Source organism: Malania oleifera, chromosome 4, assembly GCF_029873635.1.
Source record: "Malania oleifera isolate guangnan ecotype guangnan chromosome 4, ASM2987363v1, whole genome shotgun sequence".
Taxonomy (NCBI): domain Eukaryota; kingdom Viridiplantae; phylum Streptophyta; class Magnoliopsida; order Santalales; family Ximeniaceae; genus Malania; species Malania oleifera.
The window spans coordinates 49,674,878-49,746,966 of NC_080420.1; positions in this window are offsets into that span (position 1 = coordinate 49,674,878).

Below are 72,089 nucleotides of genomic sequence, written 5' to 3' on the forward strand. Positions count from 1 at the left end.
CACTACCAAACTTGGAAAAAGGAAGATTGGGTGTGAAACATTTGACCATATGTTTATAGCTTATGTAGAGCATAGTGCAACTTATAGGTTTTTGGTTATTAGAAGCAATTTACTAGATTATAACACAATATTAGAAACTGAAAATGCAAATTTCTTTGAACACATTTTTCACCTTTAAGATAATCAAGAGGGGATTATCTATAGATCTAATGTGGAAACCAAAATTGGAAATCCTTAAACAGAATTAAAGAGAAGCAAGAAAAAGAAAAAATAAATTTGGAGATGATATATCATTCGTTTTGTTTAATAGTGATCTACATTCTTATAATGAACTAATATCTTCTCCTAATGCAACTTTTTGGAAATAAGTCATTAATAATGAAGTTAAATTAACTATATTTAATCACACTTGGAAATTAGTAGACTTGCCTCTTTGTACTAAACCTACTTGTATGGATATTCGAAAAGAAAAATAAATCTAATGGGTCTATTGATAAATTTAAAGCACGTTTAGTTGCTAAAGGTTATACATGAAACATCAATGTGGATTATTTTGATACTTTTGCACTTGTGACTAGGATTTCTTCAATTGGAGCGATGCTCTAGCATCAATTTATAAACTTGTAATTCATTAAATGGATGTAAAAATTTCTTTCTTAAATGGTGACTTTGATGAAGAAATATATATATCACAACTTGGCCAAAAAAGCAAGTTTAAATGTTGATGTGGATAAGTGTGTATATACTAAGATTGAAAGCGGATCTTTTGTTATAATTAGTCTGTACGTTGGTGACATGCTAATTTTTGGGACTAATTGAGAAATAGTGGAAATAAATAAATCTTTTTTGAACTTCACATTTTGACATGAAAGACCTCATCTGGGCTAGTGACAATTACTAGAACAAATAATAGGATAGTGTTGTATCAAGAACATTACATAGAAAGATTACTTAAGATGTTTGGTCATTTTGATTCGGAACCTATTTTTAAGACCATTGGAATGCTTTGAAAAGACTGTTAAGATATTTGAGAGGTACCAAGGATTATATTATCGTGTAGTATTAAAGGAGTACAAAATTCACTAGTGGCTATGTCTTTATCCTAGAAGGGGGTGTTGTGTCTTAAAAATCATTTAGACAAACTTTTACAGCCCATGGAGTTTGAATCATTAGCTTAGTGCTTGTAGGAAGTGAAGCTGAGTGACTTAGAAATTTCTTAGTTGATATCTCTTATATAAGAAATAAGTTCCATCAATTTCTTAGCCGATACATTGTGATTACCAAGCTATAATAGCTTGTGCGAAAAATAAAATTTATCATAGGAAAAATAAGCATGTACGATTGAGCAAGAGAGTAATATCCCTGAATTATGTGAGATCAAAGATTAATTTAGTAGATTCTCTTATTAAACCACTAACAGAAAGCTATTCTGTGACTTATTGAGGAGAATGGAGCTTACGCCTTTAATCAAAGGTCAAAGGTGATGATAACCTAATCTATGTGATTTAAGATCCTTTGAAGTAGGTTCATATAACTAATAATAAGTCATCAATTGACCTAGTATGCATTAGTTTGAATTTATATGATGAGGATAGTGTAAGATTGCAATGTGTAAGGTTAAGTTCTTGATTTTAAAGAATTCTATAGCCCTTATGGATGGTGTGGTTAATTACAATATACTTGATGGTTTTACCTATATGAGTGTGGAGCGAGGTTGTTCCTATGTGATCTTAGGTAGGATTGGTAGAGCACTTATAAAATTTGGGCAAGGTGCATGGTTTATTTGCGACAATCCGCATTGAACAACTGAGTTTAAGATTATAATGTGGGTAGTAAGCTTGTTTGACTTGCAAGAAATTATGGTTTATTGAGACTTGAGGTTTCAGCATACTTTTGTGGGTCACAAATTATCTACTTGAGAGCCCTTCATATGTGTGTGCATACCTTAAGGCTTTGTGAATAAGTGAACGCCTAGACTCCCCCATGTGCACACGAGGTGAGACTTTGCCCATTCATTTGAGGATCCTGATTAGAAAGCGTTTCATCGGGCTTGTCACATGTGTACATTGTGCCAATTGATATCATAATTTTTTTCCTATCGAGTTACTTTATCTTCCACTAGTTTCCTCGCATTTCGAAGATCTCTAGCTTCCATATATTTAGTATATGGAGTCGCTATTTGAATTTTGTGCTCTTGGTCATTATCAAAATTGATATGGGTATACTCTTACTTCTCTTATTCTTTGTCTTATTTCCTTTTCCTGTCCATCTTTCCATATCCTCTCTCTCTCTCTCTCTCTCTCTCTCTCTCTCTCTCTCTCTCTCTCTCTCTCTCTTTCTCAGAGAGAGAGAGAGATAGGGGCAATGCGCACACACAATCTCCTACCCATTTATTTTATAATTCCTTCAAACTTGCTAACCTCTCCTTGGATACGGAAGTGATAGGTATCTTATTATTTCCGTTTACACCAAATTTTTAAAGTAAAAAAGGTCAAACAATTATGCACTAAATATGGGCCAGTGATTGTAAGATCGTCAACGTACACACGTGTAGCTTGATTTAACCACTATTTACACGTGTACATATCAACCGTTTTTAAAGGGTTTACAATAAAATAAATTTTTTTACGGAAGTCAATTATAAAAAAAAAATCGGGAATTCAAGCCAATAGTCTAACGTTCATACTTAAAAAATAAATACTTATTAATTTGAGAATTTTAAACCACTACACATCACATATCAACATAGTTCAAATAAAATAAGTTATGTGCGCTTATTTTTCTGTGCCCTAAAATCTTGCACCGAATTTGGGCGTGTTGATCGAGGTGCTCACATTTGGAATAAATATTTTCTATTTTTTAAAATATTCTAAAAATTACAAGAAAAAGAGTACTATCTAATTTAATCATAAATATTTTAAATAATATTGTTAATAAAATTGGAAAGTGGACTCCCCACGGAAGCTGTGGGCCTCTAGTGGGCCCCGCATTTATTTTAATTTTGAGATTCAGATTTATTACGTTTTCAACTTGAGGCCTTGGTCTGCACTTTGCACTGCATCCAAACTTAAAATGTGAGGAAATATTTTAATTGAACCCCCCAAATTAAAATTTCAAAACAATAAAAAGTAAATCATATTCAATGAGGGCATTGTAGTTCTCTCACAAGACTTGATTTTTAAAATGTTGAGTCTTTGATGTTTGGAAATTTGTGCCAATCTTACTTGGTTCTCAAGTGTATGAACCATTTCATGGTGGAAGGTGACTGCTACGGAATTAGAGAATATCCTCTAAATGTTCTGAAGAATTCATTGGAATGTGAAATGTCTACAAAATATATTTAATACCTACTTTTACTTCAGTCAATTTTAAATTTTATGAAAATTTAACTTTATAAACAAACATATTCTTAACATTTATCATTTTTTAGATGAAATTGTCTATTCTCATTCACTAATAATGATAATAACAATTAGATTAATAATGATATATCTTATTACAAATTTTCAATATTCATTAATAATATTTTTTTAAGTTTTTTTATTATTATTAAATATCGTTGTTGTTGTTTTTATTATTATAAAAATATTTTTTAAAAAATTATTTATTTATTTTTATCAAGTAATCATTGTTATTGTCATTGCTATATTATGTTCTTAAGGATTTAAATGGATATGGACGGCTTATAAAGTTTCTTGGTAATAAGAGGTGTTGGGTTTGATTCCGCATGATAGTTAATTCTTGATTTGTTAGGAGGGCTGGTTACATCCTCCCTTGGTTTGGTGCTGCCTAGGAGAGCCCAAAGGGGTTATCTAGGTTGAAATTCTAGATGATAAAAAAAGATATATTACTATCAATATTATTATCATTAGAAGGATTAAGCACCAATGTATAAATGGCAGATAAATGGTTATTTGATAAAAAATGAAGCATATTTTAAGGAATGGTGATGATGAGATTGAGATGGGGTAAAATGGATTCATTATGTTAATGGTTTTTTCCCGATTTGTTATTATTTTAAAATAATATATTAAATAATACCTTGTTTGGAAAAATATTTTTCAGAATGATGCGGACGTAATCTCGCTGTTTGGTTCAGCGAGATTTAAATTATTTCCCAAGAAAATTTCGTTGGATGATTCAATGAGATTTGCTTGCCACGCATTCACACACGATTGGGTAAGACCATTTAAATCTTGCTAGATGGTTCAACGAGATTTGTTACCCTTTAACTCCTCCTTGCCTGCCCTTCCTAACCTCATTTAATAACCTAATTAATTCTAAACTTATGAATGCATTAATGATGGCACGGATATTGACACTCTCTCACCCTCCCTTTATCCTAAATAAATTAATCAATTAATTATTATTTTTTGAAATATCACTCATTTATTGTATACAATTGATTCAATAAATGAGTGATATTTCAAAAAATAATAATTAATTGATTAATTTAATTAGGATAAAGGGAGGGTGAGAGGGCGTCAATATCCGAATAACGTGTCATCATTAATCCATTCATAAGTTTAGAATTAATTAGGTCATTAAATGGGGTTAGGGGTAGTAGGCAGGGAGGTTGAAGGACAACAAATCTCATTGGACCATCCACCGAGATTTAAACGGTCTGCCTAATCGTGTGTTGATGCGTGGCAAGCAAATCTCATTGGACCATCTAGCGAGATTTTCTTGGGAAATAAGCCGATGTTGACGCGTGACAAATCTCGTTGCTTGGTCAAGCAAGATTTCATCATTTTGAAAAATATTTTCCCGAACAGGGTATTATTTAATATATTATTTTAAAATAATGACAAACGGAGAAAAAACTCCATTATAGTAACTAACATTGAAGATGTAAGGGTATAGATAGAATCGTAGAATTCATAAAAATCGTAGAAGAAGGGAGAAAGGTAAGGAAGTGAGAGGACTTAGATTAGAAGAAGGGGAAAATAGGAGATAGGAGGGGATATATTGAGATAGAAGGAGAGAAAGAGATAAACAGAAAAAGAAGATAAAAGACACTTGGACCTGTTCTAGCACTGGCCTATTGCTTTATGTATTTCGAATTGATTTAGAGCTATCTTATAAGATAGTTTGTATCCCTATTTATACCCTTTTGGAGTCAAACCTACGTCAATTTTACAGTTCAAATTATAAATTTTATTAATCCATAGATCCAAATCATAAATTTGATATGTTACTAAACATTTAAAGCATAATCACAATAGGATCATTAACATTAAACATCCAATTATTATAGTTGACATTCATGCTTGTCTAATATTTATTTGCCTTGCTGCTTAATGACTAGGCATCCTAGATAAACTGGTAACAACTATTGTCTAATCATTGACTAGGAGATTAACATCGCTTGATGGCCACTTGGCTTTTGTCACCTAGGTGGCAACTTGATATTTTTGGGTCGTCTAGGTGACAAGTAACTTGCCTTGTCCAAACAATTTTTCCATTGTGAGCATTTCCTCTACAAGGGAGCGGGAAAGGGCTATGCAAACAATAGCATAATAGCCTACAGAATTCATGATGTTAGATCAGCTACAATGACAACATTCCAAACAAACAATTGTTATTAATGTTTGAAACCTCTTAACTTCGGCTCAACTTGCTTTGACATCAAAGTTAATAGTCTTTTCTACCAGAATATTATCGATAGGAATTTCTTCAAAAATCAGTTGATTTTTTGCTTTCCGACAATAGCAAGTTGAAGCTATCAAAATAAACCTACTTACATCACTCATACTTGTGTTACTTAATGATTGTAACCCTTGCAAATTATTTTTTCATATAAGAGAAGTCCCTTGGATGTTAAAACTCTTCACTGCAGAAATGTCCAAACCTTGGATAGTCAAAAAAACAAGCCATCTCTACAAACTTTGCATAGGAGGAATAGATTTTGCAAACAGCATTCGATATCTTGCCCCAATTAGTTACCCCCTTAAATGTGTGAAGCCTTTTTGAATCGTAGCCATATTGTTAAAGAAAATTTAGGTAATCTTATGAACATAGCAATAGACTATTATATTATATCAATGACTATTATTATTACTATTATTATTATTATTTGGATTAACAATAGTATCTTGTTTGGACTAATTTGTTGCCAACGTCAGCCGTGCCCACAGCTAACACTCAGGAGGTAAATCACGGATGTACAGCGCGAATGATGGGAATCGAACCCGGGCCATTGCGGTTACCAGCATGTTTTAAGGCTCGTCCTTATCATGTGGCCATATGCCCGGGTTTTTACTTTTGGAAAAACCAAAGCGAAAACATTATCGTACATTTGAGAGAACACGAAACCAAAACACTGCTAATTCACTCACATTCCTCTACCAATCTCTCTCCCGACCAAACACGCACATAGCAAATCCAATTGAAAAAACTGGGCGGTCGCAATCTCATCGGGAACACAACATTGCGAGGAAAAACGGATTTCATGCCCAAACATGTCTCCCCCCACGACCCATTCTCGCTTGTGAACCCAAAAAGATGAGATCGTTGAAATAAACAAACCCTGTTTTTTTCCTTTCGGGAATCGCTCCTTACTCCGCGATTTTGCAGAAACCAAGGGAAGATTTGTATGTGAGTGACTGAATGACACCGTTTCGGTCTCAGAAGAATGTTCTTCTTTCTTTCACGTGAATTGGGTACAACCCCACGAGCACGGAGCCTATTTCTTATGCACAAAATTTGAGTATATGTTTCGTCCCATATGCGAACTTAATCTCTCGGTCTGGCCAAACCCAATATTTTAAAGTTCGGATGCCGCGGGCTGCGCTGCTTGAGCCGCGGGCTGACGTTGGGCCGCGAGACCTTCAACTTCGGTGACCCCAAGCCCAAAGTGAGGTGGGCTGGGCTTTTGTAACTCCACTACCACTAAACACAAAATGTATAAGCTATTTTTAGGCCCATTTAGGGCCCAGTTACCTATGAGAAATTGGGTGTAGTGCATGGTTCTTCTCATTTTGTCCTTCTCAAGGGTATTAAACAACTGTTTCATATGTAAAAGCTTCACTTATTTTAACTATTAAAATGTTTATTTGTGAATTTAAATAAATATATATAAATAAATAAGTATAACATATTTCTACATTTTTTTCCTTTTTTTTTTTAAAAAATTTCTTTCAAAATTTCATTATTTTTTTTGGATTACGCACCGGGTATCCACGTGTCCGTTTTACGGTCCACGTGACTAATCTTGCGCCCCTTGAAGTTGACTCCACAACTCCAAAGAGAGGATAAATTCAGGAGTCCGGGGGCGGAAACGACCCGAGAGGGTTTGAACACCTGACCTCGTGAAAGACACTCCCACAGCCCTACTAGTGTTGGGCACATAGGGGAGAAGGCAAATTTTTTGGTTTTGTGACATTCCAATAGAAGTAAATTAAAAATATTTATAATTTTATTTTTTATAATTTATAATATAATATTGTAATGAAGTTCTTCTAGCCAAATTCAAACCAATTCAAATAGAAAGTTGGAGTTAACTCCAAAATATTCAAGATGGGACCAATAATCAATGTGCAACTAGAAGATGAGTTAGCGAATAAATAAGATTGAAAACCTAGATGTAAAGTTCTAAATCGATAATTATGAGTGTTTTCAATAATTAAAATCTTAGAAGAAGTGAATTTTAGAATTTATCAAGGATGAATTATTCATTGTCAAATACATGAATTAGACTACACAGATTCACTTTGGCATGAACTTGTTGTAACGATCATAAAAATAATATTTGAGTAAGTGTGATTCCAATAAAAAAAAAGTAATTAATAGATTAATTAAAATTAAATAATTAAATAATAATTATTAATTAAATAATATAATGTAATATAATATTATAATATTATAATATAATATATATATATATATATATGTATATATACTTAACTTAGGAGTAAATTCATTTCAAGAAAACCCCCCCAAAAATATCTCTCGTCTCTCTCTGCACTCTCTCCAGCCGTCTCTCTCTCTCTCAATTTCTTCGACGAATCTTGCGTCAATTGAAGAACGGAAAATACCCTTGGATTCCAAATTCGATCACCAACATTTTTACCGGAGTGGATTTGTCGTAGGAGCGTCGTAGACACCACTCCTAGAGTAAGGTAAGAAGAATAAATTATGTCATAAATTTTATAATTTAACCGATTAATATGTAATATGAATTATATGAGATTGCGAGCATTATATATACATTTTTCTAAATATTTTGACATATGTAAATTGGAGTTTGGATTATTATTATTATTATTATTATTATTATTATTATGAATTGATTAAATTGGTGTTTGTGAGCTTAGGGATTTGATAATAATAATTATTTTAAAATTGAACCGATTAAATTAAATTATATGATTTTTCTAAGTGTTATTAAAGTATGATTTTATTATTTAATTGTGTGGCATTAGATTATTTCAGATTATTGTATAAATTAAACCTATTGAGATCACGAGGATTGTTGATAGTAATGTTGTAATGACCTGCTTAACTTATCAAATAATAAACATATTTAAATATATGATCAACCCAACTCGTGAGCAATGGGGATAGACCATTTATAAACAGCGGAAACCTAAGTAGCAGTAAACATAAAATTACAACCATCCAACCATAAAACATAATATCAGAGTCTACTTACACCAAAATAACATACATATATGCTCAATCCTCCATAACATTCCAAATACAATTAGGATCTCACAATAAAATAATCCTGATTCTAATACAAAATCTTACCCTCCTAGTAGGGTAACTTAACAAACTCAACGCCAGCCACGACCTGTTGGTCTCTTAGGGTTTCCTCAAAAATTAATTAAATTCGGGGGTGAGACACTTCTCAATAAGAGAAAATAAACTAAATATAGTTGTGTAACAACATTAACATTTAATGCAATTATACATATACAGTACATTTTATATATTTGTAAACATTCATCATATCGTACTAAATAATCATATACTTTCATATTTGCTAATAAATCATATCGCTCATAAAACATCTGTTATAGCTGATAATACTGAAAACATACTCAGGATGAATAGCTAGTTGGTGTCATGTATTACGCCCCATAATGGGTTGTGCAGCCTGAAGGCGGGACCCGACAATGGCTGGCCGACCAGTGCCGAGTCAAAAATGTATGTAAGTACGATGGACTCGCCACATCCTGGTTCGGACTTCCAGGTGGACGTCTACACTCTACAATGAAAGCCACATCGACTATCTATCTCCCACCCTCTCGTGGGGTGGCTAGCACCAATCTTATCATAGATATATGATCTATAAGTTACGGTACCGTGTTCCTGAACTGAACTAAACTAACATCCGGATTCTGATATCATATAATACATGATATTATAGTATTTTTCATAATTTCATAAATACGACCTCGGCCCGAAAATCATTTCATAAATACGGCCTCGCGCCGAAATCATTTCATACATATCATTCTGAAAATAAATCAATTATCATGTACTTATCAAAATCATCCTAATATACTGTATCTTTTCATAATTCCTGAAAACATGTTTTATTAGTAAAATTTGTCATATAATTACTTTTCATAAAAAATAACATTCATGTCACACAAAATTGAATAATTTTGTACATTTCATTCTAAAATCATATTTTCTGTATATTAGTAGTATTTTCCCAATAACATACATTTTCTCAATAATATTCCAATATTATGTAAGCTTTCCTGAATATTAATTTACCGATAAATAATAATAATATGCGTGGAAAATAACTGCTTTAATTTATTCCCCTACCTAGCAACTAAAAAACCCCTATGAATTTCTGGACTCACACCCGTAGGATTTCCTGATCAATCCCTGAAAATGAAAACTCCCAATACTAAATTTCAGTATTTTCACGTGAATATCATTTCCTATAATTACAAAAAGACCAAATTCGGCATAAAAAACCTTACCTTGATTCGGGGACGAATTCCAACTTACTCCCGCCAACGATCCACTCCGGTAAAAATGGAGAGAACTTCTCCAAGAGCGTCGTGGTGGCTTCAAATCGTCGAACTGGCGAAAATCCGGCCCGAAATCGAAGAGAGAGAAGAGAGGAACCGTAGAGGAGAGAGAAAAAGTGAGAGATTTTTGATTTTCTGCAATTAAATCCGAGTTTTACACTATTTATACTAGTGACTTCGTCGACGAGCAACGTCACCTCGTCGATGAGGTCAATAGTAATTTCATCGACGAGCTCTTTCCTTCGTCGACAAAATTCAGAGCCGCCCCAAAAACCTCTCAGTATTTTCTCATCACTGAAACTTGTCTTCGTCGACGAGGCCCTCTTGTACCCTCGTTGACGAGTCTCCTGCTTTCGTCGACGAGGATTTGATAATTTTCTTGGTTGATTACTTCCTAAAATGCAACGTCGTTGACGAACACTTCACGTTTGTCTACGAAGTCTGCTACCTCCTTCTGTTTTTGTTTCCATTTTCCTCTCTTTTATTATTTAAATACCAGTATTCCTCGGGTCATTACATTCTCCTCTCCTTATAAAATTTCGTCCTCGAAATTTACTATTCATATAATTCATCATTCCTTAATAGAAAAAATGGTCTACTTATTTTATTACTTGCCCTCACTTATGGCGGAGGAATACCGTGGTTACATTTCAAGTCCTGGAAGATTACATAAAGCAAAAGAAAATTCCCCTAAAACTAACATACACTTACTACTAGAATATTACATGTACCTGCAAAAGAAACATAACATATTTACTCACATTTTCCAATTACATCTGAACTTCTTGGAACAATTGTGGGTACTTTAGTCTAATCTATTCCTCAAGCTCCCAAGAAGTCTCTTCTATTGCATGATTCCTCCATAGAACCTTTACTAGAGGAATCTTCTTATTACGTAGTTTCTGTTCCCTTTTGTCCAAAATCTACACTAGTACCTCCTCATAAACTAGCGAATCACTGAACTCTAACTCACCATAGCTGATAATATGAAAAGGATTTGGGACGTATTTCCTCAACATGGATACATGGAATACGTCGTGCATCCTGGATAGTGTAGGTGGCAAAGCTACCCTATAGGCCATTGGCCCCACTTTCTCTAAAATCTCAAACGGATTGATAAACCTAGGGCTAAGTTTACCCTTTCTACCAAACCTCATAACCCCTTTTAACGGAACTATCTTCAAAAATACATGATCACTCACATCGAACTCCAAATTCCTGTGGCGATTGTCAGCATAACTCTTTTGTCGGCTCTGAGCTGCACTGATTCTATCTCTAATGAGCTGAACTTTATCGTATGCTTGCTGTACCAGCTCTGGCCCCACAACTCGCCGTTCACCCATCTTGTTCCAATATAAAGGAGATCGACATCTCCTGCCATACAATGCCTCAAATGGTGCCATAACAATGCTGGCCTGAAAGCTGTTATTATACGAAAATTCCACCAGCAGCATGAACTGAGTCCAATTACCCCCAAAATTTAAAACACATGCTCGGAGCATATCTTCTAGTATCTGTATCGTCATCTCAGTTTACCCATCTGATTGAGGATGGAATGTTGTGCTAAACGATAGCTGAGACCTAAGAGCTTCCTGCAAACTTTTCTAGAACCGTAAAGTGAAACGCGGGTCTCGATCTGACACAATAGATACGGGCACTCCATGAGAACGAACTATCTCCTTAACGTAAATCTCAGCTAAACGGTTGAGGGAATAATTGATCTTGATAGAGAGGAAATGGGCGGTCTTAGTTAACTGGTCTACTATCACCCAAATCGCATTCTGGCCATGCGATATCGACGCCAGTCCTGACACGAAGTCCATGGATATATGATCCCACTTCCACTCTAAGATAAATAACGGTTGCAACTGACCCGCTGGCCTCTACTGCTTAGCTTTTACCTGCTGGCACGTCAAGCACTGGGCTACATACTTGGCAATCTCTCTCTTCGTATCACTCCACCAATAAAACTCTCGCAGATCCCTATACATTTCGTATTTCCGGAATGGACTATATACAAAGATCTGTGAGCCTCCTCTAAAATAGTCTTCCTAATGTCAGTATCGAAAGGAACGCATAATCTGGAACGAAATCGCAATGCTCTATCGTTTGCAATATTGAATTCCTCCCCTTGACCACTTTGCACTCTGTCCATTACCTCTACTAATTCTGGGTCTTCTTTCTGGGTAACTTTAATTATTTCCTGCAGAGTAGGTTGTACCACTAGACTAGAAATATATATTTGTGGGTCACTCTCACCAACTCGATGCTAAGTCTCTCAAGATCCATCATAATCGAATGCTGGATCTCAATGCTGATTCCCCAGATTTTCTACTCAGTGCATCAGCTACCACATTTGCTTTCCCTAGGTGGTAACTAATAGTATAATCAAAATCTTTAATTAACTCTAACCACTTTCTTTGTCTCATATTCAGTTCCTTCTGAGCGAAGAAATATTTTAAGCTCTTGTAATCGGAGAAAATCTCACACTACTCTCCATACAGGTAATGCCACCAAATTTTCAATGCGTGTACCACTGCAACCAACTCAAGATCGTGGGTATGGTAGTTCTTTTCATAGTCTTTTAACTGTTTGGACCCATACGCCACCACCCTGCCATGCTGTATCAATACACAGCCAAGTCCCTTCAGGGATGCATCACTGTAGATAGTATAACCCTTATCCCCTGACGGGATGATCAGTACTGGCGCCATGACTAGCCTCTGCTTCAATTCTTGAAAAATCTGCTCATAGCTGTCGTCCCATTCAAATCTAGCATTTTTCCTAGTCAGTCGTCTTAGAGGCCCTGATAAAGCTGAAAACCCCTCTACAAAACGACGGTAGTACCCAGCTAGCCCCAAGAAACTCCTAATCTCCTGGACGTTCCTCGGTTTAACCCAATTCACTACCGCCTCAATTTTACTAGGATCCACAGAAATTCCATCTCCTGAGATAATATGTCCCAAAAATACAACTTTATCGAGCCAAAAGTCACATTTACTGAACTTGACATACAATTTTTTTTCCTAAGCATCTACAAATTAAATGTATCTCGTGCTCCTCATAGCTCCTCGAACAGACCAGTACATCATCAATAAAAACAACAACAAACTGATCTAAATATGGATGAAAAATCTTATTCATCAAATCCATAAATATCGCAGGTGCATTCAAAAGACCAAATGGCATAGCAAAGAACTCGTAAGGCCCATATCTAGTCCCGAAAGCCGTCTTCGATACATCTTCTACTCTCACCTTTACCTGATGGTAGCCTGACCTGAGATCGATCTTGGAATACACTCGTGTACCTTGGAGCTACTCAAACAAATCGTCGATATGGGGTAGTGGATACTTGTTCTTGATGGTCACTTTATTAATCTCCCTGTAATCTATGCACATCCTCATAGACCCGTCTTTCTTCTTTACGAATAGTACTGGAACTTCCCAAGGTGATACATTAGGTCGTATGAAGCCCTTATCAAGTAAATCCTGCAACTGATCTTTCAGTTTTGCCAACTCTGCTAGCGCCATTCGGTATAGTGCTTTAAAGATTGGCGCTGTACCTGGAAGTAGCTTAATGGGAAAATCTACCTTTCGATTAGGTGGCAGACTCGGTAATTCATATGGAAACACATTAGTAAATTCTTTCACCACAGGTGATAAGCTTCAATTCATTTTCTGACATTTCCTTCACAAAAGCCACAAATCCCTGACAACCACTTTGGAGCAACCTCCTCGCCTGAACAACTGAAACCATTTGAGGTAAAGATTGTACTCGTGACACTGTAAATCTGAATTTTGGTTTCCCTGGAGGTCTGAATATCACTTCTCTTGCACAACAGTCTATAATAGTAGAATTAGCTGTTAGCCAATCCATGCCGAAGATGACATCAAACTCGTGCATATCCAGCATCACCAAATCAGCGGATAAAATTCTCCCCTAAACATCAACTGGACAACCATGAAGCATCCTACTACATTTCACTGCTGACCTGGTCGGTGTAGCCACTAATAATTCAACATCTAGTGCTTGGGTTTCAACCCCACACAATTTAACACACTCCAAGGACACAAACGAGTGTGTGGCACCAAAATCAAAAAGTGCAATAACTTTAAATGAAAACATATTAACTGTACCTGTCACTACGTCGCCGGTCGCCTTAGCATTGCCTGACGTCAAAGCGAAAACCCTGGCTGGGGCAATATTCCTCTGCTGGCCTCCACATGGCGCCTGGTAGCCTCCCCGAGCAGGTCTAGGAGCAGGAGTAGGAGCTGCACCAATCTGAGCCTAACAATCCCTCATCATATGCCCTGGCTCCCCACACCATTAGCAGACACCTCGTTGGACACGACACTCCCCCAAGTGTCTCTTCCCGCAAGACGGGCAAGCTAGAGATGGCTGCACACCCTGAAAATCGCGATTCCCGGTCTCCTGTCTCCAGTCTCTGTAATAGCCACCTCTCTTACACGAACCACGGCCGACTCCCTGCTGGGAACTGGAAGGTGCGGATCTCTTCTTTTGTCTCTACTCCTCAGCCTCTAACCGCTCTCCAATCTCTATTATAGTGGCTCTATCCACCACCTCAGCAAAATCATGCAACTTCAATATCGATACCTGCTTATATATTTCTTTCCTCAAGCCTCTCTCAAACTGCCATACCTTCTTTGCTTCATCTGGTATGATGTACGGGGCGAAGCGGGATAATTCGATGAACGTCATCGCGTACTGTTGTACGGTTTGCTGTTCCTGCTTCAGATTTAAGAACTCCTCAATCTTTGCTTCCCTAGACGAGGCTGGAAAATACTTGTCGAAGAATGTTTCTTTAAACCGCTCCCATGTCATCTCCACAGGTACTGTCTTTTTCTGCTCTAAAAGTTTCACCGTTGTCCACCACCTCTCAGCCTCTTCAGTCAGTCTGTAGGTAGCAAACAACATCCTCTGCTCCTCTGAAACACTGCAGCACTATAAATATTTTCTCTATCTCCTGCACCCAATTTTCAGCGATTGCAGGATCTGTTCCGATTCATCTTAATGAATTTCTCTATCGAGCTACCGTGGCCTTCCAACAGACCACCCTGTTCCCTCGAACTCCTAACTATTTCTGCCATTACTTGCTGTGCCACGCTACGCAAAACTGCATCCGAATCACTGCCTGCGGCGCCTGAGGGTCTGACACCCTCATTCCCACTAGCGTGGGAACTACTGCCACTAAGGTCCATCCTGAAAAACAAATAACTTAACTCAGAACCCCCTTTACTGTACATATTATCCAACTCATATAATATATTCTCCTAATTAATTCATCTCTTTTGATCTTAATTCAAGGTTCAATCCTGCAACCTAGATACCCAACCCGATGATAGTTTACCATGACCTTCCTGAAATTGTCACCCTAGGAAAATCACACAAACCACCACGGAAGTCCTGCATCTAGACTACAAAACCAGACCTCAAATCCCCTTATCCTATACTTTGGTATTATTACTGCTGCACTCTAGAGTTTACAGAACCTAGTATCCTAGACTCTGAATCCAAACTGTAATGACGTGCTTAACTTATCGAATAATAAGCATATTTAAATTTATGATCAACCCAACCCGTGGGCAATGGGGATAAACCAGTCATAAACAGCGGAAACCTAAGCAGCAGTAAGTATAAAATTACAACCATTCAACCATAAAGCATAATATCAGAGTCTACTTACACCAAAATAACATACATATATGTTTAATCTCCTATAACATTCCAAATACAACTAGGATCTCATAACAAAATAATCCTGATTCTAGTACAAAATCTTACCCTCCTAGTAGGGTAACTTAAAAAACTTAATGGCGGCCACAACGCGCCGATCTCTCAGGGTCTCCTGAAAAATTAATTAAATTCGGGGGTAAGACACTTCTTAGTAAGGAAAAATAAACTAAATACAACTGTGTGACAACATGAACATTTAATGCAATTATACATATACAGTACATTTTATATATCTGTAAACATTCATCATATCGTATTGAATAATCATATACTTTCATATTTGCTAATAAATCATATTGCTCATAAAACATCTATTATAGCTGATAATATTGAAAACGTACCCAGGATGAATAGCTAACTGGTGTCATAAATTACCCCCTATGACGGGCTGTGCAGCCCGAAGGCGGGACTTGACAATGGCTGACCGACCACTACCGAGTCAAAAATGTATGTAAGTATGATGGGCCCGCCACACCCTAGTCCGGACTGCCAGGTGGATGTCTACACTCTACACTGAAAGCCACATCGACTATCCATCTTTCACCCCCTCGTGGGGTGGCTAGCACTAATATGATCATAGATATATGATCTATAAGCTACGGTACGGTGCTCCTGAACTGAAATAAACTAACATCCAGGTTCTGATATCATATAATACATGATATTATAACATTTTTCATAATTTCATAAATATGGCCTCGCGCCGAAAATCATTTCATAAATACGGTCTCGCTAACATCATTTCATAAATACGACCTTGCACCGAACATTTCATAAATACGGTCTCACGCCGAAATCATTTCATATATATATATATATATATATATATATATATACGGCCTCCCACCGAAATCATTTCATACATATTATTATGAAAATAAATCAATTATCATGTACTTATCAAAATCATCATAATATACTGTATCTTTTCATAACTCCTAAAAACATGCTTTATTCATAAAATTTGTCATATCATTACTTTTCATGAAAAATAGCATTCATGCCACACAAAGTTGAATAATTCCATACATTTCATTCTAAAATCACATTTTCCGTATAATAATAGTATTTTCCAAATAACATATATTTTCCCAATAATATTCAAATATTATGCATGTTTTGCTGAAAATTAATTTACCGATAAATAATAATAATACACATGGAAAATAATTGCTTTAGTTTATTTCCTTACCTGACAACTAAAAAGCCCTTATGAATTCCTGGACTCACACCCGTAAGATTTCCTTATCAATACCCTGAAAATGAAAACTTCAAGTACTAAACTTTAGAATTTTCACGTGAATATCATTTCCTATAACTATGAAAAGACCAAATTCGGCATAAAAAGCCTTACCTTGATTCAGGGACGAATTCCAACATGCTCCCACCAACGATCCGTTCTGGTAAAAATGGAGAGAACTTCTCTAGGAGCGTCGTGGTGGCTTCAGATCCTCGAACCAGCGAAAATTCAGCCCGAAATCGAAGAGAGAGGAGAGAGGAACCATAGAGGAGAGAGAAAAAGTGAGAGATTTTTGATTTTCTGCAATTAAATCTAAGTTTTACACTATTTATATTAGTGGCTTCATCGACGAGCCATGTTACCTCATCGACGAGCTCTTTCCTTCTTTGGCGAAATTCAGAGTCGCCCCAATAACCTCTCGGTATTTTCTCATCGACGAAACTTGTCTTCGTCAATGAGGCCCTCTTGTACCCTCATTGACGAGTCTCCTGCTTTTGTCGATGAGGACCTGATCATTTTCTTGGTTCATTACTTCCCAAAATGTAACGTCGTCGAGATGAAATCTTCCACCTCCTTCTATTTCTGTTTTCCTTTTCCTCTCTCTTATTATTTAAATACCATTATTCCTCAGTTCATTACAAATGTGGGTATACCTTTATGAATATGGTACCATGGTATTGTGCAATTGTATATCTGAAGGATATGTTTGGTGATATCAAGGCGAAGGGGAACACGATCTTGATTACGGGACTCTGATCCTCAGGAGTTAGCTTGAGGGCTTGTTGGTGGGGGACGATGATACATAATGCCTCACAACGAGTGCCTGGTTATGCACTAGATGTGGTCACCAAAAGATAGAATTGCTTATACGTAAACATGATCCAAGGAATGAGGAGATAGAAATATTGGTTTATGGAATTGCTTAGTTGTTTTATATGTAAATATGAATGTTACAGTATTAAATGTTATTTATATATATTTGATACACTAAAACTCATTGGCTACACATTGATGATAATTTATTCCACTTATTGAGAGGTGTCTCACCCCATCATTATCAAATATTTTTCAAATGCCTTGTGGAGTATGACAGGAATTAGAGTAGCACAATGGAGGCGTGGGTGGGATAAAAGGTCTTTAGCTAGAATTGTTAGTATTTTATTTATATTTTTGATGACCTCATAACCTTATTATTGGAATTGGTGTGATCCCAAGAGGGGGATGAATTGGGTTTTAAAACATTTTTCGCTAATTTAAACAATTATGCTGATTCACCACAGTTTATATCCCATTCAATATTGAAAACGTGTATGTACAACGATTAAACTATCAGTATGTGTATACATACACGTGTGCTGCATATCTCATTTAAATTAGTTCTATGTACATGCAAGATGGTTATAACAAAACATGTACAAGCATACACATACTAAAATTTAAGTGCAGGAATTTAAATAAGATAGAGAGAGAATGACACACAAATTTGTTAATAAGGTTCGGCTAATACTGCCTATGTCCCCGCCTTGGGCATACCCCCCAAGGATTCCACTATACCTGCTCACTTAACTGTACGGAGTAGAAGCCTTTTACATCCTCTCTTTACGGGGTAAGGAAAATCCCAGTTCAATTTTTGGGCTGAACCGAATTAGTCTCACTTACGGGGCTGAGACTCTGGGTCTCATTTACGGCACTGAGACTCCCTAGTTCAATTAACAAGATGAACCCAACAATTACAATAAAAAAAATTTTTGTATATAAAACATGCTTCTGAAATACAAGCAGAGATGTACACGATAAAGCTCTAAATATATGCACTCTTTTATAATATGATTTATGCTCAGTAGAGAAATGGTGTTTTTCTAAATAAATATTCTAATCTTTGAAGAAAGATATATATGATAAAATGTTTCAAAGATTTAAACCCTGATAAAATATTCTCCTAAAAATAGTTTTCAAATGCACCGGAGAATCAAGGGGTTTGCTCTAAAAGTAGTTTTGCAAAAACTAATATGTAAGAACTTTGATATTATATGAAACATGCAATAAATTTCAAAGATCAATAAAACAAATATTTTCTCCAATGAAGATTTGCAGTAATATTGTTTGGAGAAGATAGGATTTATGCTCAAAACGTTTTTGTAATAACCACACTTTAAAAATAACAGCCCAATAAAAATACTTTCTTAAAAAGAATGTTTTCAACAAAAGAGTCAAAGAGAGTTTGGAGAGTATGAAAAGATTTGACCCCAAAATGATTTTTCAAGTAAAAGAGTATGTGTGGGAACTTTAATCAAAGTTGTTAATTTGGAGTTATGAGGGGGTATTTATAGACTTTATGAAAATTTTGACTGTTGGGGACATGCTTGGTATTTTGAAAAAGTTAAATTAAAAGTTAATTACATTTTAGCATTTTAAAAAGATTTCAACCCGAGTGCACTGGTCGACCGGACGCGAGGTTCGGTTGACCAAGTGACAAAGTTTAGTCGATTGGGAGAAATTTGAACTAAGAGTTCGGTCAACCAGACTAAGGGTCCCAATGGCAATTTTTCCATTTCTGTGTGGTTCGGTCGACCAGGAGATCTTGAATTGTGAAGTTCGGTCGATCAGATAGTTGGATTCTCCCACGTAGGGGTTCGGTCGACTAGGGCGTTGCCCATATAAATTTGGTCAGTCAACCGAGAAGTCAAAGGTTGACCTGATGGGAGTTTGGTCGACCAAGTTATATGAACTTGGCACGGTATGGTCGACCGAACTATGGTCAAAATGTTAATCATTAACCGGTTTAGTCGACCGAGTGATTTACACTGTGAAAGTTTGGTTGACCGAACATGCATTTTTAATGCATTTCGATTCTAATCCCTTTGTATATAAATCCTATTCATATGATGATTAAATTTAAGAAGATAGGGCATATTTTTATAAATTATAGGGAGTTGTAAGGTCAGTCTAGGTCTTCTTTAGGACATCGCAAAAATTCGGCATCGGTCGACCGAAGGGTGCCCTAAGGTCATTCGGTCCCTATGGTCATTCTACGGTCATCTGAGCATTTAAAACATATCATGCAAGATGTATGCATTATTATAGACCAAATATAAAAATAAATGCATATACAAGTAAAAACAAATGTCTTCTTTATCTTCTTTCCTCTTAAATCTTCATGGAAAATGCTAGGAGAGTGTAAGCTTTATGTTCTTGCTGGCATCCATTTTTTAGTATCTTATGTTTGTATTGAAATGAAAACCTGTTCACATACTAAAAGCATACATAAGATACTAGTGCTTTGTCAGTATCAAAATAGGGATCAGACTTAAAAAGTCAACACTTATTGTAGTATTGGGATTTTTATTGTAATAAAGGTTAATTTTTAGCATTTTGGTAATTGTTATGGAGATCTTCCGCTGTTTTATTATATGATATTAGATATTTATTTTAAATAACACTCCGGACCCCAGTTTTAGGTTCGAGGCATTACATTGTGGTATTAAAGCTAAGGATATAAATTCTATAGACTCTAAGAATGATTATTAACAGAGTATAGGTATAAACTAAGATAAGGGTAGGAATGGGTAGGTTAAGATATTTTCTAGTGTTAGGCGTTAACAATAGATTTTATTTAGGATTATATTTAACAAATTTTGAGAGTGAAATTTCTATAAGGAGAGGAGAATGTAACGACCCCAAAAATAATATGTAAGTGTGACTCCAAAATTTTTTTTTAAAAATTATTTAATTAATTAAATAATAAATGATAATTATTAATTAAATAATATAATATAATATAATAATATAATTTTATATATATATAAAGGCTATCTTCCTTCCTCAAGATTACAGAGAGCATTCGTCGCTCTCTCCCCGCCTCTCTTCTCCGCCACTTCTCGCTCTCTCTCTTCGATTTTCTCAGTTAAACATGCGCCGATTGGAGAACGGAAAATACCCTTGGATTCCATTCTCTACCACTGACATTTTAACTAGAATAAATTTATCGTAGAGCGTTATAGACACCACTTGTGGGGTGAGGTAAGGGGAATAAATTATGTCAGAAATTTTTATAATTTAATCGATTAAATTGTAATATAAAATTACAGGAATTATATACACATTTTTCCTGAATATTTTGGTATATGAAAATTGGATTTTAGATTATTATTATTATTATTATTATTATTATTATTATTATTATTATTATTATTATTATTATAAGTTAATTAAATGGTTGTTTATGAGCTTAGGGATTTTATAATAATTTTTATTTTAAAGTTGAACTGATTGAATTAAAGTATTTGATTTTTGATAGTAGATTTTCTAAATGATTTGAGCTGTTGAAATTATTAGTTTGAGTTGTTAATATATGTTTTGGTAAAGGATTAAAGTGAGTAGGGTTGGTTACTCCGTTTATTCTTTAAATATATATTTTGAGTTAATTAAATAGTGGAGATAATTAAACTGATATTTTCGGTAAAACAGATATTGAGTATAAAATTTTTTGTTTTCTAGTAGTTTATATAATTATAATTGTCACGACGTCTTGACGTGCGTGTGCCCTGGGGTGGCGAAATAAAAATTGTGGTTTAAATTTTTTGGAAAAACAAGAATGGAATCTCCACTAACCTTTTAGTGTGGTTAGAACACTTAATTACTACCCAGTTAAGGGTAGAATTGGTCTGTATTACCAAAGTTGGGATTAGGAGTTCAGTTACGTATGGGGAAAGTACGAGCACCCCCTAGCGCCCGTTCTTACAAACGGTACCTAATTAATTATGAAATTATCCTAAATTTAATTTAATAGATCTTTAAAATTATTTCCTTTTAGTGAATTTTTGAAATACACATTTAAATAAATAAATCACACAAAAATATATATAATATATATTCCCTCAGAAACAGGGTACGTGAAGCCCGAAAGAGCTTGTACCCTTTTTAATTGCAATCATAGGGATAAAAAAGATCAAAATATTTAATAATAGAATATATATATATATATATATAATATTAACATGTAAAAATATGTACCATAGTACATAATAATAAATATACATTATAATAAGTAATACTATATATTAAGATACTAAAAATACCCTAATAAGTTATATATACTAATACACTAAAGATACCATAATAGGTAATAATACCCTATATATTAAAATACTAATAATACTATGATGAGTCATACTAATATATTAAAGATACCATAATAAGAACACCATAATGTACCAAAACAATATAATATGTAATACTAAATATAAACATATAACAATACGGAAACGCCATAATATCATATATACTACCATAATAAGAATTATACCATAATAATAATCTACTGCAATACTTAATAAAATATCATAATAGTAAACTACCTTCCTACGCAATAATTATACCCTAATAATAAACTACCATAACAAATAATAATAATACCGTAACAATATCCTACCATGTTAATAATGATAAAACCACAAATGATAATCCAAAACCCTAAATATTAAACATACAACTTGGACATTGCCTATTTAAATAAATACAACCAAAACCCTACATATTAAACATACAACTTGAATATTACATACTTAATAATATATGACAACAAAAATTATTACATTTAAATATTACAATTGAAAACTTATCTCGGCAATAAAAAGAAAAATCCTACAATAATGAAAACAAACAAATTAATATTTATAAACATGGACATTAATTATTAAAAATCCTAAAATAATAACCAAACAAAATTTAAACTTTACAACAAAAAACGTGTGTGTATGTGTATGTACCTGCTGTGTGTTTTAGTGTGTGTAAGGATGTATGCTAAAAGTGTGTGTTTTAAGGTGTGTAAAAGTGTGTTATAATGTGTGAAAAATTGTGTTAAGGTGTGTAAAAGTGTGTGTTTTAATGTGTGAAAAAGTGTGTGTGCAGCCTCTTACAGTAGACGTCGCCGGAGTTGGAGGAGATGGCTGAAGGGATGGGAATGGAGTCAGCGGTCTGGCCGTGGGGCTGCTGACACGGAGAGGCGCTCGGGTTTGGTTGATGGTTGTCTGCTGGAAGGATGATGGCTGTTCAGGGCTTGACTGCAGTGGAGACTGGTGGCTGGGCTGGTTTTGTGGGGGCTTCGGGCAACAAGTTGCTGCTGTGTTGCTGCAAGAGAACAGAAGAGGAGACAGAGGAAAAAGGGAGAGAAGAGAGGGGGATCGAGAGAGTAGCTGAGGGAGAGACTGAGGGAGACTTAGGGAGAGAACTAAGAGAAGGAGAATGAGAGAGTAAAGTAGGAGGAGAGAAGGCGTGTGCCCCCCGCGGCTGTCTCTGTGTAAGAAAGGGCATGTTTTTTTCTTGTGTTTTTCTCTCCGCCCTCTTGTCCGCGTGAATGCCATATATTTATAGAAAATAAACCCTAAAACCTCCCCCCCCCCCCTTTTTTTTTTCTTCTTTTCCTATTTTTGTTTTGCTAATAATAATAATAATAATAATAATAATAATAATAATAGTGGTAATAATAATTGTAATAATAATAATAATGATAATAATGCTAATACCTATAATAATAATAAAGTAATAATAATATTCAAAAGTAGTGATAATATTAATAATAAAAATAATGGTAAAATAATAATAATAATAATAATAATAATAATAATAATAATAATAAAAATACTAAAAATAATGATAATAATAATAATAATAATAATAATAATAATAATATAGTAATCTCTTTGTTATATTTGGTTCGGGCAAAAATAGGGTGTCTACAATAATTATTGAATAAATTGTGTGACATGAGGTTTTATTATATTTTACTGCATAATTGAATTTGAGTATTTTTGTGGTATTATCGTGAAAATGTGATTTGAACTATTTGATGAAAATACTGGAAATGTGTTGATGTATATATATATATATATGTGTGTGTGTGTGTGTGTGTGTGTGTGTATAAATTTCTGGAATAGTTAAAAAGAATGCATGTATAGTAAATAATTATGGTGGCATATAGACCATGAGTAGTTTTATCAAATTGCAAAGTATGGTTTAAGAACTCCGATGGACCATAGATCGCTCAGTACCATAGTTATAATAATGAAGAGTTAGTGCAACCACATGTCTCGAGGAGAGTGTTGGTATTGAATAGTCGATTAGGCCAGTGAAGTGTATAGTTCCCCTTAGAGTCTAGACTAGCATGGGAAGGCCAGTCGTACTAGTAGAGATGGAGTGTAGTTGACTTAACCTGGTGGCAAGCCGGCCAGGATTAAGTCTAGCCTACGAGCTGTACAACCCGTCATGGGGGGAAGTATGTCGTTTATCCATTCGAGAGTGAGTTCTTATATTCATATTTGTAGATTTGATCAAAGTATAGCAGAGTAGAGTATATGAAAACGGAGCATATTTAATAGAGTATAATAGAGTAGAGTATTCCAAAGGTTACAATTTACAGAGTATAGTTGCAAAGTATTTACAATACACAACTTATGGTGGCAAAAATATTAACAACTTACCGTTTATAGTATTTATACCGTTATAGTATTTGTATAGGTGTGAGTTATAGTATGTATGTGAAAGTTATTAATAGTGAAGTATTAAATGTATTTTATACTATGGCATTACATGTGATTGGAGCGAGGTAAACTCTCCACTCGAGGGTTTACTGAGTAAGGTGAGTGCCCTGATAAGTATCAGTTATAGCCTCACCCAACTAAAAGGGCAAGGTTATATAAGGTATCAGAGCAAAGGGGCGTTACATGTATGGGCGTGTAATCTCCCATATCCTCAGGAACTCTCACTTATAAATGTTGATGTGTGTGTGTGAGTACAGTCTATATATCTTTTCTCAGTTGATGTTGATTAACAAACAACTATATTTTGTATACACTAAAACTCATTGGCCACACACGGATGATAATTTATTTCATCCTTACTGAGAAGTGTCTTAGTCCATCATTATCAAATAATTTTTAGATGCTTTGTGCAGAGAGACAGGAATCAGAGTAGCACAACGGAAGCGGGGGGTGGGGGTTAGAAATAATAGTTTAGATTAATAATTAAATTTATTATTTATGGTTTATCTTAAAATTTCTAAGAATGTATTTAAATTTGTTATTGTAAATATTCTCGTAATAAAAGGTTTTTAGTACTCTGGTATATAAATATTGAGGTCTTCTGTTGTATAATTATTTGGTATCAGAGATTTATTATTTTTAAATAACATTCCGGACCCCAGTTTCGGATTTGTGGCGTTACAAGTGGTATAAGAGCTTTAGGTTATTAAGTCCTGCAAACTTTAGGGATGATTAATACCAGAGTATAGGTTCAAGTTAGGACGAGGATAGGAATGGGTAGATTATGATATTGGGAGGAAATTTTGAGTTTTGTTTCGTGGCATAGAGGTAGAAACCCCTTGATGGTCTTTTGTGATTTTCTGAATCAGTCGTGAGTTTCATAAAATCATGGTAAATCCATCGACGGTGATGTTTTCGAGCAAAGAGACAGGAACTTGAAAATTAGGTTTATTTGATTTGTGGAGAAAAGTATTTGAAGGAGAATCTTGGTAATTTATGTGTTGTGATTTGATGGTTTGTGGTCCAGTTAGGTGTTTAATGTTTAAATTGAGGATTTGAATGTTAAACTGGTAAATTGTTCGGGAGAAATTCATAAGGGAAAATTCAAGTATTTCAATATGAGGATTACCAATAAACTCGGACTATCAATCTTAGAGTTAGATTCTATTTAAAGAAAAATCTCATAGTTGTGTTAAGTGATTGATTAGTGAATTTTGATGACGAAATTCTTTTAAGGAGGGGAGAATGCAGTGATCCAAAAAAAAATAAAAAAATAATAATTAATAATTAAATAATTAAATAATAATTATTAATTAAATAATATAAATATAATATAATAATATATTAATATAATATATATATATATATATATATATATATATATATATATATATATATATATACTTAACTCCCGAAGCTTACTAAAGCTTTAGGAGTAAATTCATTTCAAGGAAATCCCCCCCTAAAATCTCTCTTGTCTCTCTCTGCCCTCTCTCCACCCGTCTCTCTTATCTCTCTCTCTCTCTCTCTAATTTCTTTGGCGAATCCTACACTGATTGAAGAATAGAAAATACCCTTGGGTTCCAAATTCGACCACCAACATTTTAATTGGAGTGGATTTGTCGTAAGAGCGTCATAGGCACCACTCCGTGGGTGAGGTAAGGGGAATAAATTATGTTAGGAATTTCATAATTTAACAGATTAAATTGTAATATGAGATACAAGAATTATATATACGTTTTTCTGAATATTATGGCATATGGAAATTGAATTTTGGATTATTATTATTATTATTATGAATTCATTAAATTGGTGTTTTTGAGTCTAGGGATTTTATAATAATAATTATTTTAAAGTTGAACTGATTGAATTAAAGTATATGATTTTGCTGAGTGTTATTAAAGTATAATTTTATTATTTAAATGTGTGGCATGAGATTATTTCAGATTATTATATAAATTAAACTTGTTGAGATCACGAGGATTGTTGATAATAATGTGGGTAGACCTTTATGAATATGGTATCATGGTATTGTGCAATTGTATATCTGAAGGATTTGTTTGGGGATATCAAGGCAAAGGGGTATGCGATCTTGATTTTGGGACCTCGATCCTTGGGACTTAATTCGAGGGCTTGCTGGTGGGGGACGGCGATACACAACGTCTTGCAATGAGTGCCTGGGTATGCACCGGATGGGATCATCTAAAGATAGAATTGCTTATACATAAACATGATCCAGGGAATGAGGAGATAGAAATATTGGTTTATGGAATTGTTTAGTTGTTTTATATGTTAACATGAATATTACAGTATTAAATGTTATATATATTTGATGCACTAAAACTCATTGGCTACACGCTGATGATAATTTATTCCACTTATTGAGAGGTGTCTCACCTCATCATTATCAAATATTTTTCAGATACCCTGTGGAGTATGACAGGAATCAAAGTAGCGCCGTGGAAGCGTGGGTGGGATAGAAGGTTCTTAGTTAGAATTTTTAATATTTTACTTATATTTTTTATGACCTCGGAACCTTATTGTTGTATTAGGATTTTTATTGTAATAAAGGTTAATTTTTAGTGTTCTGATAATTGTTATGGAGATCTTCCACTGTTTTGTTATATGGTATTAGAGATTTATTTTAAATAACACTCCGGACCCCAGTTTCGGGTTCAGGGCGTTACACTTGTTGTCCAAGAATTATCTAAAAAGATAAAGGTTTGACAATGATGAAGAAGTATAATCTCATGTCTTGCTCCAGTTATAACCACAAGCGTCATTCTTGGGGCACTTGGCTTCACTCACCAATCTATTTGGCAGAGAGGATGAGAAACTGTGCTAGTGAGGCCGAATATATCATTATCAAGAAGAATGCACTACGAAATACACCTAAGAGTAAAAATAATTTCTTTCTCAACTGTAATAGGGACTACTACATCAGTGTCTTTATTGGACGGAGTTTCAATTACAAAACAACGCAGGGTGAATAATATGGCCATGTTAAAATGTTTTAGACACCAATGCATAAGCTTGAAAGCAATGAGCAAAACAATTCCAAGAAAACATAATAATAACATCAATGCTACATGGTATATATTTGAAATAAGAAAATTTAAATATAGACAATTATATTTTCCAAAAGAACCATAGTGCTCTTATGGTTAAAAATATCTTGCCTCAAATGTAACGACCTGCTTATTTTACCATTTTTTCCATGAAAACAAAAACCAATATAATAAACCTAACAGATCATAATCAACCTGAACTTGTGGGTACCAGAGATATATCAGAAACACAACACGAAAGTCTAAGCAGCAGAAAAAATAAAATCATATACATCTCATATTACCATTCGACACAATACCAGAGTTTACTACATCCATTGTATATATATATATATATATATATATATATATATATATATATATATATATATATATATATATATATATCCCAAAACAATCAAACTAGCCTTAGGGTTGTCACCCAAAAATCCATCTGACCCTAGTGAAAGACTTACCCTTCATATAGGGTAGGACTAACGAACTCTAGCGCTGTGGAGCTTTATCCGATCTCCTATTTGGGGCTCCTGAAATGTTCATATAATTTGGGTTGAGACACCTCTCAGTAAGGGAAATAAACTAATACCAGTGTGTGGCAACATGAGTATTTCCGTGTTATACATATAACAATATATAAATATTTTTAGTGAAACTGTCTGCATCATATCTGGGAAAAAAACTTATATAATCATATCATGATAGAACATACTGAATTCCCATAAACATAATTCATCTAATATAATAATAATATAAAAAAACCCTGGAAGGTTAGCTGACTGGTGTCATGTCTTACCCCCACATGACTGGGTTGTGTGGCCCGAAGACGGGACTTGACAATGGCTGGCCGGCCACTGCCAAGTCAAAGTAAATGTTTGTAAGTACGATGGGTCTTCCAAACCTAGTCCGTACACCAGGGGCGCCAATACTTCAATAAACCACATTGACTATCCATCCTCATGCTGCCATGTACGACAGTGATAACACAATATCATAACGATTATGATCACATAGCTACGGTATCGTGCTCGTGCAAGCCTAAACCAAGCCAACTAGGTTCTGATAACATATAACATATTTTCAAATTATGATACATTGCTATTCCATAATAATAATTGTCAAATTAATATCATCATATCACATTTCATGCATAACATGAAAATCATCGGCCCTTACGCCGGCATTTTGTATTTTATCACGGATCATACGGCGTATCACATATCAAATAAGAGGCTCGGCCCGTACACCGTCATATCATATAAAAAGCTCGACTCGTATGCTGGCATATCATTTAAAAACTCTTGGCTTGTACGTCGGTATATCATTTAAAACTTTGTATCATTTAACATTTTTCCTAGAAAATAGTAATTCATAATAAATTCTACTCATGTCACACAAAATTGGTATTACACATATTTTAAACATATCATCATTTACAACAGTATTTCCCAAACATAATGCTAATATATATTTATTTTCCTTGAAATTCAATGCTGTAAGATTATACGTATATTTTCATAAAAACAACTAGCTTAGTTTATCCCCTTACTTGATTCCTGAAAAGCCCCTAAGATAATTAGTCTTGCACTGCAGGGTTCCCCGTTCAACACCTTGAAAATGATACCCCCCAGAACAAAACTTCAGTATTTTCTTGACTACTACAATTCCTATAACTGCAAGAAAGTCAAATACTGAACAAAAAACTTATCCTGAATCTGAGATGGAATTCAAGCTAGCCCCACTAACGATCCATTCCAGCAGATTTGAAGAGAACTTTTCCAGGGGTGTTGTGGTGGCCTCAGATGGTCGAACCGGCAAGAATCGGCCCAGAAAATTAGAGAGAAGGGTATGGAACCAAAGAGGAGAGAGAAAGGAAAGTCTACGCATGAATTTTCGACCAAAAATGAAGTTTAGGCATATTTATACACTGGCCTTCGTCGACGAGCCACGTCACCTCGTTGACGAGGTCAAGAAGAACGTTCGTCAAGGAATGCCTACCCCTCGCCGACGAAATTTATAACCGCGACATATCCTCTTGGTATCTTCTTCGTCAACGAGACACGTCCCCGTCAGCGAGCCCCTCATGTGATCTCGTCGATGAATCCCCTGTGTTCATCAATGAGGCCCTGTTACAATTCCTCTTTTCCCCCTTCTTTCATTATTTAAATACCATAATTTCCTCAGGTCACTACATTCTCCCCTACTTATAAAATTTCGTTCTAATTTTCTATTCATATGATTCATCATCCCTTAAAGGCAAAACAGTTTACTTATTTTATTACTTACCCTCACTTATGGCAGAGGAATACTATGGTTACATTCCAAGTCCTGGGAGATTACATATATATAAAATAAAATTCTCTCAAAACTAAAACACCACTTATTAACTTAACCACTACATGTACCTGTAAAAGAAACATTACCTACTATTACACTTCCCAGAATAATTGTGGATATCTCTAACTTATCTGTTCGTCAAGCTCCCAAGAAACTTCTTATATTGCATGATTTCTCCACAAGACTTTCACTAGAGGAATCTTCTTATTATGTAATTCTTGTTCCTTCCTATCCAGAATCTGTACTGGCACCTCCTCATAAACTAGTGAATCACTGAGCTCTAATTCACCATAACTGATCACATGAGAAGGGTCTGGAACATATTTCCTCAACATGGAAATGTGGAATACGTCATGGATCCTGGACAACACGGGTGGTAAAGCTAGCCTGTAGGCAACTGGCCCCACTTTCTCTATAATCTCAAACGGACCAATGAACCTAGGGCTGAGTTTACCTTTCCTCCCAAATCGCATAACCCCTTTTAACGGAGCTATTTTCAAAAATACATAGTTACCGACATCAAACTCCAATTTCCTACAGCGGTTATCTGCATAACTCTTCTGTTGGCTATGAGGTGCACTGATTCTATCTCTGATAAGCCAAACCTTATTATACGCTTACTAAACAAGCTCTGGTCCCATAACTCGCCGCTCACCCTTCTCGTCCCAATATAATGGAGAACGACACTTTCTACTGTACAAAGCCTCAAATGGTGCCATACTAATGCTGGCCTGATAACTATCATTATATGCAAATTCTACCAGCGGCATGAACTAAGTCCAACTCCTCCCAAAATCTAGCACGCACGCTCGAAACATATCTTCTAATATCTGAATTTTCCTCTCAGTCTAACCATCTGACTGAGGATGGAATCAATTAGCACAGGGTTGACCTCAACCCTAACCAGGTCAATTAGCGAGGCTAACCTCAACCTACACGCCTTAACAGGGCGACGCACCTAACTTTCCTAACCGGGTCTAAGCCAATCTGGGACTATTCCAGGGCTAGTCTCCCTCTTCAGGCTCGTGCTTGGAAATACAACAAATGTGTACATAATCAAATGGTACAGTGATTGTGCTTTCGTGTAAAGAAAATATGTACCCAAATACGCGCAATTACATACACCACAATATGATTTAATATGTAAGCTCAGTGTGATCAAAATAGTTCAACTCTCAGATATATTTTCTATCAGTGTAATGCGTACGTGAGAGTGCAAACCTATATGATCTTTGTATCACTAGATATTCAATCTAAATGCTCAAACAAAGATGTCAATCAAGTCTTGAATATTTTAATCAGCAGAATATCTCAATCGTGCAAATATCAAATAATGTATATGCTTGGTTTGCAAAATATATTTAATCTTTGTATCAGTAAATAATATGTAAGTCAATGAATATTGCAACAAAGATCAATATCACAAATACAAATATCTTTTCACAAATATATCAATATAAATCACACAAGATATTTGAGTATGTTTTGAAAATGATTTTGCAACCCAAAAACAAATACAAGCTTCCTAAGATATTGCAATACAAATGCAACTCTTAGAAGCTTAAGCAAGTCTTCTTAGGATAGACTTATGAACGAAACCCCCTAAGAATACTTAGGTTTAGCTCTCAAGAAAATTGAATCAATCAAATAAAAATAGGAGAGCAAACCGATTTAGACTAACACTCAATCAACTTACAGAGGGTTTAATAAGTATGAGAAGGTAAGTATGAGTGTAGGAGGCTCAAAAATGAGTATTATAGGTTTTTGGATTTTCAAAGAATTCTCCCTAATCAAATTTGCTAATCTTTTTTTAATCTTAGCAAATGAGGGGCTATATATAGACATTGGAAGAATTATAGCCGTTAGGACATGTAGGGTATTATTAATATTGTTTAAAATCATTTTAACCCTAATTAACCCTATTTAGAAATGTTTAACCGTGGTAAAAATCAGGGCAACCCGAGAGGTCCGGTCGACCAGAAAGGTTTCGATCGACCAGATCTTATATGGTTCGGTCGACCAAGGCATTTTTAAATCGAGTGGTCGGTCGACCGAAAGTGCCTTTCCTAAGGCGATTTTCCTTTTTACCGAGGTTCGGTCGATCGGGCCATTTTGAACTGGCTGGTTCGGTCGACCAGACTGTTGAGATTTTCTCGAGGACCCTCGATCGACTAGGTAGTTGGAGTACAAAAGTGGTTTGGTCGACCAGATGGTCAAAATGTTGACCAAGGGGGGTTTCGGTTGACCGGGGCTTTTTGAACTACCTGGTTCGGTCGACCGGGTCGTGGTCAAACTATTAACCCGGACCTGGTTCGGTCGACCGAGAGGATTTGAACTTCGTAGTTCGGTCAACCAAACATGCATTTTTGATGCATTTCGGTTCCAACTCCCTTATACATTTACCCTATTCGAATGACCATTCATGTATATGCATGTGTGAGTGTCCTAGGGTCATTTCTAGGTCCTTTTGAAGACACCGAAATAATCCAGTGTCGGTCGACCGAAGGGTATTCCCTAAGGTTTTTCTAGATGCTTTTTAGTCATTCTTGGTTTGAGCTTACATATTAGATAATGCAGGTGATGCATGCAATTATTACAAACTAGAGAACCTATTTACTATTACAGACCCTTTGAATAAATATGAAATACAATACAACAGAAATTGGGTCTTCAATCTTTGATCTTCTCTTTGTGCATCATGATCTGTCACTTAGAATTCCAGCATATAAACTAGATAGCCATTTAATACATGAGTATTTGTCATAATCAAAATAGGGATATGACCTATAAAGTCAACAAAAATCTATAGATATATGATCTCACTTCCACTCTGGGATAAATAGCGGTTGCAACTGACCAACTGACCTCTAGTGCTTAGCTTTTACCAGCTGACATGTTAGACACTGTGCTACATAATCAGCAATCTCTTTCTTCATACCACTCCATTAGTAAAACTCTTGCAGATCCCTGTACATATTCGCACTGCCGAGATGAACTGTATACAAAGATCTGTGAGCCTCCTCTAAGATGATTTTCCTAATGTCAGCATCGGCAAGAACACAAAACTTGGAACGGAACTAAAAAGTTTTGTCATTTGACAAACAAAATTCCCCCCCCTGACCATTCTGCACTCTGACTAATACCTCTGCTAATTTTGGATCATCTTTCTGAGCAACTTTAATACTTTCCTGCAGAGTAGGCTACACTACCAGACTGGAAATACATACTTGAGGACCACTTTTAACCAACTCTATGCCGAGACTCTCCAGATCCATCATGATAGGATATTGGATCTCCATAGCTGTCAACGCTGGTCCCATAGATTTCCTACTCAAAGCATTAGCTACCACGTTCGCCTTCCTTGGGTGGTAACTGATAGTGCAGTCAAAATCTTTAATAAGCTCCAACCACCGTCTCTGCCTCATATTCATTTCCTCTTGAGTGAAAAAGTACTTTAAACTCTTGTGGTTGGGGAAAATTTCATATCGCTCGCCGTATAGGTAATGCCTCCAAAATTTTAATGCGTGTACTACTGCAGCCAATTCAAGATCATGGGTAGGGTAGTTCTTTTCATATTCTTTCAATTGCCTGGAAGCATACGCTACCACCTTGCCATGCTGCATCAGTACACAATCAAGTCCCTTCAAGGACACATCACTGTAGATAACATAACCCTCACCCCCTGACGGGATGATTAGCATTGGTGCTGTAACAAGTCTTTGCTTCAACTCTTGAAAACTCTGCTCACAACTATCGTCCCACTCAAATATGACATTCTTCCTAGTCAGTTGTGTTAGAGGCTCTGATAACGTTGAGAATCCCTTGACGAAATGACGGTAATACCCAGCTAACCCTAAGAAACTCCTGATCTCTTGGACGTTCCTCAGTCTAGCTCAATTCACTACCGTATCAATTTTACTAAGATCCACAAAAATACCATCTCCTAAAATAGCATGCCCCAAAAACAAGACCTTCTTAAGCCAGAATTCACATTTACCGAACTTGGCGTACAATGTCTTTTCTCTGAGCGTTTGTAGAACCTGCCTCAAGTGTATATCATACTCCTCATAACTCCTCGAATAGATCAGTACATCGTCAATAAAAACAACAATAAAATGGTCTAAATATTGGTGAAAAACTCTATTCATCAAGTTCATAAAATACCGTAGGAGCATTTGTCAGACCAAACAGCATAACAAGGAATTCATAATGCCCATATTTGGTCTTGAAGGCTGTCTTTCATACATCCTCTGCTTTCACTTTCACTTGATGGAAGCCTGATCTGAGGTCAATCTTAGAATACACCTGTGTACCTTAGAGCTGGTCAAATAAATAATCTATATGAGGTAGAGGATACTTGTTCTTGATTGTCACTTTATTAATTTCTCTATAATCTATACACATCCTCATAGACCTGTGTTTCTTCTTTACAAAAAAAATCGGAGCTCCCCACGGAGATATACTGGACCGTAAAAAACCCTTGTCAAGTAAATCTTGCAATTAACTCTTTAATTCTACCAATTCTTCTGGTGCCATTCGGTAAGATACTTTAGAAATCTGGGCTGTACCTAAAAGTAAATCAATAGGAAAATCTACCTCACGATCAAGTGGAAAGCCTGATAAATCATCTGGAAAAACATCTGTAAACTCCTTTACTACTGGTGTACTAGCGAGTTTCAATTCATTTCCTTCATAAAGGCCACAAATCCCTTACAACCACTCAGTAGTAGTCTCCTCGCCTGAATAGCTGAAACTAACTGAGGCGGGGATTGCATTCGCGACCTTACAAACCTGAATTATGCTTTTCCTAGAGGTCTGAATATCACTTCTCGTGAATGACAATCTATACTAGAAAATTTAGCTGCTAGCCAATCCATACCAAATATTACATAAAACCCATGCATGTTCAGCACTATTAAATAGGCAGACAGAATTTTCCCTTGAATATCAACTGAACAACCTCGGAGCACCCTACTACACCTCACTGCTGACCTGGTCGGTGTAGATACCAATAGTTCAGTATCTAATAACCGTGTTTATGCTTCACATAGTCTAGCGCACTTCAGAGACATAAACAAGTGTGTGGCTCCTGAATCGAATAATACAATAACTTTAAAGGAAAACATGCTAACCATACCTGTCACCATGTCGCCGGCTATCTCAACATCACTCGACATCAAAGAAAAAACTCTAGCTAGAACCATATTTCTCTGTTGGCCTCCACGTTGTGCCTGATAGCCTCCTCGGTACGGTTTAGGACTATGAACAGCATCTCGCAGTGTAGGGCAGTCTCGCACCAGATGTCCCTGTCTACCACAACGATAGTAGATAGCTTTCCCTACTCGACACTCTCCCCAGTGTCTCCTCCTACAAGTCTGATAGACAGGAGGATTCTGCACTGTTTGAACCTCACGATCCCCAGTCTCCTGTCTCCGCCCTCTGCCATAGTTTTCTCTCCTTCAATAACCCTGCCTATGACCCTGCTGATAGCCTGAAGATGCAGATATTTTCTTATGTCCCTGCTCCTCTGCATCCATACTCTCACTAACCTCTGCCAAGGCTGCTTTGTCAACTAACTCAGCAAAATCATGAATCTTTAGTACCACCACCTACTTGTATATACCTTTCCTCAATCCTCTTTCAAACTGTCTCGCCTTCTTTACCTCATCAGGAACAATATATGGAGCGAAGCGAGAAAGCTCTATAAACCGCACCGCATACTGCTGGATCGACAGTTGTCCCTGCTTCAGACTCAGGAACTTCTCCACTTTAGCCTCCATGATAGTAGCTGGAAAATACCTGTCAAAGAATAATTCTTTAAATCGGTCCCATGTCATAGCTATTGGCGTCGTCCTCTGCTGCTTTAAAAGTCTCACAGCAGTCCACCACCTATTGGCCTCCCCTGTTAGTTTATAGGTAGAAAAAAGGACCATCTGTTCCTCTGTACACTATAGCACCGCCAAGACTTTCTCAATCTCTTGCATCCAATTCTCGGCAGCTATAGGATCAACCCCTCTTGAAAATGCCAGAGGATTCATTTTAGTAAACTTCTCTATCATGCACCCATGACCTGCAGACGGACCTCCGTGCTCTCTGGAGCTCCCAGTAATGTCAGCCATAACCTGCTGAGCCACTTTGCGTAGTACTGCATCAGAATCAGTCCTGCCTACACTCGAGGGCCCTGCTCCATCACTACCACTCGCATGGGTGCTACCTCCTCCTGGATCCATCTTGAAAACAATAAATGTAACTTAGGAACCCTATACTTATAATTTACACACCTAACCTATTTTCTTATCTTAACTTTCTTAACTTCCTTAACTTATTCCTAACTCCAGTCCTACATTCTAGGAACACAACTCGACAATAGTTTACTATGGTTTTCCTGAAATCGTCACCCTAGTAAAAACACAGAAACCACCACGGAAGTCATGCCTCTAGACTATAGAACAAAACTTTAAATCATTTTCCTATACTCTGGTATCATTTCTGCTGCACTCTAAAGCCTATAGAACCTAGCAACCTAGGCTCTGATACCAAACTGTAATGACCTACTTATTTTACCATTTTTTTCATGAAAATAAAAATCGATATAATAAACCTAGTAGATTATAATCAACCTGAACCCGTGGGTACCAGGGATACATCAGAAATACAATATGGAAGCCTAAGCAGAAGAAAACATAAAATCATATACATCTCATGTCACCATTTAACACAATACCAGAGTTTACTATATCCATTGTATATATATGTCCCAAAACAATTAAACCAGCCTTAGGGTTGTCACCCAAAAATCTCATCTGACCCTAGTGAAAGACTTATCCTTTAGATAGGGTAGGACTAACGAACTCTAGCGATATGGAGCTTTATCCGCTCTCCTATCTGGGGCTCCTGAAATGTTCATATAATTTGGGATGAGACACCTCTCAGTAAGAAAAATAAACTAATGCCAGTGTATGACAACATGAGTATTTCCGTGTTATACATATAACAGTATATAAACATTTTTAGTGAAACTGTCTGCATCATATCTGGGAAAAAACATATATAATCATATCATGATAGAACATACTGGATTTCTATAGACATAATTCATATCATATAATAATAATACAAAACATTCCTGGAAGGTTAGCTGGCTGGTGTCATGTCTTATCCCCATATGACTGGGTTGTGTGGCCCGAGGGTGGCTGGCTGACCACTACCAAGTCAAAGTAAATGTTTGTAAGTACGATGGGTCTACCAAACCTGGTCCGAACACTAGGGGCGCCAACACTTCAATAAACCACATCGATTATCCATGCTCACGTTGCCTCGTATGACAGCGATAACACAATATCATAATGATCGTGATCACATAACTACAGTACCATGCTCGTGTAAGCCTAAACCAAGCCAACTAGGCTCTAATAACATATAACATATTTTAAAATTATGATACATTGCTATTCCATAACAATAATTGTCAAATCAATATCATCATATCACATTTCATACATAACATGAAAATCATCGGCCCTTACATCGGCATTTCGTATTTTATCAATCACGGCTCGTACGCCGTATCACATATCAAATAAGAGGATACCCATACGCCGGCATATCATGTGAGAACATCCTTGGCCCGTACGCCGATATATCATATTAAAACTCTCGGCCCGTACGCCGATAAATCATATAAAATTCTCGGCCCGTACACCGGTATATCATTTAAAAAAACTCTCGGCCTGTACGTTGGTATATCATTTAAAAACTCTAGGCCCATATGCTGGTATATCATTTAAAACTTTGTATCATTTAACATTTTCCCAAAAAACAGTAATTCATAATAAATTCTACTCATGCCACACAAAATGAGTATTACACATATTTAAAACATATCATCATTTACAGTAGTATTTCCCAAACATAATGCTAATATATATTTAGTTTCCCTAAAATTAAATGCTGTAAGATTATATGTATATTTTCCTAAAAAAAACTAGTTTAGTTTATCTCCTTACTTGATTCCTGAAAAGCCCCTAAGATAATCAGTCCTGCATTCGCAGGTTCCCCATTCAATACCCTAAAAATGATATCTCCCAAAAGAAAACTTCAGTATTTTCTTGACTACTACAATTCCTATAACTGCAGGAAAGTCAAATACTGAATAAAAACCTTACCCTAAATCTTTGATGGAATTCAAGTTAGCCCCACCAACGATCCACTCCAGCAGATTTGAAGAGAACTCTTCCAAGAGTGTCATAGTGGCCTTAGATTGTTGAACCGACAAGAATCCAGCCCAGAAATTTAGAGAGAAGGGTAGGGAACCGAAGAGGAGAGAGAAAGGAAAGTATGCGCGTGAATTTTCAGCCAAAAATGAAGTTTAGACATATTTATACACTAGCCTTTGTCGACGAGCCACGTCATCTCATTGATGAGGTCAAGAAGGATGTTCGTCGATGAATGCCTACCCCTCGTCGACGAAATTCAGAACCGCGATATATCCTCTTGGTATCTTCTTCGTTGACGAGACACGTCCCCATCGACGAGCCCCTCATGTGTTCTCGTCAACGTATCCCCTGTATTCGTCAATGAGGCCCTATTACAATTTCTTTTTTTCCCTCTTTTTTCATTATTTAAATACCATAATTTCCTCAGGACACTACATCAAATGTGAAATTAGCTAAAAGTAAACAAGAAACCTTCAAAATTACAAAAACTTGAATAAAAATTCTATGAACAAACTAAGTTGACCCAATGGCAAGAGTAAGTCCAACAAATTTCTCTAAAGCCTCAAGTAACAAATTCTCAAATTGAATGACAACTATCACAAATGTTAGATAAAAGATAAGAAATACCTGCTAAATACTTAGAATAGTCTACTACGAATTTGCAGTTCAATTCCCAAAAGAAATTTTAGAATTATACAATATATCTATGACTTGATTTTGTGATATGTAACTATTTGAGGAACAAATATAGTAGAACAAGTAAGACAAAGAGTATCCAATATTAAGAAATAATGATGATTGCCAATAATTAACTTATCTTGAACCAACAAAATTTTAATAATTACATAGAATTTCTCATAAAACACCAAAATATTTCAATAACACAATGACATTGATGATGAAGTTGAGAAAATGACCTAACACCTACCCCATCCCTGAAGCCTAGCTAAGTCGCTATAGTTTCTTCAAATATTGCGCTAACACAAAGCATCTAAACTAGTTCATAGAGATTATATTCTAACTAGTGCAATGAATAATTTATGTAGGAATAATTTACATACTAACTAGTGGAGTATTGAATAATTTATAGGTTATATCAGTACACAAAATAACTAATAGATCACATAATTGAAGTATTTTTACCGTGGACATAAATAAAGGTAGGAGAGGCAAATTCTTATCATGAAGAGAAAGGAATTCTTCAAAATAGAATGTTATGTTTTTATCATAAGTGTCTTTACTTCACTTTTAATTTCAAAATTGAATATTTCCTACTTATATAAAAACAACATAAATTTTGTTCAAGAATTGAAATTTTCATTAAAGATATCCTTATTTAGATTAGCTACATGAGTACACATAGAACTGAAAAAAGGATTAGACATATCTGCCCCTAGTAAACCCTCTCTCTCTCTCTCTCTCTCTCTCTCTCTCTCTCTCTCTCTCTCTCTCTCTCTCTCTCTCTAGTTTCTCCCCAATATTCATCCAAATTGATGATCAGACACCATCATAGGGTCCTGGCTTCGATCCTCGTCAATTTAATCGGAGTAGATTTTTGACTTGGGGATCGTAGGAACCACTCCAAGGATAAGGTGAGGAGTACAAATTATGTCAGTTATTTTAGAAATTTATCCGGTTAAATCATGGTATATAATTACTAGAATACTGTATATGGATTTCTGAGTAATTTTATGCTATGAAAATTACAGTTTATTTATTAAATTGTAGTATTTGATTATATTAGATTTTTGGAGATATTCCTCCGATTAAATTAAATTGTAAGATTGGATTATATTAGATTTTTGGAAAAATTCTCGAGATTAAATTAAACTGCTAGGATTTGATTAAATAGAATTTTTGGGGAATATTTTGGAGTTAGGTTAAATTGCATGGATTTGATCATATTGGTGTTTTTAAATATGTTAGAAATTAAATTTAAATATAGAAAGTGGATCATACGCATATTTTATTTAGAATTTAATCGGCTAATGGGAGCGTGTGAGCCCAGGGATGTTAGGATAGTAATTATTTCGAGGTTGAGCTGATTAAACTAGGGTGTGTGAATATAGGGATATATGCGAATGCCATAGGCACTGCTTTAGGATCCCTATGGGCATTTATCCAGGAATCAGGTAAGGGACATAAATTAAGTCAGCTTATTTTTGTAGCTTAACCATTTAAAACTGAGATTTTAAATATTAAAATGTTATACGTGATTTTCTGAATGGCTAGGCATATGGGAATTTTGGATTATTATGGTTATAAGTATATTTGTGGGAAACATGTATCTTGGGATTGAGTAAAACTCTGGAGTTTATTATACCATTATTTTCAACAATATAGTTATCCTAGGCAAATTTTATATTATGAATTATTGTTCAAATTGTGTGGCATGAGAATAAATATTTTTACTGTTTATATAAGTATGTCAGATTATGTTATGATTGCACAGAACAAGCATGGTTTGATAAAAATTTTATAAGGTTATGAATATTACAGAAATTACAATATTGTTCAGTATATTATGACAGTATAGCTGGCCCAGTGTCGTGATTAGTACACCCGGCCCAGTGCCATGACAGAATAGCCGGCTCAGTGCCGTGATCAATTGTGATATGACAATATTTTATATAGAGATATGATATGATAAAATTTAACAGAGTTATAGAAAGTGTTTAATACAGAGCATTAGCATGACAATGTTATTATATACAAGAGCTGTGGTATGATAGTTTGTTATATTCATGCAGATGATTGGAAAATTGTAGTTCAACCACTTGCGAATACATTTAGAAACCCTTACCTTACACAAAAATTATATAACCTAAATCTGAAAAATTATAAAACATGAAACATATAATCTTAAACTATGAAACATGTAATAACAATAATGATAACACACAAATTACGCTTAGGACAACCCAAATTGCAAATATAACTATACGACGAAAATGCTCACCAAAACATAATGTTGTTCGTCATGGTAGTAGTACGAATGATAGGTATGAGGGATGGTGGTATGAAACACCTTAGACTCAGCAAATGCATGTGATGATTGGCTGGTTCGAGGGATGGCGGTACGAAACACCTCAAACTCAGCGAGAGCATAGTATGAATAGCTGATTGAGGGACAGAGGTACAAAATGCCTCAATCATGTAGAAAATGTTTGATATGAATCATGGTATATGTATGTGATGATTATGAATAGCTGATTGAGGGATGGCAGTACGAAGCGCCTCAATCATGCAGTAAATGTTGATATGTATCATAGAAAATGTATGTCATGAATTGTGAATTGAATATGAATGGCTGATTGGGGGATGACGGTATGAAATGCTCCAATCTCAGCAATTGATTTATATGTGTACACATCATATGACTTGTAATTTATATATATAGGGATTTTAAGCCGAGTTATGAACTGAAAAAGAATATGCTATATGAAAATGTACAGGTATGAGCATAGTTTAAATTGTTATGTTATCTCATTAATTGAGAGATGAATCATACATTTATATATATAGGCTCATTGCCACACACTGACACTAATTTATTTCGTATTACTGAGAGGTGTCTCACCCCGTTAATACGTCAACATTTCAAGATCATCAGGTACCCAAACCTAGGAGTTCGGGGATGGGGTGTAGATATTACAGATAGGGTAAGTGTTAGTTTGGATCTGTGTATGTTGACTCTATGAGTTTGATCCCATTTTGATTATGACAAAACCAATGTTTCTCACCGCTGCACTGAGCTTCTTGAATAGGTTTATCCTTAGCATGCACTGTTGGTGTAAGAATCCGAACCGTGATAATTGGGTTTAAATAAATAAGAGAGGGGCGAATTGGGAATTTGGCATATTTCGTCGACGAAGCCAGATTTCGTCGATGAAGCCTTTGTTCTTCTCGTCGACCAAATTCAAAGACTCATCGACAAGGAGAAGCCAAGGAGTCTGGGGAAAACCAGAGATCCCAAATTCGTCGACGAGGTCATCGATTCGTCGACGAAGTCAGTGCAAGATTCGTCAACGAGAACCCCATTTCGTTGACAAATTCCCCTGGGTCAAAGAGCCTATAAATAGAATATTCTTTGCTTCTTCATTCAGAAAACTCAATTTTCTCTCTCTTTGTCTCTCTCTCTCTCTCTCTCTCTCTCTCTCTCTCTCTCTCTCGCTCTAGTTTTCTTCGCTGATCGTTGATGGAATCGTGAATCTGAAGTTACCACGAGGATCGTGGAAGGATTCTCTACAACTTCTATGGATTGGAATCTCGATTTGGAGATTTTTGGGTTTTGGCGTAAAATCGAGGTAAGACTCAATTTTCAATTTTGGTCTGGTAGTTTTGTAGGTAACTATCTTGGGAGCATATTCTATACTGTGATTTGTAGGTTTTGGAACTTGGTTCGCTATTTAGGGGCCTTAGAGTTCGGGATTTTTGATTCGGGGAAAAGGTAAGGGGAACTATGTTTATATTGGTTATTTTTGAAATCGGACTCGGTGGAACTGTGGTCCATGGTCCTGTGTGTGTTTTGGCTACTCATTTGGGGAGATCTAACGGGGAAAACTATGAGTTTTTCATTATTACAGTTTTTGGAAAAAGGGGGCGACGGGCTGCATCCCAGTTTTGTTGAAAACCGTGGGTATATGTTGATTTATACTGTGATATTGGGATGGTTCTGCCTTGACTTGTTTAAACTGTATTTGTTTGAAAAACCATGATTTAGATTACCAAATGGGTGTGGTTTGTTTGGTTATATGAACATGCATATGTTGTATCTTGGTGAAATAGGAACGGGGTTCTGAATTGTTCCAGGTTTGAAAATCCAGCTTTTTCCGAAGAGTGCGCAATACCACTAGATTGGACAACTTTCGAGCCGAAGGGTGTGCGAACACTAGATCTGCACCGGTTCAACGTTGATGCTATGCCAAGTTACTGGGGGCACCGGCGTTTGCCGAAGGGTGTGAAATATCACCAGACTGCCGGCGTTGGCCAAAGGGTGTGAAATACCACCAAATCACTGATTTTTATTGAAAGGTGTGAAATACCACCAGATAGTCCGGCTTCGAGCCGAAGGGTGTGACGACACCAGATTGTATTGCTTGGTTTGTGAAAATATTGGAACTATTTTGATTGGTTTGACTATTGATCCATGCATGTTAGTGTATCATGATAACACTCAAATGTCACACATCGATATAACCTATGTTCTTCCTTACTGAAAGGTATCTCAACCCTACTGTACATACATTTTTACAGGTCGTTTGAGTAACCGGAACTAGCGTCCTGGTGTAGGGAGCGTAGTAATTGGTGTACTGCATTTAGCTCTTGGGGTAAATGCTAGGACTGTATTTTGATGGGTTGTCATTTTGGGATGTGTTGGGCACCTAGTTTGTACATTTTGGTAGAGCCATGTTTTGGTCTTGTATAGACTTTGGTATGGTACTGCATATGTGTATATAGATGACATTTTTCCACTGCGTGTATGTTTTGTGATTGGATGTGTTTAGGGTGCCTGGAAACCCCATAGGGTCGGACCCTCATCTATTGTACTGTATCTTTGGATGTTTGATCGGATACAGGGACAGGTAAGATTACATTTTCACCCTTGGGTCCCATTTCGAGGTTTGGGGCATGACAACTTGGTATCAGAGCTAACCAGGTTACTAGATCTTGTAGACTTGGTTAGGCTTAGTTATGAGTACATATCAGAGTATAGGATGTGGATACGGGTAGAGTTGGTTGAGGGTTGTTCGGTTGCTAGACCGGGGTTTGTCGATTGTATTCCATGTTTTTCCTGTGATGACAATTCTTGTAAAAGCAGGGCAGATCATTGATGACTTTCGTGTCGGTGTGATAGGACAGACGTAGACTTGAGAGGGAGTAGTTAACATGATTAATGTAGATCATTGTGTTAACTATATGTGTTGTAGGGATACTGATAGATTCCTATTATGCTGCAGAATGGATCCCAAGGATAATGACCTGGGAAGTGGATCCAAGGAGACTGCGAGTGATGAGTCTCCTTTTGTGCCTCGAGGTTTGATGAGTTAGCTATTACGGGAGATTGGGCGGAGTGTAAGGAGACGCGAATGCTCTCATACTGCTACGGGGTGCACCATTAGGAGGTTCACACGCATGCAACTTTTGACGTTCTATGGAGGACCTGACCCGACGATAGCAGAGGATTGGGTGGAGAGGACGGAGAGGATCTTGGAGGTCCTGCACTACACGGATAGACAGTGAGTCCTTTATGCCACCTTCCAGCTATCTGGGGAGGCCAGTCGATGGTGGACTGCAGTGAGTCTGCTGGAGAAGCATAGAGGTGGTCCTGAGGAGATGTCATGGAGCCGTTTCAAGGAGGTATTCTTTGACAGATACTTTTCAGCTTCCGTACGTGATAGGAAGGCAGATGAGTTTTCTGCTCTAACTTAGGGGAGTTTGACAGTGTAGGGGTATACAGCTCGATACATAGAGCTGTCCCACTTTGCACCATGTATAATCTCGAGTGAGTATGAGAAGACTCAGAGGTTTGAGAAGGATCTGAGGAAGGATATCCGCAGACTGGTGGGTATGCTTTAGAGCCTTGAGTTCTCAGTATTGGTGGATAAAGCCACGGTGATTGAGATTGGTATCCGAGAGGACGAGGCGGATCAGGAATTAAGGAAGAGGACAGTACCTTTTAGTTCTCAGACAGGATCTCATCAGGGATCGTGGAAGAAGAGGAGCAAGGGCTCAGGTTATCATCAGAATACCGAGCGCCAAGATTCTTAGATGAGCTAGACTAGTGATCGTTGTACCATATGTCACAGGTGGCACGAGGGTGAGTGCCAGTCATTTGGAGGTAACTGCTATAACTGTGGCCAGCCAGGTCACATGTTTCGTGATTGTCGTGCACCGAGGCGAGACGTGCTTGCATCTAGTGTGAACCAAGGGAGTAACTAGATACCTCGGGGAACCATTCAGGCGAATACAGCTCTAGCCAGAGTATACTCTCTTACTCCAGCGGATGCTAAGCATGTAGGTAACGTGGTGACAGGTACCTTATTATTGCTTTCAAATAAAGCTTCTGTTTTGTTTGATTCGGGTGCAACCCATTCCTTTGTGTCAGTAAATTTTGTGGGACGGTGTGGGGTTTAGACCTGAGACATGAATGAAGTGTTATCTGTTACTATGCCATCTGGGAGTGTATCTTTCTGTAGGAAGATGTTGGTAGACTACCCAGTAGAAATTCAGAAGAAGCTGTTACCGGCGAATCTTGTGGTATACGACATCTCGAGGTTCGATATCATTCTGGGAATGGATTGGTTGTTCTCTAGTTATGCGGTGATCAATTGTCGTAGGAAAGTGGTAGTTTTCAGACCTCCTAGGGAGCAGGAGTACGAATTCATGGGATCGTGTGTGCGTGTAGCGCCATAGATTCTATTGGCACTACAAGCGAGGAGGCTACTCTTGGACGGATGTCAGGGGTACCTAGCTTGTATGAAGGAACCACCGCAGGATGAGTTGAGACTCGAGGATATTCGGGTAGTTAGCGAATTTCTGGATGTGTTTCCAGATGATTTACCCGGATTACCTCCGGATTGTGAGGTGGAGTTTGCGATAGAGTTATTGCCCGGTAAGGCACCGATCTCTAAAGCTCCATACCGGATGGCTCTAGCATAACTTTGAGAGTCAAAGGAGCAATTGCAGGAATTACTGGATAGGGGATTCATTCGACCTAGTGTTTCGCCTTGGGGAGCTCGAGTGTTGTTTGTGAAGAAGAAGGAGGGGTTGATGCGGATGTGCATTGATTACTGTGAGATTAACAAGGTGATTGTGAAAAATCGCTATCCTTGACCGCGTATAGATGATCTCTTTGATCAGTTGCAGGGGATGCGGGTCTTTTCGAAGATCGACTTGCGGTCAGGATATCATCAGGTGAGGGTTAGAGCGAAGGATGTCGCAAAGACTGCTTTCCGGACCAGATATAGCCACTATGAGTTTTTAGTCATGCCTTTTGGGTTGACGAATGCTCCGGCTGTATTCATGGATCTGATGAGCAGGGTTTTCCATTAGTACCTGGATCGGTTTGCAGTGGTATTCATTAATGACATTCTGGTATACTTGAGGAGTATGGAAGAGCGTGTGAAACATTTGAGGTTAGTATTACAGATTATGCGGGAGAAGAAGTTGTATGCTAAGTTGAAGAAGTGTGAATTCTGGTTGAGTCAAATTGCATTCTTAGGCTATGTGGTTACTGGGGATGGTATATCAGTTGATCCGAGCAAAATTGAAGCTGTGGTTAACTGGGTAAGGCCGAAGAATATGCGGGAGGTTCATAGTTTTCTGGGACTGGCAGGTTATTATCATCGATTTGTAGAGAGTTTCTATAAACTGTCTGGACCTCTAACTCGATTGACTAGGAAGGGAGTCCAGTTCGAGTGGACCAATGATTGCAAGCAATGCTTTCAGGAGTTGAAGCACCGGTTGGTCACTGCTCTAGTGTTGACCATTCTTTCGGGGGATGGTGGAATTTTGATTTATAGCGACGCGTCTTTCAAAGTCTTGGGATGTGTGCTTATGCAGCAGGGTAAGGTAGTAGTGTATGCTTCTCGACAATTGAAAGAATATGAGAAGAATTACCCTACGTATGATCTGGAATTGGCTGTTGTGGTTTATGCACTGAAGATCTGGCGACATTATCTGTATTGGGTGCAGTGTGAGATCTTCATAGACCATAAGAGCCTCAGGTATTTCTTACGCAGAAGGAGTTGAACATGAGGCAGAGACAGTGGCTAGAGTTGATTAAGGACTACAATTGCACGATCAGTTATCACCCAGGGAAGGCTAATGTGGTGGCTGATGTGTTGAGTCGGAAGTTAGGGCCTATGACTGTATCTGTAGTTGTAACTCAGTGTCACATCGGACGGGATTTGGAAAGCTTAAGTATAGAGTTGGTAGTTTGTGATCATCATGCTTATCTTGCTAGTTTGGAGGTTCAGGAAACTTTATTTGAGCGTATAAAAGCCGCGCAAGCTAATGATGCAGAGTTGGCAAAGGTTATGGAAAAGGTACAACAGGGACTGGCTATAGTGTTTAACATCTCTGAGGGAGGTGTGTTGAGGTTTGGGACCAGACCGTGTGTTCCGAACGATGATGAGATTAGAAGGACGATTCTAGAGGAGGCTCATCGCTCTATGTATATGGTACATCCTGGTAGTACAAAGATGTATCAGGACTTGCGCGAGACCTTCTGGTGGTCTGGTATGAAGAGGTAGATTGCTCAGTTCGTGGAGCAGTGTCTGACGTGTCAGCAGGTGAAAGCTGAACATCAGAGGCCGGCAGGGCCGTTACAACCTTTGCCTATTTTGGTGTGGAAATGGGAGCATATTTCCCTGGATTTTGTGACCGATTTGCCCCCAGTGCTTCACGGGCAGAATGCTATTTGGGTGATTATGGATAGATTGACGAAATCTGCTCATTTTATATAAATGAAAGTTGGCTATCCTTTGAGTAGGCTACCAGATTGACGAAATCTGCTCATTTTATATAAATGAAAGTTGGCTATCCTTTGAGTAGGCTACCAGATTTGTATGTGCAGGAGATTATGAGAATGCATGGGGTACCAATGTCCATTATGAGAATGCAACCGAATCTCAGGAGTTCAAAACTCCTCGGGCACCCGAACTGTTGAGAAGTCAATAGTTTGGCCAAGCTTTAGGTGACCGAACCTAAAATGACCTTATTGTCCTTGGGCGACCGAACCCTTTAAAGGGAACTTTTCACCAACCCGGTCGACCGAACTTTCACGTTCAAATCAGACCTCGGGTGACCAAACACACGAGTTTGGGCTACCGAACCTATGATCGGGCACCCGAAGTTACGAAGAAATGTTTCTGACTTTAATTCAGGCCACCGAACTATAACTTAGGTGATCGAACCTATTTAAAGACCTTTTATTGCTGTGTCTATTCGGGCAACCGAACCAAGGTTCAGCCACCCGAACCTTGCCGAGTTAAAATTAATTTAACTGAGGTAAAAATGGGTTAAGTTGGGTTAATTGTGTTTAAACCATTTGAAGCTTTTTAAATATTACCCAATAGGTCCCCATCGATTATATTTTGGTCTTGGCCTATATATAGGGGCTCATTTGCAAAATTAAGGTCAAATTAGCCAAAATAATTAGAAAAAATCCTCTCTATCTCAAAATCCCATTTTTCCTAAAATACTCTCAAATTCTTATTCCCTTGATACATTTTAGTATTGTGAGAGTATATTGGTTGTGCTAGTGTATATTAGATTGCTCATACTCCCATTGCTTTGCTTGGTTGATTGGTATTGATTTTGTTAATTAAGGTTTGCCCACAAATTTTATTTAATAAATCTTGTGTTGGGAAAAACCTAGTAGCTTAAGAATCCTTGCATTGTCATTGCAAAGATTCCTATAGCTTGATTTTGTTGTGCAAAAACATTTTCTACAAGCTATTATATCTTTCAAACTACTTTTGAGCATATTACATTGAAGAAAAATATTTTTAGTTGTTTTGAATATTTGCAGCATCTTTGAAACCCTGATTATCATTGAGATTTGATATATACTGTTTCAAAGAAATAGCTTGATTAGAAAACTTTAGAGCATATTAACAATCATATCTTGTTGAGTGTAGCTTGCACAAAAATACACATCACTGAGCTTACATTTCCTATATTGTTGATGTGTGATTGATTAAGTATACTGTGCGTATTGGGGTACATATCTGCTTTACATGAGAAGCATAATCACTGTACCAGTTATCTTGTGAAAAATATTGTTGTATTTCTAGGCATGGCCTGAGGGGGGTTTGATCTAGCCTAGAAGGATTAGGTTGGGGTCAGTCCTGTGAATTTGACCTAAGGACTTCTCCACCCCGCAAGGAGAGTTTGTAAAGGTTGAGGTCAACCTTGTACTAATTGACATGGTTGTAATCGGTGCCACTCCACCCGTTAAGTGAGCCATTAGTGGAATCCTCAAGCTTGCGAGCTGGAGGCGGGGACATAGGCACAGTTGGCCAAACCCTGATAACATATCGTGTGTTTGTTTATATTTCAGAACTTTATATTTATCGCACGTGTATGTTATAGTATGAATGATGCACATGATTTGAATTTTCGCATATTATATTTATCTGCGCATTTGGAATTGTATAGAAAGATCCTAGGTTGTGAATATACTGTTGCTATTTAGATCAAACCTAGGTAAAAGTTTTAAATTACAATTCACCCCCCCTCTTGGGAATACATTAAAGTTAACTGGGTCAGCCTTGTTAATTTGTCCTGGGGTTTCCTTTGCCCAGTAAGGAAATGGTGTTGCAACCGGTGTCGCTCCACCCGCAAATGAGCAATTTAGTGAATCCTGTTACTTGTGAGCTTGAGGCGGGGACATAGGTAGTATTGGGCGAGCTCCGATAACATATTGTGTGTCTGCTTTTAATTTTTTTGCACTTAATTTACTGCACATGCATGCTATTATTTATTGCTTCGAATGATTGATAGATTGAGATTGCTTTAATTGTTTATACGTATCTGCTCAATTATTTAATTATGATATTTCTGTTTGATTAGAAAGACCCTAAGTTGTGCTATGCTACATGTGAATTTGAACCTAACCTAGGAAGAAATTTTTTAAATACCCAATTCACCCCCTCTTGGGAATACATCAATTCCAACAATTGGTATCAGATCCTCATTACAAAAAGTTTATCCGCTTTTTCTAAAGATCACGATGACTCAAATTGGTGCATCCCTATTCGGTGAGGGACTGTCATTTACTAGGTCTCCTATATTTTGCGGTGAAGATTTTTCTGCCTGAAAATTAAGGATAAGAGTTTTTATAAAATCAATGGATTAGAGTGCCTGAAAAATGGTTGTTAAAGGAAATTATAAGAAAATGAATGATAATGTTTTTAGCTTAACAAATTCACATGCCATGGATATATTGTATTGTGCTTTAGATTCTAATATTTCTCTTGAGTTTGTGGCATGTACATGTGCGAGAAATTTGGGAAGTGCTAAAGAGGAGATATGCAGGATCTAAGGAAGAGGTATATGATTCTAACTCTACCTCTATTAATAATTTTTGTGTTGAATGCTGATATACATTATTTGTTGAATCATCTGTTGAATTTAGTGGTAATTCTATTAATGATGCATGCAATGATTCAGGTGATTATTGTGATATATCTTGTAATGAATCATGTAATGAATTTGATGTTGAGAGCACGCTTTCTTCCGAAAAACTAGAAAGAGCTTTTTTTAAAAAAAATGCACAAACTTCTAGTCAGAATATCTAAGCAGAAAACATCTTTGATGAATGAAATTAATAGGCTGGAAAAATAATTAGAAAATCTAAAATATTATCTTGCCACATTAGAAAAGAGAAAGAGTAAGAAAATTATTTGCTTAGAGGAAGAAATAGATCACTACTCTAAAATAATACTCAAAATTAAATATGAAAAGAATAATCATAATAAATCCTTAGAAATTAAAAGAACTATTCCTTTCAAATAGGGTTTATCTTTTAAATCCCATAATCATGCCTCATCGAGCAAACACAAGATTAGTAAACATTGCCTTTCATGAAAATTCAAAATTTGCTTATGTTAAAAAATGAAAAGGCACATATGTTTTAATTGCATATTTAGAAGTGCCAGAGGCATAGACAAAGAAATAATGTAGGTAATCATGAAGGCTAATCCCATAAGACCAAAGGAAAATCAAATTTAAGTAAAAATTATATAATCACTCAATCCTTTCTTAGTTCCTAGGATTAGTTAGGTTTAGGGGTAGTGATGATTATTAGCTTAGGAAGTGGTATGTGTTTAAATTTCAAACCTTAGTATACGCATTCACCATACTATTATTATACTAAGAATCCTTCAAGAAAGTTAAGCCAATATGAAAACTCAAATAATATATCCAATCTGAACCTAATGCATGTACATCATAATGATTGGGTAAAATATCATGCAAACTTTGATTTGTTCAAAGTCAAAGATTGAAGGCTTAAATCGCTTAAATAAACCCACTTCCAAATGGACAAGGCATCTTTGTTAGTTAAATGACTCTAAATGCTTAACTCATGCTTAAAGATTAACATCTTAAGTTAAGCAACTGTTGTCCATTGAACAGAGATGAGTTTTAGGGATCCATCCTATTCTATATATCTTTTAACCCTAATCTCATTGTTCAAAATTCAGTCATCACTCCTGTCATAAGCATTGTTAATCATAAAGTCCTATTCCACTAGTGCTTAATAAAAAGACATCCTCCTCTCATAATCAAAATTAGAGACATCCACTAAGGGATTTATGCTTTATTGATAGACTCAAAGGAAATACTTTGATTAAATCAAATTATTTCCTTTGAGTCTAAAATATAAATCCTCTAATTTTGGTTCACCATCTCCTCCATAGGAAATCTTTACCACACCAGGATCATATCTGGTAAAGACCCTTCCTATTCATTGGTCGGTATCCTGCTCTAAATTTTAATCATAACTAAAGGATACTTTCCATCCTCCAAAGAGCATCATTTAAGAAAATCCACATACTCTCAAATGCTCTTTGCCTAATATGTTTGTACATATTTACTTCCACAAAAATAGTTTTAATAGTGTCCACATGTGCTCACGTCTAAATACTCTTTTGAACTCAATAGTGATTTAAATCTTTAAGAGTATTTGCTCAAATTCCCTTCTCAAGCTCTCAAACTTTAAATCAAATCATTTAGAGCTTCATATCTCTATAATGAAGTTGAATGGCTAAAAGGATTGCACTATGTTTCAATTTAAAAAAAATTCAAATATCTAAGAAACCTATGTACAAGTAGTTAAAATTAAAAACCATTCAAACTTGGACCTCTCACACTTATTGAGATTCGTAAGAAAAGAGGCAAGGTAGGCCTATGACCTTGAAAAATATTGGGTATGACTTTTTGGTCCTCTAAGCCCAAGCTTCCAATGCTAAGTTCAAGTCATTGAAAATCTTAAGAACACTTGGCTAAGAATTTGAAGAATGGAAAAGACATAAGATAGTGATAGCACATAACTCCTGGGGGGGGGGGGGGGCATTTCACTTTCATTACCATACAAATTAAATGCTCTCATAATTATACTTTGTGCCAATATGCCTTAGGAGATCAGACCTAGAGCAAACTATCCATAATGTACCAAATGGTTAAATTTATTTTATGGATGATTTATATTTTTATATGAAATGTTATTTGAGCTATCTGATTGCATGCTTATATTGAATGCTTCTAGCATTACTGATACAGTGATGTGAATTGCATGCTGGTAGATATTCTAGATTGTTTCATGCTTAATACAATTTATTTGCTGAAAAAAACCAGACTTTAAGTACATGTTGTTGACCCCATGGGTCATACCCTGTTTTGATTATGACAAATACTCCGGTATTCAACATTTGCCAAGTTTGTGTGTAGGACTATATTAGGAAGATCATATTGATGGCATGTGACACACAGTGGCTTGAAGCAAAAAAGACCCAGAAGATTCATTGTTATAATTTTATAAGTTTAATATTGGGTCTATAATAGTAATATAGGAACGGTCTGTAATAATTAATACATGACATGCACGTAGGAACTAAAGCTTAAGACCATAGATTGGCCTTAGGGTTCGGTCGACCAACGCCGGATTTTTTCAGTAGGGTAAAAAGACCTTAGAAAAGACCCTAGGTCCCAACACTTAGTGCACATTGTCCCCAAAATTACTCTTCATATCAGAGGAATTAAATTTGGATAAAATGGACTTTAAATTGAAAAGGTTGAGTGGGTTTGGGCAACCAAACCCAAGCCGTGTAAAACAGCTCGGGCGACCGAACAAGTCAACATGTTGACTTCATGTTTTGGGCACCCGACCCTATATTGAGTGTATCTCCCTCGGACACCCAAACCTGTGTCAGGTTCCTTTTCGACTACTTGGGCGCCCGAACAATCACGTTCAAAATGGGCTCGGGCGATTGAATTGGCTAGTTCGGTTAACCAAACTTGGAACCAGGCACCCAAACCTCGGACATTTAGCTACTGAATTTGGTTCTGCCAACCGGTCCTCAATTCAGGCACTCGAACCATTAAATAATGGTTTTGTGATTGAGTCTGTTCAGGCAACTAAACCTCTCGGGTTAAAAAAATTTTACTGATTATTTTAAAGGGGTAAATGGGGTTAATTTTTGTAAACATGTTTTAAACTTTTCTAATTATTCTCATTTAGTTCCTAACGGTAAAAAAATCCTCCTTGCCGATAAATACATGTTCATTTGTTATAATTAGCTAGGATTAGCAAATTGATTAGGGCCAAAATTCTCTCAAAATAAAAAATCCCTTTTTAGCCTATTCTACTCCCAAACACTCTAGAACTTCATTTTCCTTGATCTTTCATGTGTTGTGAGTATATTTAGAGTGTTTATGCTTAATCCTCATTTGCTCATACTCTCATTTGTTGTGCTTATCGTTTGATTTTATTATTGAGAGTAAAGCTTAAAGTCCTTCCACCGATTTTATTTCCTAAATCTTGTGTGGGAAGACTTAGAAGGTTGTGGTTCTTGCATTGTCATTCCAACACACCTAAGCCTTTATTTTGTGTGCAAAATCATTTTTCAAAGCTTGCATCCAAACACTCCTTGTGCTTAGTATATTGTAAACATCTTGTTGAGTTTGTTTGAATCATCTTACTAAGCATATTTGAAACTTTGATATGATTTTGTGATATTCATATACTATGTTTCAAATTTTGCTTTGATATACACTCTTGATCTAGATTGATTATCTATACTTATTTGAGTGTTTAGCACACATTAGAGCACCAAGCATAGAGTTTATACATATTGATTTGCGTTGATTATTACATGTACTGAATTGGTACACAATCTTCTTGTTTAGAAGTGCTCTGATTGTAAGAAAAATTTTATATTATTTGTATTCCAGGCATGGGCCAGAAGAGGGGGACTAGCCTTGTTGAATAGTCCCGGATTGGCCTAGACCCGATTAGGAAAGTTAGGTGCACCATCTTAGTAAGGTGTAGGCTAAGGTCAATCCTGCTAATTGACTTGGTTGTACCCGGTGTTGCTCCACCCGTTAAGTGAGTCGTAGTGGAATCTTTGTGCTAGTGTAGTCAAGGCGGGGACGTAGGCACAATTGGCCAAGCCCTGATAACATATCGCGCGTGTTCTTTACATTTCTATAATTTATTTACTGCACGTGTATATTTTATTGTGAATGATTGGGTTTATTTTTACATAGACAGACCCTAGGTTGCGTAATATTGTTGATCTGGATTAACCTAGGCAAAAGTTTTAAATACCCAATTCACCCCCCTCTTGGGAATATACCAAAGTTAACAATTGGTATCAGAGCCTTGTTGCACTAGACTTAAACATTTTTGCAAAAAGATCGTAATGACTCAATTTGGTGTATTTCCATTTGGAGAGGGACGATCACCTTCCCATCCTCCATTATTTTGTGGTGTTGATTACACCGCTTGGAAAAATAGAATGAGCATATTTATAAAATCAATGGAGTGGAGGGCCTGCCTGGTGATTGTAAAAGGAATTTGTATGCCGATGGAAAATGATAATAGTTTAATGCATGCAAATTCATATGTCATGGAATTATTATATTGTACTTTAGATTCTAACATCCTTCTTGAGATCCTGACATGTAGAAGTGCACAAGAAATCTGAGATGAACTTGAAATAAAATATGGAAAATCCAAGGGGAATGAGACCACCACTTAAGGAGTGGTAAGTGATAGGAAAATGACATTAATAGAAGAAGAGGTATATGATTCTAACTCAAACTCAAATGATGATTCTTATGATTTTGTTATTGATGCATACGATGATTCTTATGAAAATTTTTGTGATATATCTTATAATGAGTCATCGACTGTTTCTGATAATGATACTGTATGTATTGATTCATATGATAGTTATAGAGATAAATCTTGTATTGAATCATTCTATGAGTTTTATGATGAAAGCATGTCATTGAACAGACAACTAGAAAAGGATTCATTTAAAATTCATAAGTCTCTAGTTGGAATGTCTTATCATAAAACATTTCTAAAAATTCAAAACAAAAGGTTGGCTAAACAATTAGAGGAATTAAAAGATTATCATGCCACCTTAGAGAAGAAAAACATGAAGAAAATATTGAAAATAATATGCTAGGAGGAAGAAATGGGAGATGATAAACTCTCAGGTCGTAAAAAGAAAAATCTTTTCAAAAAGGGTTCAAAATCACTTAATAAATCCCATACAAACTTTTATGCCTCATCAATTAAACATAAGATTAGTAAGCATAGCCTTTCACGAAAATTCAAAACTTGCTTACAACATAAAAGAAAAGGGCACAACGGGTTTAATTGTTTAGTTGGAGGTTTCGGAGGCTTAGAAAAAGAAATGAAATGGATAATCATGAAAGCAAACCCCATAGGACCTTTTGAAAAATGGATCTAAAGTAATATTACATAATCATTTAATCCATCCTTAGTTTCTAGGTTTAGGGGTAGTGATGACCAAAAGGCTAGGAAGTGGTCTTTGCTTAAAATATCAAATCTTGGTATATGCATTCACTATATAATATTGTTTTACCAAGAACTTTTAGAGGGTTATGTCAGTGTGGAAATACATGTAATATATCAAATCTGAACTTAATGCATATACATCATAATGATTGGTGAAAATATGAAAACATTGGCAGTTTGCTGAAATAAAATTCACTTCCAAATGGACATGGCATCTTTGCCAGGTAATTAATTTCAAATGCTTAATCCATACTTGAATGTACAATTCTTTAGTTAAGCATATATTGTCCATTACACAAGCTTGTGGTTTAAGGAATTTCACACTATATATCACATAATCTTAAACCCATCCTTGAACTTAAAAGTCTTGAACAAGTTGGAGTCATAACTCTTGGTATAAGCACTGTTGATCAAAATTCCATATCTATAGTGTACTTATTAAAAATCATCATTCTCAATTAAATTAGAGGTAGTCCGGGAGGGATTCAAACTATTCATCGAATTATAATAATAAAATCCCTTTGAGCTTTAAATGTAAAAGGTCTCTAATTTTGATTTATATAGAAGCTCTCTCCTTCATAGGAATTCTTTGCCCTTTCACGATCATATTCACCAAAGACTCTTCCTATCCCCTAGTTCGTATCCTTGCTCACAATTATAGTCATGTCTAAAGAATATGTTCCATCGTTCAAAGGGTATTGTTCATGAAATTTGTATACTCCTAAATGCTCTTTGGCAAGATGAGTTGGACATATTTACTAGCATGAAAACACTTTTTAATTATGTCCTGCTACTTCATGAATACTTTTCTGAATTTATAATAGAAATTTAATTGTTAAGAGTATTTATTCTTTACTTCTCTTAGAGTTGAGTTGAATGGCTAAGTTGGTTGCACTAGGTCTTAATCTTGAAGAATGCATATATTTCAAGGAGACCTATGCACATGAGATTAACATTAAAAGTCACTCCAACTTGTGCCTCTCACGTCTTGAAGATCATAAGAAAAGCGGTAGACATAGGCTTATCATCTTAATGAATATTCATTGTGACTTTTTGGTCCAATAAGCCTAAAGCTTTCATGCCAAGTCTAAATCATTTGAAAATCTTAAAACACTTGGCTAAAGAACTTGAATAATAAGAAAAGGTATAAAATGATTAAGTGCATGACTTAGGGGGAGCATTACTCTTTCATGACTATAAAAATTAAATGCACTCATTATCTTATAATATCTATGCCCATATCCCTTTATGAATTACAGCATTGCATTGAACTCATAACTATCCTCTGCTCTTTACTATGCATATTCTTTGATGGATAGTTTATATTTCGTAAATTGTTGATTAGTACTGGATTGCATGCTTGTGTTGAAAGCCTCTTGCATGGTAGATGTAGTTGATGTGTATTGCATCCTAGTAGTGGTTTTAGGTTCTCGTGTGCCTTTAACTAAATTGTAAATTGCTTAATTGAACCAATCAGGTATAGGTTTTATGGGAAAATGTCCGATTTACAGACGGTATGCTACCAAAATTTTGACAGGAATTTTCCAAAGTAAAATCTTGTACATGAATGATTATGATAAAATTAACGTTAAAATATTTTTGAAAAGATGAGTGAAAATCAATTGAATAATTAAAGTCAATCCTAGCATAATCATCAAAGATTTAGAAAGACTAAAATTCATCCCTATAGGAAGCGCATAAATGAATTATATGCATCATTTCGCTTTTTGAATATTGAGACCCTTCTAAAAATCCTTGAACATTATATCCTACGCTTGAATTTTTATGGTTTGATATGGAATGTTTTTGGGTCATGACCATTATTGCATGCCTTAATATATATCTTCTGATGCATCTATGGTCTATAGGGGGAACTATACTGATAAGGATAAATATAGTTGATTAATATGGTTAGTTTAAGAGATTTAAAATGAATGACTTATACTCTTGACGTACTGAAATCAATCTTGATGAGTATAAGTAGCTTATTTCATCTAAACTATAATTCAAATTGAAAGGGGGAGCATCTAAGCATAAATTCCTATCTTGTTTTGCTCACAAATATTTTTAGCTTAGATCTATTGTGAACTCATTGTGGCATGTGCTTAACCAAAATGATCTTTGTGAAAATCTTAAGTTGATATATATTTCTTTTCCACATGTTGTTTGTGTTTGTCATGTGATCCTTGCTTTAAATTGTTTGACATCTTTAGGATCATTGTGGTTATGATTTTTTGGTTATATTTTAGTATGTGCTTAGTGGACAAACCAGAAAACTTGTACTTGCTTGCTTTAAATTAAAATCTTATTTTTCCAGCAAGCAACCCCCAGTACTTTTTTGCAAATATCAAAGGAGATATATTTTTAATATCTGTATATATATTTTATATATATTTACTGTATTATAGCAAGAAATGCTTTTTAAATTAAACATGTTTTATTTCTTGCTTATATGCTAAAGGCTTTCATGACTTCTGCTATCTGTGCTTTAAAATTTTAAGTTATGAAGTTATTTTTTTGTTTGTTTAAAAATTTACAAAGGATGTTGTATAACTGGTTCATGAATCTTACATGAAAATGCATGCAAACTAATTAGATCGTTTTTATGCTCAAACCTACTATTTGGTATCATATGCCATGTGCTTTTAACTTAAATCTTTCACGAGTATTATGATATGTTTCAATTGTAATGGTTTGTGTATATTTCTAGTCTAATCATGTTTGTTATGTCATTTGAACCTTTTAATGACTAGTTATACAGTTTTTGTGCTTCATTGCTATATTTCATGTTTTGCGAATTTGTTTGTGGTTTGCAATGCATGACTATCATATCTTTTGCATATTGATAGTTATACTCTTGTTTATTATTATTTTTAACATACTGGACTGTTTGAGTTGATTGTTGTGGATAATTGTTATCTAGAACTCAAACAGGTCATTTTTTATACAGATATTCTTTTAGAAAATATTCTATTTTCAAACGATATGTTGTCGAAATTTTTAAAGATTTCCCAAAACCATATTTGTATTTGAACAATAATTACCTTTTATTTGCCTATATACTTAACTATCTTATTTAGGCCCTTTTTGCTATTACCAAAAGGGGGAAAAGTAGGCAAGTATTTGTCATCATAAAAAAGAGGGAGATTGTTGACCCTATGGGTCATACCCTATTTTGATTATGATAAATACTCCGGTATTTAACGTTTGCCAAGTTTGGGTGCAAGACCATATTAGGAAGATCATATTGATGGCATGCGGCACATAGTGGCTTGAACCAAAAGAAAACCCAGAAAATTCATTGTTATAATTTTATAAGCTTAATATTGGGTCTGTAATAGTAATATAGGAACAGTCTATAATAATTAATGCATGACATGCATGTAAGAACTAAAGCTCAAAACCGTAGATTGGCCTTAGGGTTTGGTCGACCGACGTCGGATTTATCTGGTAGGGTAAAAAGACCTTAGAAAAGACCCTAGGTCCCAACACTTAGTGCACATTGTCCCCAACATTACTCTTCGTATTAGGGGAATTAAATTTGGCTAAAATGGACCTTAAATTGAAAAAGGTTGAGTGGGTTCTGGAGACTAAACCCAAGCCGTGTAAAACGGCTCGGGTGACCGAACAAGTCAATGTGTTGACTTCATATTTCAGGCACTCGAACCTATATTGAGCGTATCTCCCTTGAGCACTCGAACCTGTGTCAAGTTCTTTTTCAACTACTTGGATGCCTGAATGATCACATTCAAAATGGGCTCGGGCGATTGAATTGGCTAGTTCGGTTAATCGAACATGGTACCGGGCACCCGAACCTCGGACATTTAGCTACTGACTTTGGTTCAGTCAACCGGTCCTCAATTCGGGCACCTGAACCATTAAATAATGGTTTTGTGACTGAGTCTGTTCGGGCACCTGAACCTCTCGAGTTAAAACATTTTTACTAATTATTTTAAAGGGGTAAATGTGGTTAATTTTTGTAACCAGTTTTAAACTTTTCTAATTATTCCCATTTAGTCCCTAACGGTTAAAAAATCCTCCTTGCCTATAAATACATGTTCATTTGTAATAATTAGCAAAAATTAGCAAATTGATTAGGGCCAAAATTTTCTCAAAATCAAAAATCCCTTTTTAGCCTATTCTACTCCCAAATACTCTAGAACTTCATTTTCCTTGATTTTTCAAGTGTTGTGAGTATATTTAGAGTGCTTGTGCTTAATCCTCATTTGCTCATACTCTCATTTGTTTGGCTTATTGTTTGATTTTATTATTGAGAGTAAAGTTTAAAGTTCTTCCACTGATTTATTTTGATAAATCTTATGTGGGAAGACTTAGAAGGTTGTGGTTCTTGCATTATCATTACAAGACACCTAAGCTTATATTTTGTGTGCAAAATCATTTTTCAAAGCTTGCATTCAAACACTCCTTGTGCTTAGTATATTGAGAACATCTTGTTGAGTTTGTTTGAATCATCTTGCTAAGCTTATTTGAAACCTTGATATGATTTTGTAATATTCATATACTGTGTTTCAAATTTTTCTTTGATATACACTCTTGATCTAGATTGATTATCTATACTTATTTGAGTGTTTAGCACACATTAGAGCACCAAGCTTATAGTTCATACATATTAATGGGCATTGATTATTACATGTGCTGAATTGGTACATAATCTTCTTGTTTAGAAGTGCTTTGATTGTACGCAAAATTTTATATCATTTGTATTCCAGGCGTGGGTCTGAAGAGGGTGACTAACCCTATTGAATAGTCCCAAATTGGCTTAGACCTGGTTAAGAAAGTTAGGTGCACCATTTTGGCAAGGTGTAGGTTGAGGTCAGCCCCGCTAATTGACCTTGTTGTAGCCAGTGCCGCTCCACCCATTAAGTGAGCTGTAGTGGAATTCTTGTGCTGGTGTAGCCAAGGCGGGGACGTAAGCATAGTTGGCCAAACCCTGATAACATATCGTGCGTGTTCTTTACATGTCTACAATTTATTTACTGCACGTGTATGTTTTATTGTGAATAATTGGGTTTATTTTTGCATAGACAAACCCTATGTTGCGTAATACTATTGGTCTAGTTTAACCTAGGCAAAAGTTTTAAATACCCAATTCACCCCCCTCTTGGGAATACACCAAAGCTAACACATGTTTTATGATAAAATGTCCAATTTATAAACAACATGCTACCAAAATTTCATTAGAATTTTCCCAAAATAAAACCGTGTACAAAGATAATTATGATAAAATTAAGGATTGATTGTAAATGTTGGGGTCAGCCCTATTAATCAAACTTGGTGTTTTCCTCGCTCAGTAAGGATAGAAGGTTGTAACCAGTGTCGCTAGACCCAGTAAGCGAGCATTAGTGGAATCCTATTACTTGTGAGCTTGAGGTGAGGGCGTAGGCAGTATTGGCCGAACCCCGATATCATATCATGTGTTCCCTAATTTTTTGCACTTCAATTTCTGTACATGTATGCTATTATTTATTGTCTTGATTATATTACATACATGGTTTGAATGGTTAGGAAATACTGAGATTGGTTTATTTTTTTAAATATTTGCTCAGTAGTTTTTCTGTGATATTGAGAAAAGCTTAGATTGATTCTAGGTTGTGTATTACTGTCGCTGGCTTTGCTAGACCTAAGAAGAATTTTAAAATTTCCAATTCACCCCCCTCTTGGGATTACACCAAAGTCAACAGGAAGAGAATTTACTTTTCTATTTGCATGCTTTAAACATATGTTGATCACCATTGGGAAATACTAGTATTGAGCTCAGAGCATGCTGAATTCCTTATTTGTGAATTTTTTGTTTTTTAGGACATGGAACATGTAGGATGTAGTGAAACTCAGAGTTTAAATCAAAAAAGAACTTTATCCATTTCACTTAATTTCAATCAAGGGAAGGATATTGAAATTTTTGCTACACACACTACACAGGTCAAAAGATTTAGAAAGAACACCTTAGATTGTTTTTGATTGATGTATACTTCAATTACTTGGGACTCTAATGAACCATATCCTAATAACTTAGAAAAAAAAATATAAAAAAAGCTTGAAGCAAATAAAAATGAGAAACAAGTCATGGATCAATTGCAAAAAGAAAATAAGAAAAAGAGAGAAAAGAAAAAAAATAAAAAATAAGAAGAAGAAACTATTGTGTTTTGGAAAGGACTACCTATTACCGGGGTCCTAACTAAATAACAAAGTGGGTGCCTTTTAAAGTATACTAGCTTGAAAACCACCATTGTACATTTATGCATTGGAAACAATTACCTACTACCGGGGTCCTAACTAAACAAGAAAGTGGGTGCCATTTAAAGTATAATAGTGCAAAAGTCATCAATACAATGGTTTTGAACTAGAGTAAGACCATGCGGTTGTCTCAGATTAACTATTGTGATTGAAACTGTTGATGTCTTTTGATAGTCAATCTTGGAATTCTAACCTTATTCTCATGCACATGAGCTTTGTTATAGTCCATTACTTTGGTTGATTTACTAATTGGTGTATAAATCTCTCAGTTGATACTTAACTTGGATGAATATGTTTCCTATGTTCCTAAACTCATTAAGCATATTTCATGGCATGTGAAGCACCTCTTGGAATCTCTATATTTGTATTAATTGTAAGCTTGAAGGTTCTTTATGAACCATTAGTAAGGTAGTTAATGGTGAGCTCCTTGGTTTAGCTCTTGGTGAGCAGCTGGGATTAGTTGCCTTTGTGTAAAAGCTTCTCCATCTTGAAAGGAGATTGTTTAGTGGATTTGGTAATCCTTGAGTTAGTCTCAAGGCGTGGACGTAGGCTGGGTGCCGAACTACATTAAAATCATTGTGTTAAGCTTCTCTTTCCTTTAGCTCTTTACTTGCTTGTGCTATTTACTTTGTCATTTATTTTGATATCAATCACTTGTATCTTGCCAAAGTTTTTGTTTTTTTTAGAAAAAACTTATCATCCAAAAAAAAAGTCTATTCACCCCCCTTCTAGAGACACTTGGGTCGAAACTTTCAGTGTCATCGAAAGAAATGTAAGTGAAAATAGTAAGCAATTCATGAAATTAGCAATGACAAGCAAGCGGTAAACATTGAAGACACGTAACTCATTAAAGCAAAACCTACATTAACAATGTGAGTTTAGTGAGGGAGACAAGTAGGCTTAACACATTTACAATGACTAGTGAGTTTTTGTAGATTGATGTACGCGCACCCTTCCTTAAAGAGCTTTCTATGCAAATCTCACTCAGATATTACTAGGAAATATCAACTTTTCTGAGAATTCATACTGTTATTTATACCCTAGGAAAAACTATCTTTTAAAAAATAAACCTACACTAGTATATACATGATGGTAACCCATCTAATGTACAAAATAAAAGTAGTTACAGGTAAGCATAATGTCTTGAATAAGCTTGGCTCGTGATGGTGCGGTGGCATGGAGGCAATGGTGGCCACATGGTGGCATGACTTGGCTATAGGGCATATAGAAGGGGAAAGCCTAGGAATCCTTGTGTGTTGAAAAAGAGTAGAGATATATTTTAGTTTTTTAAGATAATAATAAAACAAAATTTTTTAGCAGACATGTAGATTTAGGAATTAAGAGAAATTGTATTAACTGAATAGGCGGGAATTGTGTAGACACGAAGGACATGGAAAGGGTGGCTGACCATTCAATTTTCACTTATGGACATTTGGAATTTAAATTTTTATCAATACATATTGAAGGATAAATTTGATATTTCAATTTTTGTCACCTAACGGACTACTAAGTTTTTTCCTTTATACCTTTAGAAATAGTTTAATATGCATTACACAATAATAGGGGTCAAATTATGGCCTTTGAATTAAACATATGCTTCTAGTATGAAAAGCACATTGTTTTGTGGGCAAGTTTATATGTGTGTATACTTAAGCATATATTTCTGTAATTATTTGAAAATTTAAAAATAAAAAATGAATTTTTTTTTTACTAATTATTTTTGAGTATTTGTAGGCTAAACAAATTAATAAGATAATTTTTGACCATTGACTCATTTTCCCCATTTACCCTTGGAGTTCTCAATCAAAGTTCTTGAAAATAAGCTTAAAAAATTTATGCCAATTTAAAAATTGATCAAACTTCAAAATCACATGGTTGGCTTAGGTCCGAAAGTGAATTGCCTTATGCCCCATAATTTTTCTAACAAAATTCATCATAATCAAAATAAAGAAACCCACTCTTATCAGTGAAAACACGTTAAAATGGAACTATTTTGAAAAATTATATCGACTCTTTCATACTATTTATGATAATTAATGTTTTTCCATTTTATTTTATTTTATTTTCTGTTGTATGCACAAAACCTCCTACACTAAGAGCTTTTTGTATAATACTCGTATGAAATAAAAAAAAAATTTAAGAAAAAAATTATTAAAATATTGTAAAACAAATTTAAATGCACTTTTGAGTTTGCTTCAATATATTTCATTAATTGGATTTTGATAATTTCCAAAACAATGATTTATATTCTATGTATTTTTACTTGAATTATATAGCTGTGATATAACCTAAATTAGAATAGGCCTAAAAATTCTCAGGTCATGAGATGTTTGATCATGAGACAACTAATATGAGGTCTCATGCATGACAAAATGCTGGAATTCCTCTTTATGTACTACTTTTTGAATGGTTACGTGAATTTTCTTTAGGATCTTTAGACAATACCCTTCTTAATGTCTTATGTTTGGTCCCCAATAAATTTAAATCAACTCATGTTTTAGCTTGTCAAATAAACTGAAATGATTGTTGATTTCTCAATCTAGCAAAGCTTAAAGTTTATTGCACATAATTTCAATTATTATCTAGTAACTTATTTGCTAATCTTTTCATTTTAGTTGCAGGATTTTTTAACTTAGGAAACTCGTTGGACCTTTTCGATTTTGTATACAAATAAGAACGAAACTCCTTTGGCTAAATTTTGGTTTGTCTTAAAAAATATTATTTTGTATTCTTTAAAAAAAAAAAAACAAAAAAAATGGCGACACCTCTATTTATTTATTAATATACCTTCACTTATAACGGAGAAATATCGTGGTTACAAGATAAAACAAAAGAGAGAGTACAAAAAAATCAATACCAACAACTAAACCAAATTAGGACAACAAAAACTAAACATAACTAATAAAGAAGATAAAAACATAAATACAACCAAAATCAAATCAAAATATACCCAACGAAACTCTAGAATTGAACTAACGACGAACGGAAATGAGACCCTACCTATCCATCAGAAAAATACCTTTCAGATAACGTGGTAGAAGCTGTTGTTCTTCGTAAATTATATTATTTCCCATTTCTCATTCTTTAACAAGAAAATCAACCGCATTATTGTCTTCCCTATATTGATGCATTATCATGACATTCACTCCTTCTAACTCCTTGTTTTGTATTCATTTTAACTTTTATTTGATAATTGGGAACTATCTCTTAAATGTCTAAATGATATATTTTCAGTAGCCAAAATTTATATTGTTGTCATGAAATATTCATTACAAATTTAATTTGAGATCTAGCCTTTTTCTTGAAAGTTAATTGAAGTTTCAAATTGACTTAAAAGAAAAAAAAAATAGCTAGATATTCTCTTTTATTGACAAGGTATGCTTCTTTAAAGTTACTTCTTAACTTTCAAAGTTGGTATTAGGACAATCTGTTCAACCATACATTCTCATATTTTCCTTTACTATATTTATTATTCTTCAATATTGAATTGTATATTTGATATCTTATGAAGCACATCTTCCTTCAACTTTTGTATGAAGAATCTAGACAATGTCAGAGACTTTATAAATACTTCTTTTTGGCAAAGCTACGTACAAGAAGAACATAGAATAACAAGAACTCAAAAACAATTATTATCTATTACATGCCAGAGAATGATAAAATTGTGTTTAAAATTGTTTTGTTCATCAGAGAGTGAAAAGTGAGCTCTTGTAGGAATATAGAAGAAGAACACTATACTTGAAAAGAATTTATCTTCTTACTTTACTTTTTCTTAACTAGTTTGCGAGATCTTATCTTTCACTAAGTCAACAAGAGTGAGCTCTTGATCGCTACTCATATGTGCTACAAGTTGAACTTTCCTTTCTTATCAAACTTGGCGTCACCTTACTCACCATTACTACAAACAAGATGGAAAAACTAGATAAACTTAGCAAGAACATGGCAAAACTAGTGCTCAAATACCATTTTTTTTTTTTGAGAGAGAGGAAAAAAAAAAAAAAACTAGATCACAACTCATGTAGTATATCAAAAGAAAAATAGTGAAAAAAAAAGAATGCAATAATTTATGTGATTTTGTAGTCTGCCTACATCTCTCCACTACGCCATGAATGAAAATTATCTTCGAGTTTCAATGTAGTGACCTGAAGAAAAATAACATTTTAATAATTAAAAGGGAGAGAAAATAGATACAGAAACAGAAGGAGGCCGTAGACTTTGTTGACAAACGCGGAGCGTTCGTCGATGACATTGCAATTTGAAGAATAAAATAATTTAATTTAATTTTAAGAAATTTTCCAGACTTCGTCGACGAACATAGGGTTTCGTCGACGAAGGTCTTTAGAATTTCATCGACAAATACAGAGATTCGTCGACGAGAAAATACCAAGAGACGGTTCGAGCTGCTCTGAATTTCATCGACGAACACAGGGCCTCGTCGACGAATTTTGTGAAGGGCTCATCGATGAACACAAGGTCTCGTCGACGAATTTGGCCCTATAAATAGTGGAAACCCGGGATATTTCTCATTTTCTTGCCGCTCTCTCTTTCTCTCCTCTCTCTCTCTCTCCTACGACTCCCTCTCCCTTCTCTCTTCATTTTCGGCCCCACCATTCGCCGGATCGACGATCCGAAGCTACTAGGACGCTCTTGGCGGAGTTCTTTGTAAGACTGCCGGAGCGGATCGTCTGAAAATCGAAGTTGGATTTCATCCCAAATTTGGGGTAAGGACTTTTATCCAAAATTTGACTTCTTGGTAGTTATAGGAAATGATGTAGGTAGAAAAATACTGATATTTAGTTCTAACATATGTTGGTTTCAGGGTGTTTTGTAGGAGACCCTGCGGGTATCAGGCTAGAGTACAGTAGGGGCTTTTCAAAGTTAAGGTAAGGGAAGTATACTATGCTAGGAAATTTCTAAATATTATATAGTTTATTTATTTACAAAAAATTACATATTTTAGTATTGTGTGGCTTGTGATTATGTATATGGTACGAGGATAGGTTTTACAAATTTAGTTTCCTGATTTTATGAATTTCAGTATTATGGTTATACGAACTTCAGTATCATAATCTTATGGATTTTAGTACCATGATTTTTCAATATTTCAGTACCATGATTTTATGGATCTCAGTACCATGATTATACGAATTCCAGTATTACGAATATGCAGTTCCATGTTATGATTATTTAGATTTCAGTACGTTATGCAGCATCATGGTTATTTCAGTACTTCAGAATCATGGTAAATCAGTAAGTTATGTATAGAAATATATTATATGATATCAAACCCTGTTGGACTTGCAGCTATAGAGCATGGTACCGTTGCTACAGATACTATGTTACTTTACGAGTGCAACCACCTATTCAGATATACATGGTAAAGTCGACCACCTAGGCCCTTGAAGAGGTTAGGCTCCCCATCCAGATATGGGTTGAGGTGGGCAGATCGACTGATGGAGTTCAGTGATTTATTCCTGATTGGCTAGTCAGGGTAAATCCAGCCTACGGGCTGCATAACCTCGTCATGAAGGGCATGTCATGACACAGATAGCCACAGGGAATGATTTCAGTTACTATTACATACATATGAATTTATAGATTCAGGAACCCTACTTATGTACACTAGAAGTATCTTTAATTATAATTTACAATACTGTTATGTTAAGCAACATGGAAAGGGGATGTATTTTCTTATTTACACTGTACATAACATATCCAGTTATACATATTTATATGAAATCAGATTTAGCATAATATTGTTAGCTCATTTGCCACATACTAGTAATAGCATATTTTTTCTTATTGAGCATTGACTCATCCCAGTGTTGAAACATTTTCAGGTGATCTAGGTAGGTGAGTAGACCAGACTCGCAAATAGAAGGGCTTCAATGGTGCCCTGACAGAGAGTGAGTATCATTTTGGGAGCATTTTTGTATTACCCTCACCAGTTGAAGTTATTTTGGGAACAATGATTTATGTATATATTTTGGGGAAAACGTTTCTGAACTCTGGTATTGTATGTAATAATTTATGGTTATGTTACATGATTTTCGTTTCTTGTTGCTTAGGTTTTGGTTGGGTTTACCCCCAGCATGGTATCAGAGCATGTAGAACATTAGAGTAAAAAAAAAAAAAAATTAATACACCCAGTTAATTAAGCAAGTCGTTACATTCAAGCCTTGCTTTTAATTATATATCTATATAGCTCTCATTTGAAAACTTCAAAACACACGTATGTAATAATGTAACAACACCAACTCTAATTCAAACCCCTTAATTATTTAATAGAAAACCTTTCTAAGCATGAGTTATTACTCAATAAAAAATCATGGTATCAATACAAATACCATTTTGTATTGCATTACAAACTAGATTATTGAATTTTATAGAAATTTGAACTCGTAAAATCACAAGAAATCTATCACCGTGGTCTTATTTAGAAAACACCTAGAGTTCTAGAAGTTAGAACTCATAAAAGTGTGATTTGTCCAAAATATGAGAAATGTGTGTGTGCATGTTGTGCTGTGTGTGTATATCTTCATTGCTCTTTCAAGTTGTTTATTCAAATTGTTTATAGGGTGGTCAATGTTATCATATTTGAAAGGAGAGTCACTATGTCTGGAAGAGCCACCTCCTACAAGAGGTGGATAGTATTAGCATCCCTTAAACACTCATCCAATGAATGATACCTAATTAGCCTAAATTTATCTTTAAATTAAACAATTCAAGTCTCAAATTCTTTCTTTTAAAGGGTAAAATATGAAATAAGAATAGCAAACAAGCATAATTTACTAACATATGTGCACAATTAGTGAGCCTAGTAGCACCACCAAGCAAATTCTATGATTCTGGTAGACAAATTGCCCTTAAGAGATGATTGAGGACTACATAACCCATAAAATGTCTTGGGAAGGTTTTCTCTCTCTTTTTTTTTTTTTTTTTTTTTAAGTGGGACCCTTCTCCAAGCACAACTTGTCTTGAGTTAAAAATAGCTTTGGGTCAAAATTGGTTTTGGGTCCAGATGGGCTTTGGGTCGAAGAAGTGATGGGATTCCCTTAAGAGATGATTAAGGACTACATAACCCATAAATGTCCTCGGAAGGCTCTCTCTTTAAAAAAAAAAAAGTGGGACCCTTCTCCAAGCACAACTTGTCTTTGGTTAAAATTAGCCTTGGGTCAAAATTGGTTTTGAGTCCAAATTGGTTTCAGGTTGAAGAAATGATGGGATCCAAAGATCGGGTTAGGGTCTAGCCCTACAAATTAAGGTCCAATTAGAAAATTAAGAGTTCAATTGGACCCAATTTATAGGTTTGGAAAGATTAGGTGTTAGCATTTGAAACCAACAATTAGGTGATAATTTTGAATTTATATATATATAAATATATATATTGATTTTTTAAAAATTTAAATTTACAATTGTTTGGATTTTCAGATCATGCAGATTTAAATTTTAAATTTACAATTTTTTTTTAAAAATTTTGAAAGAAAACTAATGAATTTGGCCATGTCTCATGTTTTGGTAAATTGATACTTGAACAAAATGGGGTGTCGAGAAAATACAACCACCTAGTAGATTTATTTCAAAAAGGAAGAGGAAAAGAGACCCCTTTTAAAAGTGAAACACAAAATGGACATCGGATAATTATCATGTTTTAGTTAAATTGTAGCCTGGAACAATACATTGTCTACAAGGGGAAATTACAAATGCTCCTTTGTGGTTTGACCCAAAAATAAGGAGATACCTTCTGCTTTTATTATGAAAAAAAAAAAAAAATTCTTATACTTTCTAAAAATATGTAAAATATTAATTCTATTATTTTCTATGAGTAATGGGGGATGAAAAGACCAAAATATCCAAAACAATTAACTAAATTAAAATATTAATTGATTGGATTAATGTCCATGCAAGAATTAAGTCTTAATTCATCATTATTCAATTTCAAACACATACTTATCACCTTAGACCATTGATTAGCGATATTTTAATTTCCCATAATTTTATTGACAATTCTTTTTTTGTAGTCACTCTCTTTATGGATCTTCCTACTGCTATTGACAATATTCTCATTGATGAAATTGTAGGTCAATATGCATTCGGACATTGATTGACGTATTAAGATCAACAATGCTTTGAATTTTTAAAATTTATTTTGCTCGATCATTGAGAAATTGAAATTAAATTATTATAATCTCTATATTGAAGTTTAGCTTGGAATTTTATGGATTACAAAATATGTCAAATGTCTGAAAAAGAACAGATAAAATTCTGCAGATTTTCCTTATCCCAAAAGACAATTCATCATTTTGCTTTTTCTTGAATTAAAATAACTTCCAAGTAGGCCACAAATACGCAATTTTTGACCATAAATATGATTTATTATTTATATACATACTAAAAATGAATATTAAGAAATATTATTTACATCGAACTCTATATATATTACATTTAAAAGTATGAATTTAAATTTTTAAGTTAAATTTAAATAAAATTTAATATAATTTTATATTATACCTTATTCAAACTCAAAACTTATCCTATCTTCTTTCAACATGAAGTGAGTTCAGGGTGTGTGCTGATTTCTTTTTCAATAAAGAAGTTCATGGTAGGCAATTTGGCGCCTCAATCAGCTGCCAATACAAAAGGTATCCGTTTCTTGTGACTTGAAAATGTATTCAATCAATCAATGGGGACCAAAGGGGACTCTGATATTTTAGGTGGGTGAGTGCGACTTCTCCATGTTCACTACTCAGAACTTCCATCATCAGTCATTCTCTATGCCACGGATAATTCAAATCATTAGCTGCAAAGTTTTTGCCCACCTGCAGCCTTTTCCCACCGTCATATGTCATTCTTAACTTACACGAATTTACTTATATAATTACGGCGAGCAAGAATTTTAAAATTTAAATTTAAATTTATATGAATTTAGATAAATTTTAAGGAAATTTTACATTACATCTTATTCAAATCTAATATAATTCTATATTCAAGTCCTCTCCAAACATGTAATCCGTTTTCCTTTATTTTGTGTTTAGGTTAAAAATTTTGTTTCAAAAAAAAATTTTAAAATTGTTATATATATTGTGTTGAGATTATGTTTTCTCTATGTTCAATGTTTTTAAAGATAAGAGCTCTTCTAATATAATTAAATATAAATAAAAATTAAATGTGTAAATGCGTATGTTCATTAATATGTTATATATTTTATTCTCTTTCTTATTTCCTTGATAGTCAAAGAGGGAAAAAAGGATTTGATTATACTTTACATGTCTTTTCTTAATGTTTTTGAAGTTTCAAATGAGATATTATCATCCATCGTTATCTATTCCTTCAATAGAAAAAATGAAATTAAACCATAGATATCCAAAGCCATAAGTAGAAAATTAACAGCCCCATGGATTGATTTTTTGCTTCTATATATATATTAGCAAACTAAGTATAGAATCTTGTTAAATTTTATATAAATTTACAAGAATTCAAATCTATAACACTTGCAAAATGACAGTATGCTTGAAACCTCCTAAAATAAGATTACTTTCGAGAGCGTTAGGTCATAACATCGATGCATGAATGACGGTTTTATGCCTGTTTTTATTTTGACACATGAATGTTCATGTGTGCAACCCAGTTCTCAACCAAGGTGTAAAGAATAATCTAAGAAAGAAGTGAGCCTCCATCCATGCCCACATATCAAAACATGAGTTGAATGAGAGAATCGCTTCTAGACGTAATGGTACAGGAGTGAGAGGACCATTTATTTATTTATTTCGGACAGACATAATTCAAAACCAGCAGTCATGTTACAGTACTGACTTATGGTCCAAGCATACCCAAAATTTTCTCATTATTCCGAAGCTAAGTGATTAAATACCTGCATTTGGGCCATGTGGGGGAACGAATGACACCATTTTTCAAAAGACCTGCAACTTTAAGATGCATACGTGTGAGCTGGGATTCAATATATTATACAATTTCATGCATGGTCCCATGCATGCAGCAATGGGATTAAAGGAAAAGACAGGGATGGTAAAGTTAGGGGGTGAGGTTTCGATATCTTCCACGCAATATACCATTGACCAATCGTTTTCTGCATGTCAATTTGCATGGACCGATCCCTAGTTAACTTTT